At 41.9% G+C, this 70,622-nt stretch overlaps 5 protein-coding genes and 2 pseudogenes across 6 annotated transcripts in view; 6 read left to right on the plus strand and 1 right to left on the minus strand.

Annotated features, from left to right (window-relative positions):
* The window catches only part of LOC120108796, a 5,015-nt pseudogene extending 4,319 nt beyond the window's left edge, over positions 1-696 (plus strand).
* Positions 697-3,726: 3,030 nt separating this feature from the next.
* Positions 3,727-4,997, plus strand: LOC103723041. Its single transcript, XM_008813838.4, has one exon. The coding sequence runs from the start codon at positions 3,845-3,847 to the stop codon at positions 4,754-4,756; it is 912 nt and encodes a 303-aa protein (XP_008812060.2). The 5' UTR covers positions 3,727-3,844; the 3' UTR covers positions 4,757-4,997.
* A 15,314-nt stretch (positions 4,998-20,311) lies between these two features.
* Positions 20,312-31,373, plus strand: LOC103723051 (protein ALTERED PHOSPHATE STARVATION RESPONSE 1-like). Of its 2 annotated transcripts, XR_005509997.1 has the most exons (5): positions 20,312-21,942; positions 22,036-22,190; positions 23,776-23,999; positions 26,630-28,798; positions 29,657-31,373. XR_005509997.1 is itself a non-coding variant. In XM_008813848.4 (4 exons), exons 1-4 carry the CDS (start codon positions 20,640-20,642, stop codon positions 27,375-27,377), a joined length of 2,430 nt encoding a protein of 809 aa, XP_008812070.2. In that variant the 5' UTR covers positions 20,312-20,639; the 3' UTR covers positions 27,378-28,936. The 2 variants fall into 2 exon arrangements, 1 of the variants encoding a protein (XP_008812070.2); XM_008813848.4 differs by lacking the exon at positions 29,657-31,373 and having other exon boundaries at positions 26,630-28,936.
* On the minus strand, positions 31,201-37,149 carry LOC120108797 (ATP-dependent zinc metalloprotease FTSH 1, chloroplastic-like). Its single transcript, XM_039122510.1, has 5 exons — positions 35,732-37,149; positions 32,373-32,619; positions 32,108-32,291; positions 31,828-31,999; positions 31,201-31,602 (listed from the first exon to the last, which is right to left on the minus strand). The coding sequence occupies exons 1-5, from the start codon at positions 37,079-37,081 to the stop codon at positions 31,381-31,383; spliced, it is 2,175 nt and encodes a 724-aa protein (XP_038978438.1). The 5' UTR covers positions 37,082-37,149; the 3' UTR covers positions 31,201-31,380.
* Positions 33,435-52,139, plus strand: LOC120108799 (annotated as a pseudogene).
* On the plus strand, positions 42,599-44,138 carry LOC103723078 (chitinase 3-like). The gene is made up of 3 exons (XM_026800205.2): positions 42,599-43,070; positions 43,166-43,319; positions 43,567-44,138. Exons 1-3 carry the CDS (start codon positions 42,638-42,640, stop codon positions 43,937-43,939), a joined length of 960 nt encoding a protein of 319 aa, XP_026656006.2. The 5' UTR covers positions 42,599-42,637; the 3' UTR covers positions 43,940-44,138.
* A 17,989-nt stretch (positions 52,140-70,128) lies between the features above and the next one.
* The window catches only part of LOC120108798 (chitinase 1-like), a 1,597-nt gene continuing 1,103 nt past the window's right edge, over positions 70,129-70,622 (plus strand). Inside the window, exon 1 of the mRNA XM_039122511.1 lies at positions 70,129-70,616. Within this exon, the coding sequence (XP_038978439.1) occupies positions 70,184-70,616 (433 nt within the window). The 5' untranslated portion in view covers positions 70,129-70,183. The remainder of the gene's footprint in view (positions 70,617-70,622) is intronic.

The raw sequence follows: 70,622 nt of genomic DNA on the forward strand, positions 1-70,622 counted from the left end.
TGTTACCCTGTCAACCATGTTACTGATATTCATGTAATGTGCATCGTGATTAGGAATGAACCATGTGTATGCATACATGTATAGCACCTAATAGTAATTAAATGGTCTGCATGCTCCGAACACTTGTATGGAGTGCCAGATAGGATTTAGTAATACAATTAAATATCCTGGCATGTATAGAGCATTGTTGGTAGGTAACAAGGACAGCAGATCCTGGTGAAAGCTCTTTATCATTAATTATGCTTAGGAAGTCTAAAGAAAAAAGAATAAAATAGAAAAATTATGTTTCACATCATCTTATTCTGGTAATATGATGCGTATAGGCAGTTTTATTGTTGATATGCCCAATTCTCAGTATCCCATCTAGTTTGTTTCTGATCTTTTTATCCCCTACTTTCTTGGGATACCATTCTCTAATACCTACCTTTTTTTCTTCAGGCATCTCATTAGAAATCCCAAGGGTGTCTGCTGAGAAAGGTTTCGAGCTGTTGCCTGTGTGACTGCAATGCTAGTCAATAAGGTTGATTTGGGACATGAAACTGTTCATTTCATTTTGTTATTACATAAAATTGTGGATTGGAAAACTGAGCCTGTTTATATTTGCTCGATTTAGCTTGTCTAGACTCCTCTTCATATGAAATGGATTATCATGTTCTGTGAAAACCCTATATTTAATACCATTTCTATTTCTGAAAATGTGCTGGCAACTTGGTGTTAATTTGGTGATCTTCTAGTTCTAAATACCTGATGGTTAACCTGTTACTTGTCGTTCTGCCATTGGCACACAAGGGTGAGGTTCTGATCCAGTTTAACTCGTTCCAAATTCAGTATGTTGCATCATATGATCACTCTTAGGCTAAAACTTTTGGTAGCCTGAACCAGCCTCTTTTTAACCTGTTCTATTGTATCTTCATTGTTGCCTGGTTTTGTTGTTTAACAACTAGATTAAATCTCAACCAGCTCTGTGTAACTGCTATCAAAATTTCGGATTGGATTTTATGATAAGAAGAAATATTGAAAGTAGATTTTCCAGGATATAATACACCTTGGTTTTGGTTCTCCATGAAGGCCGATGTCAAGTGATTCAAGTGCCAGCAGGACAAATCTTTGGGCCTCTTTTTAGTACAGAATAAGCTCTCTGGACCATTTACTGCTGTCTAACTTAATAGTCAACCATCTCTTGTATCATGCTAAGTTCCATGATTAACACCAATCCTCCCACAACATGTGGCAGGATTAGGATGGGCTTTTGATGAGTATCTGGATTTATTGAGATTCCAGTAAAGAACATATGAACAGAAAAACCCAAAAAAAAACGTATGTGCATAAGTAAACATGGGATCGTATACTCAAAATCCTTTACAGGGTGAAATCGTATCACCTCAAATATAATCCATACTCCTCTCCTACTTAATTTGGGCCTGATGCGAAAATTCATCCACTCAAATAGAATCCAACTCACACCTCAAGTCTAACAAATTTTAATAGAGAAATTCTCAAATATAACCCTCAGTCTCTTCTTGCGGTAATCCATAAAATAAGCTGCAAACCTAATCTCCCTTCAGGGGGCAATCCAATGTATAGTTCCACAAATGGTAACTCCTGATTCCTAAAAGCAAGAATACCGCCGCCATCATAACTCGGGAAAACCAGATTTCGAGACCCACGGCTGTGTCCAGTTTGCAGTTGCGGAACTGGGCTCAAGCCGCTCAACCACTTCCCAAACCAAGCTCCTTTACAAGAGGCAATCAAAAAGTCCAAGCTCCACACACAATAATTCTCCACATCCTAAAAACAAAAGAATGATGCTGCTTTCTCACTCGTCAAGGAAAACCAGATTTTGAGACCCATGGGTATTGCCCAGTTTGCATTCCCAAGATTAGGCTCAACCACCCTGCCGATATGTACCCAAAAAAAATAGAAACCAGCCTGCCAAACCCAGAGTTACGAATACACCATCTCTCGGGTAGACACCATTCTTTTTCGGCCGAAGTGTGGTGGCAGAGTTCGAACTCAAAATATTGCTTTATCAAGTTAAAATCATAGCTTGTCTCGGAATTTAAGTTAATAAAATAATATAAATTTATTTATCAATTTTATAGTGAGACACCCCAGAGCCATAAGGCTCTTGAAGTCTTGATGGGGCCGCAACGGCATTTCCAAAGCCCGGAAGCCCACACGTGAATTTCAAAAACAGCTGACGTACGATTTCTTCAGAAACGCAACCCACACTAGGAGACATTTGGAATCTCGTTAGCCCAACACGTGGATTCCGGAACAATCGACACATGGTTTCTTCAGAAACACAACCTAGACAAGGGGTTCGGCGGAGACATTTGGAATCTCCCAATGAGTAGAGTAGAGAAACGAGTCCAGATCACACGATTCGAGAAGCTCCAGATATGTTTATATTGGCTCCCCAACAGAACCCACCTGTCATGTCCGGTTGGCAACCGAACAACTCCATATTTTTAATTCATCCCAGAGATTCAATTGGATCTTGCTTAGTCATCACTTAGCGCATAGAGAGCAGAGAACCTCTGCACATAAAAAGAAAAGGTGGCATGCATGGATGTGTTACGTGGCCACATCTAAGGGAGACAGCTGTTATGTTCCTTCGCGCGTTATTCACCGTCACGAGAGTCCAGCTCTCTTTTGCCGTGGATCTCACAGTTACCAACAGCTTGCGATACCAAACAAGGTGTTGAGAGTTGAGACCATTTATTGCCATTGTCTCGCTGTTTCTCCTCCAAAGTCAACCCCCTCCCAACGGTTTCGGCTCACTCGTTCGTGTACTCAATGCATCAGCCAAGGATGAGACAGCCGTGAAGCATGCGGGGGGCCAAGTCAATACAAAAAGGCCCTCTTGTGCTCATCCAAGCCAACCATCCCATCTTGATCCGGACGCTTCATCTCTTTTTTTAGTCCCGATGGCCATCCTTCAAGACCATGGGTTGTTAAAACTAATTAGGCTCAATAATTAGGCTTGTTAAAACTCATTATTAATAAATGAGCCAATCGAAGAGAGTGTTCTTTTGTTTAGTTGTTTAAGTCATTGAGAATCAAGTGCCAGCAATTTGGATTCAAGTTGCACCAACGTCACGATTCATTATCCCAATGAATTTCGCTCATCTATATCTTTTTTTATTTAAAAAATGAGTCTGCATTAATTTAAGATCTATTTGCCACCATTACTGTTTAAATTTCATATTGAGATTGACGTGAAAGGAAGCATTCGCACCAACCTAGACTATTTATTGCTTTTATTTTTATTCATTTCAGAGGCAAATGAATTTTTTCTTCCAAAAGTTTTTTTCTATATAACATTTTTAACAATCTACTACATTTTCCTCCATAAATTTCTGAAAACACTCTCATATGACGAGGCCAGGCGACTAGGCGAGGTCTCACGTTGCTGGGGGAGCGACTCACCAAACAAGCCCGGATGAGACCGGGGTTTGGACCGCGACCCGTTCCGGCGCCGGGGAGACCTATTCAGGCCCCACGTGTTGAGCCCACGTGGTGTCCCCCTTGCGGCCAGAATGGAACCCAGGAGCACCGACCCCAGGCCCATCTCCCCCCGCAGGCCTCGCCCCCGGGCCCCAGCAGCCTTTATTCGCGGATCGAGCCTCCTTCCCCACGTCACCCCGTTCGTGCGCTCCGGCCCCAATTTTTTAAACCCAATTTTTTTTAAACCCATCTCCCACGCTCCCCCTTCCTTTTATAAGCCCTCTCCTCCTCCCCTGTTTTCCCATCCCTCGACAGCCAGAAATAGCAACAAATCGAAGAAGAAAAGAGAGTAAGAGAGCAGATATAGCTTACCTAATTGTAGAAAGAAAAAGAAATGGTCGCCGGTTTCCGCCGCTCTTTGTCCCTCCCGGGGCCAAATCCTAGCAGCCCCGGCCGCAAAGGCCGGGCGCTGCCGGAGAAGGCCTACCACGTCCGGTCCACCAGTCTCCCGTGCCGCTCCCACCCTGCCGTCGCCTCGCTTGAGGACGAGATCCGCGCACTCCGGTCCTGGCAGTCCCGCCCGGAGCCGGAGTCCGGATCGGCGGACTGGATCTGCGCCGGCCTCGCCCGGATCGAGCTCCTCCACGCCTCCCTCGACGACCTCCTCCAGCTCCCCCAGGCCCAGGACACCCTTCGCCGCCGCTCCTCCGCCCCCTGGACCGACCGCCTCCTCGACGACTTCCTCCGCTTCGCCGACGCCTACGGCTCCTTCCGATCCGTCCTCATCTCCCTCAAAGAAACCCAGTCCGAGCTCCAGACCGCCATCCGGCGGCGCGACGAGGCCCGGGTCGCGTCCTCCGTCCGGTACCAGAAAAGAATCCAGAAAGATCTCGCCAAGCTCGCCGTTTCCATTCGAGAAGCATCCAGATCGCCGACCTCCGCGCTGGCGGCGGATGCGGCGGAGGCGGAGATGGCGGGGATCATGAGGGAGGCGACGGCGGCCACGGCGATGGCTTCGGCGGCGGTTTTCTTGGCGATCGGGGCTGTTTCCTCCGCCGCGTCGGCGGCGGCGGCATCTACGTCGAGGGCGTCTTCTTGGGTGGTGGGGCCGCTGAGGAAGCTATCGATGCGGCGGTCGTCTCCGTTGAAGAAGAGGGATTGGGAGGAGTGGGAGAGTGAGGCGTTGGAGAGGTTGGAGGCGTTGGAGGAGTGCGTCGAATCGTTGGAGAGCAAGACCGAGAGGGTGTTTAGGAGTCTCGTGAACACCAGAGTCTCGCTTCTTAACATCCTTACTCCCTCCTTGTAGAACGGGAAAAAAAAAAAAAACGAAAAGGAAATCTATGCTGTATAATGTTACGAAAAAAGGAATAACGGGAAGCGGGAGATGGTTGGTTTTGTACAGAAGTTTTCTTTCTTTCTTTCTTTTTTAAGCCCAAGCATACTTGTATGAACTGTTTGTCATAGAAATATTTTCCTCTGCTTGGGGCCATGCATGTTTTAATTTGTTTGAGGGGATGAAAGTCTGTGTTTATTTTGTATGATTATCAGGTTTTTCCCTCTCTTTTTTTTTGGATATCTGCATTGCTAAAGTTGAAGAAAGACATGAATGGACCAGTAAGGTTGATTTGATCATGCACGTTACGAGTTTGATCATTTTGAGTTTGGTTTTTGGAAAAGCTAGTGGGAACTTGAGATTGGAGGGGCAGGAGATACCCCCCCTCAGGTTGCGGTAAGAAGTGGAGAGTGAAGATAATTTGGCAGCTGATGAGCAATGCATTCACCATTTGACTTGTGCATTCATGGTAAGAAGTAGGTGTAATAGGTCTGTTTTTACAAATCAATTTATTAGCATGGCATTTAGGTCGCTTTGGGTTTGAGAATAATAAAAAGTATCTTTCTAAAAAATAATATAGAGATAAATATTCTTTTTTGAGTAGGCATTCCTATCATTTTGATTAAAACTTTTCAATTCCTAATCATGACAGCTTTATTGACTAAGAGTATGCTTGATTGTCTCTAAAGATGTGGAAATGAGAAAAGAAAAAATATCTGTCTATGATGGGCAGAGTCACTATGGTGCGGACTGTTCAACACTATGGTGCCTCTTGCATCTTCGAGGAGTATAGAACATCTGCTCAGGAGCTTCATCTAGGGCCGATGAGGGAGAGGGAGCGGTGTTCACCTACTGGCTTGAGATGTCATCTGTTAGTCAACCAGCAGTAGTGGTTTGGGTGTTCACTCGATTGAGCAGCGAAAAGTTCTTGCTACTAGACATGCGTCAGGTTTTTCCTAAAACTAGAGAGCCTCTGGGATTCTCTAATGAGGGCTAAGTATGGATTTTCAGCCGGTGCACATGTCTTCCGCACTGGGCATCATATAGCTCCTTCATTTGGAGAGAGATCCGCGCTCGGGACCCGTCGATTTTCACTACGATCAAATGGGAGATTGGGGACGGATAGACTATTGATGTCATGGAGGACAGATAGCGGTATGAGCAACCATTGGGTGGGTGGCCAACCTTGATCGACCCAAAATATTTAGATGAGTGCAGAGTCTGTGATCTACTCATTCTGAGGGAGAGATGGAATGAAAGTTTTTTAATGACCAAAGTTGCTTTTGTTTCCTGGGAGCCTCCACCCTCTAGTTCTTTTAAGGTGAACTTCGACGACAGTGTTGCTGAGGGATGAGGCAGCGAGGACATGGGCTTTGTTGTCAAAGACCACAACACCAGAATTGTGGTGGCCGGGGGCCGGCAGATCTTCGACACTTTTGTCATTGAAGCTAAGCTTAGATTTGCGTGGGAGGGCATATTCTATGCGAGACTTGTTTTGGGTGCGATCTGCATTCACCTTGAAGGGAACTCAGCTACGGTGATCGAGTAGGTTCAAGATCGACATAGTGATGTGGGTGGGCAATCACTGCTCTACGACATACTAAGACTAGTGAGAGGGTGTGGCTCCTTTCGGGCCACCCATCTCTACAAGAAGGCGAACAGTGCAGCCGATTGGGTGGCCTTCTTTGCGGCTCATCGCTGGAGGGTTTCTTTGGAGAATCAAGTGTTTGTTCCTTCTTCTCTTTGTCAACTTCTCTTTTCTGATTTTGTTGGTTGCACTCATGCACGTTTTATATGAGGTGTGGTTATACTAAAAAAAAAAAAATAGTGCAACTTGGAAACTTATTCATATGTTATTTTAATTTTCTCACCATTCAAATAGCTGAAAAGTTTTTTTCTTTTTTTGAAAATTTTATTTAGCCTTTTTTCCCTTCCATGCTTGGATTCATTATTTCAGTTTGAGCAGGAGTTAATATTCAATTTCATATTTCTATTATTCATTAAAAATAAATGTTTGGCAGGACTAACCAAAAAAGAGCCTTGATATGGTAGGAGAGATGCCTCAGCATCTGAATCAAAATATATTGGAATATATATAGGCTTTGTGTAAATATAGAATGAGTTTTGGTTCTAATCTCTGGAAGAGAGTTGGGTGAGGTCCCCTCACCAAAACCTAAACAAAGCATTTCCCCTTGCAACTGCATGCATCAGTTTGGTGTTTAAAATGCAAAGCCACGTCTCATCCTCATTTGTTTAGTGATCAGAACATGTGATCTTATTAATATGCTCTGGCTGAGCTGCACAGAAATGGACTTCATCTTGGCTAGCTCCTATACGATGGGATCGATTTTTTTTTATATATACAAAATATAATAAAGAAATGTTTTCAGCCGACCAATTTAAGGCACCTAATTCATGATTCCATGCATTAACTAACGTTTACCTCCCTTCCATGCGTTCAAAACATTATTTGTCCTGGGCGTTGGCAATTTCAGGATGAAGAGAAGAAAAAAAAAAGTTCTCCCACATCCACCTTTGCATACTTAGGTGTCATGAATCGATGACACACATGCCCTCCTGCAACAAAAAGAAGGGGGAGAAATCATTTCAGATAAGTATGACACTGTTATCTTTTGCCACTAGAGCCATTAGTATCATGTCAACTTTCTTCCTGTCCATTTATTTAACTCAAATCCATGGCATGTTTCCAGCAAACATCTCAAATTCTGGTGCTAATACAGCGGGTTCTCTTTCCTACCTTCCATGAACCAATGACCAAGTTTGCTCTAGATCACCACTGTTCCTTCTTATTAATATTTCAGCTATCTTTTATACTAGGTGCCTGCAAGTTGGTTTTACTTTTCATTTAGGAAAGCACACAGTTCTTTCATACTTTGCATTAGCCATCTTAGTGAAAAAGCTGTAATTTTGGCTTTATTAAGTGATCTAAACGTGCAGCTAATCGAACTAAGACCGAGTGTTCGGTGGCAATCTCACATGGCCAACTGCAAGCAAACTTTATATATTGAGGTCTCTGATTCTTATTGGCTGAAGCCACCATGTCTCTGCCCAATTTGTGGATAAACAAGAGGCCAAGTGCAGCAGTAAATGGTGGCCACATTGCAACGAGCTTGTAAGACTTCGAGCGACTGCTGAAAGACGAAAGAGGTAGGGAATCATGATTATAATCAGCCAATTGTATCAGATTATAGCCTCGATATGCAAGTTTTGTAGTGAGTTTTGTAGTTCTCTGTTTTTCACCAAGTGCTAAGGATTTTTATTGGAGAATCTAAAAGCTTTATGAGATGATCAGACAACAGTAAAATCCAATGCATGGTCCAAGGAGAAATCATTAGCTAAAGAAATTATTAGGCATACCGGCATTCACTGCTTCCTCCTGTTTGCAATGTGCTGTTCTATTGCAGATTTCTGCAAGTGTACCCAAACTTCTGATAACATTACAAGGCAACTTTAAGGAATGTACCAAAGGCACAAGAAGACCCACCTCTGGCCCAAATTCAAAGTTACAGGCTTGGTCCAAGTGCAGCCAGGAGTTCATGTGAGGGTCCGGTTCCAAACCCACCTCTGTTTAATTGAAATGCTTCAACAAAATAAGAGTACGTTACAGTCAAAAATTTGGTTTATTACCATACTTTTAACGTGATAACTTTCATCAGCAAATTACAGGATAAAAAAAAATCATGAATAACTTTTTAATGTGGTATAACTTATGTTTGGCTAAATCATCTCATAGTCACAACGCCCTTTCTATCAGATTGTCTTCCATTCTCTAGTTACTCACTTTATGCTTCTTCTCTCTCATATGATCTTGTAAAACATCACTGTAATTTTTTTTTAATACTTTTATAATAAACTGGGGGAAGTTTCTAGCTTCCTCCACTTTCCATATATATAAAAAAAACAAGTACAGTAAAAGCATGATCCTGTGGGCTTAAAATCCAAACCTTAACCCTCCGTTTGGGAGTTTTTGGGAAGAAAAGAAAAGAAAGAAAAACTTTAATGAGGAGGGAAAAGAAAAGAAATGAATAGAATAGACTTTCCTCTCCTATTGTTTGGGAGTTTTAGAAGGGAAGAGAAAGTACTTTCCTTCTTCTTATTTGGAAGTTTGGAAAGAAAAGAAAAGGAAGCATACCTTTTTAATACTTTTACTAAAATACCCTAAGATATATTTGTCATTTTAATTTGGTACCTATTTAATTTAAGGGTAAAATAGGTATTATAAAAAATTTATTAAGTTTCAATTCCTTTCTTTCCAAATCCTCCTACTTATGGGAGAAAAGAAAGGAGAGAATTGGAGCCCAAAATTTTTCCTCCTATTTCCTCCTTTTCTTTTCCTTTTCCTTCACTAAAAAAACTTCCAAACATCAAAATTTTTAACTTTTCCTTCCGTTCCATTCTTTCTCCTCAATTCCAAGTTTTCAAACTGGAGCGTAACTTGGGTTTGGCTGAAAAAGAGAAGAGACTTGAAGAAGTCAGTTAAAAGACTTAAGGAACCTACTCACTCAAATGCATAAATAAAGATTATTAATACTAGATTTATCACTAATCATCATTTATCTTTACCTACATTATCTAATCGCAACAAGCTATAGTTCGACAACCATCTATAGTTCTATACTATATATAAAAGTGTCAATTATTTCTGTCCTGCAGCAATCTGGATCCTTGAATCTACTCAAATTAAGAAATACCAGCCACATAAATTATAATAGAAGAATCCTATTTAGATCAGGGGTTCAGATCCGGTGCAAACTCAAATTTTATTGGATCCATCGACTCGACCATATTTTGTAGTAATATTCATTTTACAAAAGTGATCAAACATAGCGTCATGTCTCAGTATAGATATTCTGAATCTAAGACATTGTATAGATGTCAAATTGCAGTCACATAATAAAACTATAGAATAAAGTTTCTGTTAATGCATATGAAACTGCTTCCGGAGTATCTTTCTTGGAAGGACTGGATATAAACAACCACTGCGGCATTGCAAAACGCAGCCCATCTGTTTGGTGGCAGAGTTATGGCATTATGGAACTAAGCTTAGGGACCAATTGGTTGCCCATGGGTTTTTAAACTAGATAATCATAAAACATCATTCTCTATGAGACAGATGTTATAGAAAATAGAGGGAGACCTGTTTCTCATAAAATTCATCTCTCAGATTTATGGTTGTCAATTTCTTCCCAAGGTCCGACTAAAGCCCAATGCAAAACTGGTCAAAAAGGTCATGTGAACTAGACCGAGCTGCCAATGAGTACAAGCCAGCCTCGACCAAACCGCTATCAGATTTGGTCTAGTTTGGGTCAAGATCAAACGGCATCGATATTGGATTTTCATCCTAACCGACCCAACCTGACCCGACCAATTGCTAGAACAAGTTTAAGCCACCTATAATCAGCATTCGATCAGCAATCCTTCGAGGTGTCGGTGGTCCGCTACCCTAGCATGGATTCAGCTCGAACCGGCTTGCCAAAACCATTACTTAGAGCAGGCCCTATTGGAGCCTAACTTCAGGCACATCCCTGCAGGCTAATAATGGAATGGGCTCTTCTGATAAGGGCAAGAGCAGAATCCTCGCAATAGCTGGGAGATTCTCTCGCAAATGGCCATCTTCTTTTTCATCCTGGGTACCTTCTTCGGGCTCCATAAAAGTTTTGCCTCTAGCTGGCCAAAATGGTCCTGAAATTTTGGACTCGGATCCTCCCACTGTGAGATCATCTTTTCCAAGAGAAATCACACCTTGGTTTCCTCCACTTTGTGGCCATTTTGACGTGGAGAAGTAAGGCTGCACAGAGATGGTAAAGCACGCAGGGCCACTTATTAATGTCGTTATCCGGGCAACGTGACTTTCTACTGCTGTGGAAAACCCGTGAGCTCATGTACAATTGTACTATGCTCCGTTTTTTTAGTTTCTGAAAGAATCTTAGAGTACATGAAGCAGCAGTCATCAAAACAATCACATGACACTCTAAGTCATGATGATGGCATGGTCTATTGTACAAAGATTTTAATGGACAGGTGTGGCTGTGTCAGTGCTCCCCCATTGGCAATATTGAAGTCCAGATATTTGGCTTCATTTTGATTTATCATCTATGGAGCTAGAGCCCATGGAGGTTTGTGTATTTGAGATGTTCTTCAAAGGGAGTAGCCACCTTAGTCTTTGCATGTAATGGCTCTTTATAATGTCGATTTATGTGAAATGATAAAGATGGAAATGGCTTCTTTTTTTTTTTCCTTTTTCTTATGAGAAGGGAGGTAGACCTGCCTATATTGTAATTATTCATGTCTAGATTTTTGTGGATACATCATCCAAGACGGGCTAGACATAATAGCATTATCATGTATTTTTGATCATTCATGCTGAAAAATCCTTTTTGTCCCATTATAAAGCTATGTGTTTTATTTGTTTTTTAATTTCTCCCTAATCTTTGTATGCTCGACAACTTAATCTATTCTAATGAGTGCCTAGTTTATTAGACCAGCTGCCTATGGAATCTTATAAATTATCACTAATTATCACCCCTTATCAAACTAAAATTATTGAATAATCGGCTCCAAAATTTTAAATTGACGGAAAAAAAGATCAACAGATACGTGGATGCACACACATGTACGACATAAGGCCAAAATTCAAGGACAAACATTTTATGGCTCTGTATGCTGGGCTACACACAATTAAAGGATTCAGATCTTCTGTGGTGGGTGTTTTGCACTGCAGAGAATGATTGTATACAATTACCACCATGTTCTCTTATCGGTTGTTTGGCGTTTAACATTGTTACATTATGTTTGGCATGCAACGTGAAGCGCCATATTTGATAACCTTCCAGCTCTACAATTGGATAATATATCAGTGATCAAGGATTACACAGCTCTCCGTGGTGCAAAATATGTAGTGTAGAGAATTATGGCTCACACCAAAATCCTCCCACACCATCATGCAGCCCTACAAACTCCAAGTCGTCCAGGTATTTCGAATCTGCTGTCACACATTACTAGGGGCTAGGAACCTTTCCCACAGTAGTGCAAAAGAAAAAAAAACTCCTTAAAGAACTGGTGCAATAAAACCTCAAGAATCCACCTAGCCTTCATTGTCGTTCCACTATTTCATACGTCGAAATCCCTGAATTCTTGGCTTTCCTTCATCTTCTACCTTGTCTGAGAAACTGATGCTTTTCCATGAAAAGAGATAACCATGGCGGTCTACCCCTCTTGCTTGAAGTCCTTTCGGTGGGAGACTGGCCAAAAAGCACCCATAAACGGACGTGGCACAGGAGCATTGCTGCCGAGGCGACAGAACCTTTTAAAGATGAATTCATGGTGGTTGCCATGTCCTCCATAGGAGACAGCGCACCGACTCCATCGAACCTTTAGAGTTTCAGGATAGTAGTTTAATCGTCCCTCAAAAAGATTGAACTCACTTGCAATATGCATGCCTAAAGCTACATCTTTAAACCTCTAGATCTTGTAATGCAACATGTCAAATATTAAAAATATATTTAGTTCACAACCGGAATGGGAACCGAAATGAAAATGGATTAGAATAGAAATCGAAATAATCATATTTTTCAAGGTATTTGGTTCGTGACTAGAATCGAAATCTGAAATAGAACGAGTCTTGAATATTGGATGAGAGTTCGGATTAGATTTTGAAGGATTGTGACATTTTCGTTTCCCTCTGCCGTCGAAATGTGAATAGAACACCCCAACTAAGAGATGAGAGTCACTCATTCTCATTTCTATTATAGAACTCAACTCTCTCCAACTAAATATATTTTAAATAATTTCTCCTAGAGGAATACTACAGCTGGGAGCCTTAGTAGCTAGAGAATTTTTTTGGCCACATGAAATGTGAAATGGGCACCTCCTCCCTTTGTTATAGGGCCTACATGTATTCCAGAGAAGGTTATATACCCAAGCATGCTTACTGATACGAACGTGCATGGATCACTTGGCTAGTTTCCCTCGCTAGTATATTAGCTTGTGTATGCAACTCTAGTACTCAAGTAGGTTTCTATTCACCAAAGCAAACATGAATTAATATTGAGGAAGCAAAGCTCGCTGCACTCATAAGCACGTGGAAACAGTGCAAACGTTTGCTAGCTCTAATTTCTTTAAGAATATAGTATTAATGTTAATTAATCAACCTTTTAAACGCCATCCAGAATAAGAGCATGGAACTAAGGTGGCAGTATCTTACTAGTATTGCTGTAAACGCAATATATACTTTGTAGGAATATTTGTAACTCTCTACTGACTTAGCTTCCAGACTTCCAGTTCTTGTGTGGATCCAACAAGATCAAACTCCATCATCACTTGGAGTTAGCAAGACTTTCTACAATAAGAATTTTTGACCTTGATGAGATCTTGATTATACTCAAAAGTTCCTGAAATGTAATGAAATAATTGAAACATTCGGCATATCTTGTAAGAATGTCCTTTTAAGTGCCGACCATTTCGAATGCCTGATGGCTTCATTGGACCTTCAATATGTTCGATAGATAGATTAGGGAAGCTTCATCAATTCGCCAAATGATGAAGGTCATGGTGAAAAACCCTTCAACATATTTTACTTATGGCCCACCATCATACACTTTCGCTAGATGGTTGACGTAAAATAATAGTTACATCTTGTTTCACTTGGGATGCCAACTCATTTGAGTTAGTAAAAACATCAGTTGTTCGATACAATGATCTGGATTTAACTCTATTCATGGTGCCAATATCAACTAGATATTTTTAATTCTAATTTTAAAAAATAATATGTACTTTTTAAAGATATAAAATTGAAACACCACCTGAGTTTGAATTCGATTCTTCCAAATATAAAGACAGAGGCCAAACAACCAAAGTGAAACTACTTGAAGTTGATATTGTGGCAATATAAAAGAGTCTTCTTACGGTGCTAAGCTACAACAAGGGTGGCAATCAGATTCGGTCGAATACAATAAAGATCAAAAATATGCCAACACAAAATCGAACTATTTATTAAATAAATTAAAAATTTAGATTCCAATATAACTATTTTATGAAAAAATAATTTAATCTGACTTAGAGCGGATTGAATCAAAGTTCAGACGGACAAAAGAGCTTTCAAAAGAAAGGCTCACCTTACATCACACGTGGGGTTAAGTGATGTCAAGCCAGCATTAATCATGTGAACAAAGGTCCCCTCCAATGGACGTATCTGCTTGTCACGAGCAAACCCTAGTTAATACCCACAAGACAAGAGAGAGCCCAGCCGTGCAAATCATCGCATGCCACGTGTAATGGTACGCCGTGCAACTAAAAAACAAATGAAACAATTGAGAGCAGCATCAATCATCGTGCCATTGTTGGCTCCTGCGAAACATCCGGAATGGAGTAGGAAAGATGTCAAGGATGAACAGCAAACGGCGTACCATGCGCTGTGTGGATTAACTTTTATTCCCATTCCTTTATGTGTATGCTCCACTCTCTATAATGGAGGAGCTGTTCTGGTGGTGCCGGCAACACGACAAATTCCACCCACCAAGGTCACAAAAAGCACCAAAATTGTGGTGTGCTCTTATCCAGTATGACGTGGAGATTATTGAACCGTCATTTTGCCGTTACAGTCTTCAGGTCTATTCTTATTTCTTAAGAGCCTCTTTTTATGATAGTAGCTTGCCCAATAATAATGATGGAGTTACGTTTGTGATCAAAATTTAGAATTCTAGATTGGTCATTGTTGGAGGACGTTGCTTTTTCGAGGCTTCAGCATTGGAGACGGAGCTCCAGACAGTATGAAAGAATATCTCCTATGCGACAAATTTCATTCACCAAGGTCACAAAAAGCACCAAAATTGTGGTGTGCTCCTGCTGAGCTGCTCTTATCCAATATAACATGAAGGTAATGGAACCCCTATTTTACTATTATAGTACTTAGGTCTATTCTTATTTTTTGGGAGCCTTTTTTTCTGGCTATCTCAAAATAAATTTTGATGGTAGTTTGTCTGATAGTGATGATGAAGCTAGAGTTGCATTTGTGATCAAAGATCAGGAGGAGGATGTTGCTCTTCCGAGACTTCAGCATCAGGGGTGGAACACTGGACGATGCGAGAGAATATCTTCTATGCCACAAAATCTATCAATCAAGATCACAAAAAGCACCAAAATTGTGGTGTGCTCCAGCTGCTGAGCTGTTCTTATCTGTGTGAAGTATGTACGGGGCAATTGGGGAAGAAGCAAGTTGTGGGGCCCTTTTGAACCAAACAATGATGTGGATTTGATGTCATGTCATCACTATCACATGATGGATCTCTCGGAGTTTACCACCTGATTTCACAGTGGGAAAATAATTGGTATATTCGAGCACCGTACTATGGGATTCAGTGTCATCTGACGGTCCTTTAATGTGGTCCCTCAAAGTGCTGCAGCGATTCACTTTGGTAAATTGGTTTTATCTTATGAAAAGTGGGAAAATGTGGGGCCACCGTGACGATGTATACATAAATAAATACATGTACATAAAATGCATGAACATCCAATATAGCATGAGATACAATAAGCCTCGATGAAATGATACATGGATGATACTATTGTCACCTCGATCTAGTTGGCATATGGCTGCTGATAGACCCATACTGAGGAAGAGGAAGATCCGAACCCTGCATATGGGAAAAAAAAAAAAAGAAGAGAAGATCGATGATGAAATTAGATAGGATGCTGAAGAATAACAAAAGAAAAAAGAAGGCTGAAAAAGTATAAAGAGAATAGAGAGCATATACTTTTTCTGATACGCATTTGATATCTTAGACATTCTTATAAAAGTTCTGCTTCAAAAAATTTTATTTCTGAAAGCTCTACTGCTAATAGTTCTATCAAATGTAGCCTAACTTTATGAGGCCACATCAAGTACTAACATAAGATACATAAAAAAGAGGAGCATTTTTATCTTAAAGAAGAAAAAAAAGGGTTTATGTATATATTGCACAAAGAGTCCACATGCAGGTTTAATCTGAATTAAACCACTCTTATCGTTGATGGACCAAATAGATCGATAGTCGAAACACCCGCATCAAGAAAATGCAATTAATTGCAAATTCTTAGACAGCAGATACTTATGTTTATTAGAGCATAAAACCACTGGGCAAGTCCCCAGAGAGAACTAAACTAATTTGTTGGTTTTCTTGTGGGAATGAGAGCAGTAGCTGAACCACCTAAACCCTAGTTTCGCTTTTAAACCTCCAGAACCAATTCATAACTCTCATGCAAGGAAAGTAGCAACTCCCAGCCACTCCACCACCAACTTTTCCTTGAGTTGGTATCTTCTTTTTAAGGCACTCTGTGTGCACCAGAGGAACTCTTTCATCCACTCCCACCAATGAGAGAAAGACTCCAAACTTCTTAAAAAGAAAAAAATGGTTAAATAGCTTAATTCGGCCTATAGGTAAGGCTTTTGTAGAGCAGAGGTCCCCAGAAGTCCCACCAAATCCAGCAGAATTTAAATGCATGTGCCTACAGTAAAAAGAATACTGTAGCCCCATGAATCCTTAGAAGAAACCTTGTCATGTAAAGTGATGGTATAGACAAATTGATAAGGTTTTAATGACTCCAAAATCCAGTTACAAGAAATCCTACCAAGATCAGTTGTTAATGGCCATTACAAAGATAGTTATCATGGCTGTAATAAAAAAATAACAAAATAATCAAAATTACTTGCCAAAATAATTACTTATCAAATAATTTTTTTAATAATAAATTTAGATTTTAAAATATTATTGTATTTAGGTAAACAAGGTAATGTTAAATAATGAACATCTTGTTAAGTAACAACAATCATAATAGAAAAATATTCACTAATGGCTGCTATTTAAATTTTTATTATTGATGTATGTAACATAATGGCACTTTATAAAGAAGTAAAAAGTGAAAATGGCTGTTATTGTGACCATGTTGATATGATAACTTGTGGCTTTTATATCTGTCTAGAGAAGAAAAGCGACTATTCGCTCTCTTCAAGGGAATAGAGGAGCAGTGGAATCGTTTTATGTGGGCGTTTGGAGCCTTATATCACAGAGTTGGAGGTGAGGTGAGACGGCTACTTGGAGACCCACTTGGAAGACTGGAATTGAGCTGGGTAGGGGATGGAACAGGAGTTGGACCACTCAGGGACCATTTGATCCCTTCTTGACTGCATTTATTTATTTTGGAAGTAATGGTGCACTAAGAGCTGGGTCCCTTTTGTGTGCCCATTGTTTCACGATTCAATCAAGCAATGTGAAGGTTGATGTATCTCCCATGTAACTGGATCGATGAATGTCATCGGGATAAATCGAAATATTTCAAAATTTAATTTAAAATAATAAAGAAGATATTACCACAATCTAGCTTGATATATTGATTGGTGATGTCATTTCAAGCGTCAAGTTATGATTTTATGTTGATTGTATAGGAGCTCGCAATGAAATTTATTGGAAGGAGGACCGACCCAGACTAATAAACCTATATAACATCCTTTTTATTAGTTGATACGGGACTATGAGAAGCAGGAGCCTTCTACATGAATGTGCGACACCTCATGTTGATTTTTGTTAGCAAGATAACAAGGTTGGGATTTTATATATAAAATCAACTAGTGGCCAATACCAATAAAATTCATTATGCTACCAAAACGTTGTATATGATGTAGGCATGTGTCCATTTAATATTGTGGATTTGACGTACCATGTAAGCAAGTGTAGCTATACATATTGCAACCATGGTACATATTCAATTTGATTATACGAGATAACTGTCTTTCTAGGTTAAATTTGTTTATATATGGCTAGCTTAGGTCGCTCCTTTTGAGAACAAGTCGGCTTAGATCATTTTTACCAAGAAGGAACTTTAGTTTATGGACTAACTTAAATTTTAGAATATTTTGTTTTTATCATCATAATTTTGTTTAGTCCAATGATTCTCGAGATCAAAGGCATTGAATCAAATTAATCTATGGGTCGATTGGAGTTTACTTAATCTACACGGATGATTAGACCTCTGGCTTTGAATAAATAAATCTTATTTTATGATAAGTAGAAAGTCTTATCTCAACCTTATCTTATCGACATCGAGTTGCTAGATCCTCCATCAACGAGAGATGATCCATCGAATACTGTATATAACAACTTATATAGCCTCTTTCCACCAACATGGTGCCAGCAAGATTTTATAAGCTAATGTTTTGAGACATTAATGATATAGGAAATAATATGTGATACATGATTACATGCTCTATCCTTCCATTCATGAAGCCATAATGATATATATGGGCACAAAATATGGTACAAAATACACTATGGATCCTCACAGCATCGTTGATAATTCAAGTCACACTCTTTTCCTTTAACAAGCACATTAGCTAACCCACTGACACCAACTTTGATGATGGATCCATTGATGATGCGCCCACAGTGATACCATGATAAATGCTAAAAACTAAAATGCTAGAAGGCTCATCTTCTAGTGGTCTTCTTTCAAATCTTCTCCTCTTATGATATCGACATTCCTATGCAATTATATGACTTTGCTACCGTCGCTTCAAGGACTCCATGAGAAGACACCAAGAGTACAACATGGTGTCATTACCCCTTCCACCTCTAATATACCAACTTTCTAAACAAGAGAACAAAATAAATCCAATGAAATAGTTAATTGTTCCAAAAGCTATGTTTTGGTTTATATGATTTAATCGATCATCATTTTTGATTTTAGCTTATTCAGAAACTTGATTTTAGTTTACTAAAGTTAAACTTCTATATTTTTAATCAATTAATATCTTTTTGATATTTTGTTTGATAGCCATTTGCCACTAATAGTCATGAACAATTTTTTTTGTCTATGACCATTTGTGTGAAAAATTCTAAGAAGCATTAGATATTCATTTTTCATGTGTATCCATGACTATTAACCAATTTGCCTGCGCTATGAGCAGCTGTTGTACCAAAAAAAAAAAAAAAAAGTGTGCTTGCACTGCATTTTCTTGAAATCTTCCATCCAACTGTGAATCGAGCATGGCATCCCCTGGAGATCCTACCAAGTGGCACTTCCTTATTGGCAGGAAGCCATTTCTTTAGAATAACTTTGCCAATAAAAAGGAAGCGTATACAAACCGGACTCTCTCTCCCTTCTCCTTTTCCAAAGTAACAAGCTCAAAATTTTCCCTTTTGAACAACTTTTTAATTATTTCCCTTCCCACGTTACCGTTGAGGAATGAGCCCTCGTGCCCTCGGCTCTTCCTAGCGTTGTTAGGAAGCGTGACGCAACCGCCGAAGCTGGTGAAACTGTTGATTCCGACTCGTAATTCGACTGCCTAATCTCCTCAACTCGTCAGCCATCGGGAAGCAAGTTGAGAGGTAGCCAAAACAGCCATTTCAAAAAGGTCAATTTTCGAGTCTTAAGTTTAGAGTCCTCTAAGGTTGTTGGTCTAAGGTATTATCACCGTGGGTTGCGTTCTCACGTGTTGGATGGTGCGCGGTCAAACGGTGGACGGCGACCGAGAATTTGTACGCGGTCTTCTTATGAGTATTTTCTCCAATGTCCGGCACAATAGAGGGGTTAGAAAACACCTTGTAGAAAATTTTAGAAAAAAACACCTTAGATTAGACTGATGTAGGGAAAAAGACCGAGTAACCCCTCCCTCCCTCTGCCCCATTTGGCAGAGTTGGTATCAAACTTCAGCACAAAAGGCTAAATTTATGTTGTTCAAACTTGGCTGGTAGCGAAGTGCCGAAGCTCGCCTGCATAAAAGCCTAAAAATAATGAAAATGACAATTAGCATAATTATCTCGTATATTAATTTCTTCGCTTGCAGCAATAGTTGATGTAAGAATAAAAATAGATTAAATCATATACACTATTTTTCAAAAAATAATATTTATTAAAATTTATATCCAATGATATCATAAGATAAGGTTGACTTGAATTTAAACTAAAAATCATTTAACTTTAAACGTAGTCTAACTCCTTTTATAATAGAAAGATAGATAAGTAAAGATATAGATGTATAGATGCTAGATGGCTTTGATGAAGTCAAATCTATTCAGTGATTTTTGTCGGGAATGATCAAACTAATACTATGATTTTAATTCCAAACCGCTCCTATCTTTTTTTCCTTAAACCTTATGGATTCGGTGTCTCTGAATCAAACAACCTTAAAGTAAAACTAAACTTCCAGGGCTGGTAGGTACATGGACCGGGTCGTAGCTTCGAGAACACAATCCTGACCCGTCCGAGTTGAGCCATCTTCGTGCTCCTCACCAAATCCTCCGGCAAAGATTAGATGCAGACGTAAAAAATTTAGCCGGTGGATCCACGCCAGAGGTATTCATGTCATCATCGAGTTTCGATCAGCAATCTATCGGAAAATTTAAAATAAAAAAAAAAAAATCTAGGACAAAGGCGTCAGACGGCGGCGACAAACGTCAAAGGACGGGTATTCTCCTCTTCTCTCTCTCTCTCTCTCTCTCTCTCTCTTATAAAAATACTTCTTTTTTTTTCTTCTTTCCCTCGCCTTTTGATATCATCGACGACGTCGCCCTGGTTTTTGTCCCCCTTGTTCGCAACCCCCTCCCACGCTAACCCCACTTCTTTCTTCCCCGCATCGCGACGACGCTCTCCTCGCTGGCGCGCAAAAGCGAATACCACCAAGATTCCTCCTCCTCCTTCTTTCCCCCCTTGCCTCTCCTCTCCCCAAACCACCCTAGATCCGATCTAATCTCTCGTTTCCTTCGGTGCTTAGTCGGATGAACATCCTTTCTCTCCATGATGCGATGATCTGTTCTCGACTACCTTGTTCTCTTGGTTTTTCTTGATCTCGTTCTGTTTTGATGTGATGGGTTGTGCAGGGTCGAAGCTCGAGGATTCGGAGGCGGTCGTGCTGTGCCGCGACCGCACTCTGCTGCTCGCCGATGCCATCCGCCACCGCTACGCTCTTGCGGATGCGCACGCGGCATACTGCCGCTCCCTCCGCTCCGTCGGCGCCGCCCTCCACAGCTTCCTCCACGGCGGCCACGGGGTCCCTTCAGGCTCCCCCATCCTTCCCCTCCCCGCGCACCGCAAGGGAGACCCCCTCCCCCCTCTCTCCGCCTCCCCTCCCCCGGCCGCCATCTCCGCCGCCGGCGGCCACTCCCACTCGCGCTCCCACTCCGGCTCCCACATCCACTTCCGCTCCTCCGAGGAGAACTCCGATGAAGACGAGGATTTCCATCTCCACTCGGACGGATCGTCTCCGGTCCACCTCCACCCTGACGACGCGCCGGGCCCCACCCTCGTCAACGTCAGCTACGCCCGCAACCATTCCTCCACCACCCCCTCCATCTCCTACGAGCAGCGGCCGCAGAGCACCGAGGCCGTCCACTTCGGCTCCGCCGAGCCCCCCTCCTCTGCCTACCCTTACTATGGCTACCCCTATCCCCCTTCCACTCCAAACTTTTACCCTTACCCTGACTCTTATCCGAGCTATGGTGGGACGGGTGGCTTCTTTGGATCTTCATCTCCTCCTCCCAACATTCCGCCACCCGCCGCCCCGGCAGGCATGGCTTCTCCCTCCTCTTCTAAGGCGCCGCCGCCTCCCCCTTCGCCACCCAGGACCTCCACTTGGGACTTCCTCAACCCCTTCGAGGCCTACGAGGATAAGTACTATGCTCCCTATACCCCCAGCCGGAGCTCGAGGGATGTCAGAGAGGAGGAAGGGATCCCCGATCTAGAGGACGAGGAGCACGAGGTTGTCAAGGAAGCCTACGGTGACCAAAAGTCTGTGGCCTCCACCTCTGCTGCTGCTGCTGCGGGAGAATACTCTTCTAAGGCTGCTGCTGCGGCGGCGAAAATGGATGGCATCGGCGATGTTGAGGCAGGTCTTCATCGCACGTCGAAGTCAGGGGAGGGTAGCAGTGGTGGTAGTTCTGAGCATGAGGTCCCTGTGGTGGAGAAGAATGTAGTGGCCGACGAGGTTCAGCGGCCAGAGGAACAGCGAAATGTGGCCGACTTTCCTCCTCCCAGGCGGTATCATGATGTTTCCGAGGTTGTGCAGGAGATTAAGACCCAGTTTGATAGGGCGTCCCAGTCGGCCGATGAGGTCTCCAAAATGCTTGAAGTAGGAAAGCTCCCATATCACCAGAAGAATTCTGTTTATAAAGGTGATGGAAACAAGTTCTTTTCTTTTCTTTTTTTCTGGTGTCCTGTTTGGTGCAAATTTTGAATTTTTTTCAATAAATTGTTACTGGAAGCAGTGTCAGTCATGATGGTTTGTGGGCTTCCGCCGTCTACTTCTAACAATGAGAGTTTATTGGAATTTGAAGAGGATAAGGCAATGCGCTGTGGAAATCTTTCATCGACGTTGCAGAAGTTGTACATGTGGGAGCAGAAGCTCCTCAACGAAGTCGAGGTAATTTTACGAACTTGTGGGTGTCTTGATGATGCTGCTGCGTGCTGATTTTTGTTTTGTATGGAGGTTTATCCTTTGACAGAAGCATCCATATGTGTAACTAGGTCAATAATTATTGATTTCATTATTCAGGGGCTTGCATTTATTATTATTTTCCTTTCTTTGGATCATGCTCATATAAGTTTGTTGTTAGCTGTCAGAATTTTTAGCTTCTGTATGATAATTAGTTATAGTGTTATAAGCATATTTAACAAGTTGTACTTGGTCCTATGCATTTCTTCAGAAAATTAAAGGCCACAAATAGATTCTTTTCTTTTGTCGCTTTTCAATTGTTTTTTTAGCAACAAAATGACCTGATGGCTTATCTTCATGTAGAAAGACAGGTTGGATGTTGGGAATTTTTGTCACCTAGTTGTTTTCCTATCACCTTCTTTCCTCAAATATCGGAGTATAATGCTATTAAATTGATATCAATGCAATGTTTTGCATCATACTGTTTTGATGACATATTTCTACTTTTGTCGTATGTTTAGTTTGTTCCAAGGTTTTCATCTCAGCTAATATATCAGTGACAGTATCGGTCGCTCGCTTTATATGACATGTAAAATATTGGGCACTCTTATCTCGGCTATTATAAGCTGATATATGCTGAAATGTCATGAGATAGGATATTCGCATATTAGCTGACATTTCCTTCGCATTGTTCCTACGCCATTGATATTTTCACGGATTGGAAGGAAGACTGGATCCTTGTCATGATGATTGGTTGGTGGGAGATGGAATCATCAGTGATTACATCCTTGTCATCTGGCTTGGAGAAGAGGGCTGAGGCGATGAAATGCAGCACTTGGGCAAGTGTAGGCAGCTTTCTCAATAAGTGTGAATTTGAGATGATGTACATTGGCAATGATGGTAGAGGACAGCGGGCTTACCATGGTCGGTGAAGGAGGGTTCTGACATGAGGGGAAGAGAATCAGGAGATAGAAGGGCCACCTATTCAGAGGTCAGATTGATCGATGTTTTCAAAGGAGGTGGGATATTTTTGATGGGGCATCAACTATGTTGCCGGTGGATGGTGTGCTGTGGCCGAGAGAGGACTTGGGGTTTGGACTAAGAGAAGAAAATGGGAGAAGAGAGATTAATCACTAAAGGACATAATCAAAATATAAAAGGAAGGTTAACAGTGCTTTTACCTTGTTGGATGATTTCTCTGTTTTTCGGTTTGCCGGTCCCTAAATATCACGACGTCTCTATAAATCTTAGCCTTCAGAATAATCTTTCACTTTCCTTCTGGGCTGAGATAAACCAATAACTTAGTTCATCTTGATACAGAGATTAACTGATGTATCTGCTCTTTAAAACCTTGTCTTGAAGCATACCAAACTCAAGCAACTCCATAACACTTTGGGAAAAAGTTAAATTTGCGTGCACACCCTGCAACGAAGGGTCTTTATATTTCCTATTTAGGACATGCTTATTGACTGTTTGAGGTTGATGGTGTTTTTGCAGGGAAACAGTTTCTTCTTGCTTTATTTATTGTCTTTGCATATTACTAACTTTAGTTTATGTTCACTTGCTTCTGCAGGCTGAAGAAAAGATGCGAGCACTTTATGATAGGAAATGCGAACAACTGAAACGCCTGAGTGAAAGGGGTGAGGAGCCTCACAAGCTTGAGGCAATTCAAATTTTGATCAGGAAGTTATCTACAAAGATAAGAATGGCGATTCAGATTGTTGACTCTATCTCAAATAAGATCGGTAAGCTGAGGGATGATGAATTGTGGCCTCAGATTAGTGAGCTTATCCAAGGGTATGTGATTTGCTATATGTTCCATTAAGTTTTATGTCTGCATTTTGATGTAAGCATAAATACCAACATGCCTGCATCTGTATACTGTCATGCTCCCATATTTTAGCCTTTGTGGATCTGGAGTCTCCACATGTGAGTTTTAAGCCAATTGCCCGAGTTTTGATTATAAATGCACTCTTCTTTTGGGAAATATGCTCCTTTCAGTTGCTCTCTAAAAATGGCTATGAAAGAGAGAAGTTCGCAAGCCTAAACCGGGAGTAAATTTTTGAAAATGTTTTCAGAACAATCATCATTGATTGGGTAGCAGCCATCCATCTAATACTCCCTCTTGAGTAAACTGCAAGGTTTCCATCCTCTAGAATTAACCATCTGCATTGCATGGGTCGACCACTAGTGTAATGTAGGTTAAAAATTAGTTTTCTTCTCTCATCACTGGAACACACACACAAACACACGTGTTCTCCTTTAGCCTGCATTCTTGACGGATGGAGGGAGGTCCGGTTGATGACAATTGTGAGTCTCAGATATGTAAGGCCATATTCTAGCAATTGTTGCTAAAATTCATGGCTTGTACTGTGATTTTTTCTTTTTTTTAATTTAAAGCCTCAATTTGTCAGTGAAACGTTAAATTACCTTTTACCTCATCTCAAGTAATATTTGATAATGCAAATTATAACACTTTTCCTTCATTAATTACTAAAAAAGACAAGCTTGATTATTCAATAGTTTACAACTGTACAATGTGAAAAATGCAAACTCTTGGGATGTCCATTATCAATCCATAGTAGATGTGCAATCATATCTCATATGATCTCACATGAGAAAGGAAGTTAAGACTCCAAAGATAGTGAATCTAAGAAAGGAATGATGTTTTCATTAGCCAAGATCTTGGCCATCTCATTGGGTAGCCAAGATCGACATGAGCCAAAATCTTGATTTATCCTGGCTGATATGGAAGGTAGGAAAGTTTAGAAGGAACCGAGATTTTCTAAGCTTTTGGCTGATATTTTTGGATGAAGATATCAAAATCTCAGCCAATATGGTGAATCCAAGATTAGAGAGTTATGGCTTTGACTTAGTAGTTAAAGCTGAGGTTTTTGTCTAGGCGGAGGTCCTGGCGAAGATCTGGGTTTGTATTAGTATCGAGAACCCCCCTAATAACTACACAATAAGTTGGGTCAAAATATCTCATTCCGTATAAAATTTAGAAATTCCGAGATATTTGTTGATATAATACAAGGTTATTAGCCTTTTTTTTAATCACCCTTTTATCTTTTTAAATAGATATTTTGATGAAAAATTTTAAAATTAATGTGTTAACTTAGTTGCTAATATTGAGTTTGCCATATCAATTAAGATCTCGATATCTCGTTCCTAAGATGTCAACCAAGATCTCAGAATATCTTAGTTTCCATAATTACTTTCTTTCCATATTGATCGAGATAAACCAAGATCTCTGTTCATCTTGGTCTTGATCCACTATTGAGATGTCTGAGATCTTAAGCTTACAAATTTTGAGAAATATTGGCTGCTCTGTTTATATTGGCTGATATCTTGGAATTAATCAGTTTGTATTGGCCAAGATATTGGAGGCTGAGATTTTCTATATCTTGCATCAAGGTTGTTACTTTAAATTTTCCTTGCACATAGATCCTTTACAACATCATGGACACGTCTCAACCAAATTTTTTTTGACATGTTCAATAATGCAACCGTTATTGTGCACCTGCACGTAAGCAGTAGATAGTTCACTAAACAGATGTATTGAGGACTAGTTCGAGGAAGTGACATTGCCGAAGAGCTGATATCAATTAGTTTTTTTATGAACAAAAAATTTAGCAAATATTAGCTGGTAGCAATCCGTTTTTTGATGTACAAAAAATTTAGCAAACATTTGCAAAGATATTAGCAAACAAATGAACTGACATGCCATCATCATTAAAGAGTATGAAAAAATTAACATTAATATTTCAAGATTGTGAATAAATATCAGTCCATCCCTTAAAAAGGAATAAATATCAGTTCCATTTTAACATTAAAGAAGAATGTAAAAAATAAGCAAAGAGAATCACGGAAGAATGTGTGGCAACTTTTATGACTATCACAGACAGATTAGTTGCTTTACTTCACCAGACTTGAATTTTTTTTCCTGGCTCGTGGGACTATAGGATATGCTCTAGTAAGAAACAGATGGATTTTTTCTTTTTTTTAAAAAAACTCTGAAGCACAAACTTGTTGTTCCCTCAGATACACTAGAGGGACCTGCATTTTCCTTGCCTGGGACTTTTAATTCTTCAGCTTGGTTATGCATCCAATTCAGGTAGCATGCATCTTTTTTTTTTAACTGATGCCGTCAATGCCTGCTTGCTAGATCGACATGTCTTATGGGGTTATCACTTCTATTTTTTTCTTAATCAACTGATGTCATACTTAATATCAAATTTATTTAACTACCTTGTACCTTTATACTTTTGGTGTGTGCATGCATGTTGTTGTGGATTTTTAAGTCTTTCTGAATAGAAAAACATTCAATTGCTCTCATCTGGTTTGCAGTGGCCTTTGCTGTTACTAGCAAGTATGATGAGCTTTAACCAGATAAATGCTTAATTTAGATGAAAATAATTTTACAGGTTAATGAGCATGTGGAGAGTTATGTTAGAATGCCATCATATTCAGTGTCAAGCTGTATCAGAAGCTAAAAACCTAGATTCTATTGTATCTAGTGGAAAGCTTAATGATGCTCATATGGAAGCAACCAAGCAGCTAGAGCTGGAGCTGCTGGAATGGGTTGGCAATTTCTTTGCCTGGGTTTGTGCCCAGAGAAGCTTCGTCAAAGCTTTGAACGGTTGGCTTGTAAAAGGTCTTCATTATGTGCCTGAAGTAACAGATGATGGAGTTCCACCCTTTTCTCCTGGAAGGCTAGGTGCGCCTCCTGTGTTTGTCATCTGTAATTGCTGGTCACAAACTATGGATAGGATATCTGAAGCAGAAGTAGTTGAGGCTATGAAGGCTTTCTCCACTAATGTTCTTCACCTCTGGGAACAGCACAAGCTTGAACAGCGCCAGAGCTTGATGGCAAACAGAGATATGGATAGGTCACTTAGGAACATGGAAAGGGATGAACAGCGAATGCACAAGGCAGTGGAAGCGCAAAACAAGAAGTTAATTCTCATCTCCAGTCAGAATGGTGTAGCCTTATCTGGAGGAATGCATCAGGGCCCAGCTTCTGAAGTTAGTAATCTGCAGTTAAGTTTGAAACAAATCTTTGAAGCTATGAAAAATTTTACATCTAGCTCCATGAAAGCATATGAGGAACTCAACTTGCGTTCTGAGGAAGAGAAACAAAGGTTGGCTAGAGAGAATGTTAAAGTTTCATAGGTTCATGCAAGACTTGTGGTCAAATTTCATTATTGTGCATCCAGTCTGTAACTCTGTTTCCATGGTGAATACAACCAATTATGTGAGGGAAGTGTTTGAAAGGAACACTAACGGATGCCTGCTAAGGTATGGAATCCCGCAGGTGGAGCTAATTGGCCTCTAAATCTCTTGTCCACTAAGGTGAGGGGGAACATCTTTTTGATGATGCCTGCTATCCAATTCAAAGAGCTAGTGATGGCTAATATTGTCTTTGGTGATAAAAGCCATTTTGTCAGCAACGATGCAAAGCTTCTTTGTAACTATTTTAGTGCATCATGAAGCTATTTCTTGGTCCTTGTACCATTAGGTGTGGAATGCACCACATCATGAATCAAGCTTATGCCAGTGCATCATGGTGACTGGCTTCTGACATGAAATGCCACCATCGAGCAACTGTTTTCACCAAAATTGCAAATGCCAATCTGCTACATTGGTAGAGAACTGGGAAGAATGAAGCAACGAGGTAAGAGCCAAAGACAATTTTCAGATTCTGGTATAGTGGGTAAAGAGGAGGTGAAGAAAATTTAGAGAGGATTCTCTTTGATGATATCATATTGCTGGCGTCTTATTGTCAGGGATTCTTGATACCAGATATAAATTAAATAACTGTTTGCTGCTGCCCGCAAGCAATCAACCATTTTATTGATCTCAAAAGTTAGTTCTGCCTGCTGTTGCATTGGAGGTCTGTCTCTGGATTGAGAATCTGGATTTTTTTGTTTGTTTGTTGAGCAACTGATAAAGAGAGCATATATCATCTGTCCATGAGCATGTACAGATATTTGATAATCAGTATCAGCCTTGGGAAATGGCTTCTGCCTGAGACCAATGAGCCACTCGTAGACATTGATCCAAACATAAGTTCTTGTACTGCCGCATTTGGAGGTCTATTGCTGGATTGAGGATCTAGTAATTTCATTGTGAAACAAGGCAGAAGAAGTCATATCAGCAATCATGTGCACTCGTAGATATTTGCAGGTCGGTATCAGGCTTGGTAAATGGTTGGTATACAGCATGTAGAGAATGAACTCAAGTATGTCTAAAATGCGGTCAAGCAGCGAATGCAATTGTGGAGCACGTTGGATGAATTGGCTGACTAGGAGGTTCACTGATAAGAGTGGCTGCCTGCTCTTATTGTTACTTGAAAGGTGAAATCCACTTCATCAGGAGAGAGACTAAACCAGTTGGATGCTTATTTTTTGTAGAATAGATCTGAAATATCCAATATGTTGAGGAGAAGGGCAAGGCGACTGATTTGAGGCCACTCTTCAGTTGACATGTTGATCCTAGATGCTCTCAAAAGAATGACTCATTCCCATTTTAACAAAATGGCTGTTCCTGCACCCCGTCTCGGTATGACAACTGCGAGAAGAAAAGAAAATAAGGTCGACATATTTGTAAATTATTAGCTCTATGCAACAATTCATTCTTTCAGATTGTTAAATTCATATAAATCAGCCTTGTGCATTCAGTTATTAATTACATAAATTATCAGTTTATGCTAGAATGAGTTTCTTGATGAATCTACCGCCTTCCTTCGCTCAAACTTTTGCCCTTGTCTTGGTCGAGTTCTCTGTGGAAAACTGTACTAAGTTACGAAGGTTTTGACCCTGGTTGATGTGCACTGAGCTACTTTCTGCTTGTACATCTGCCTTTCAAACTCTATAAGGGCTCGTTTGGTTTGCGGGAAGCATTTTCCGAATATGATTCCTGAAAAGTAGATTTTTGTAAAGAGAATGTCTGGAAAAGTATTTTTGGCATGTGGTTGATCATGAAAAAATGACAGATTTTTAAAGTGTTTATGTTTGGTTGACAATCCACGTTCTTGAAAAAGTTATGTATAATTTCTATTATACTCTTAATAAAAATTAGATCCTTAATGCTTTGGATCAAATAAGGGTAGCTGAAGTATCTTTTTGGGAAAAAATAAAAATGTTTCGATATCCGGATCACGAGAAAGTAACTTTTTCATGTTTCTCATGGAAAAGATTTTTTCATAAAACATAGAAATCATATTTTCATAGGAATATAATTTTTCCGTCTCTTTTTTTTTTTAAACTCCAACCAAACAAAAGGTATCTTTTTATTTTTTCATTGACCACACTTTTCTTCTTTCTTTTTCGGCGAATAAGTTGGCACATGCAATGCATGCCTCTATTTCGGGTGAGGGTGTTGTTTCCTGTGTGGGGTGGGGAAGGTATTTAGTCGATGGTTGCTAATGAAATTTTACTTGTTTGGTGCAGTGGAAGTCCCATCAGGTGGCAGTGTGATGTAACCCAGCGCAAGAAGAGCACGATCAGATTATTCTCGAGGAAATCTTTTCCTCCTCATCCGTGATTCTTGTCCAGAAAGAGTGGTCAGCCTTGATGCTGATCCTGCCCTGGCACCTGTAGTTCTTTTTGGCTAATCCTCTTTTGTTTCTTTTCTTCCATTTTCTTTTTTTTTTGTTTTCTTGAAGGAGGGCTGTCGATGGACAACACCCATGCATGCTATTTCTTCTCGAGTGTAATCTACGGCGCAGGGCAGCTTAGGATCATCCTGCTTGCTTGTCTATGCTTCCTGCCAAAGAAAAATTATACCTGAAATACATTTGTCGGATGGTCGCATGTTTGAAGAAGGCTGGAAGCGGTGGGTCTTGAATGCTTAGAAAAAAAAATTCTGGTTTTTATGTTTCTATCCAGATTTGAAGCCTGTCCGCTTTATTGCCCACCGAGCAATTTCTAAGCATCCAAGCAAATGGTCATGCACGTCGAAGGCATATTACTTGATTAGAACTGTGGTTCTGTCATGGAATTCATTCGAAACTAATTCACTAGTTTATTCAGGAATGATGTTAGGTAACAGATTATTCTAAGTATATCCTTCGAGAAAATCTCAATTCCAGAAAAAAATCATTCCTCATAAATTAATCAGGATGCTTTGAGATTGATGTACCAAGTGATGAAGCTAATGCATAGTTTGCCTCCTGCGTGCACCGAGATCCACATGCATACGTGTATTGAGCACCTCACTCGCCAGTGGCAGAACCTGCTCCAGAGCCGAACTCACAGCAATCAATCAGATTTTGGTAATGGCCGACTGCAGGGAGAATAATCTAGTGGATCAAGTAAAAAAACATGAGATAGACTTGATATCTGAGATTGAGCAAGAATTCTCTATTCATTTGACCATTGTGGTTGACTCATTTTAAGTGTTTCACGAAGTCTGGGCGATGAAATATAACTTTCCTAGGTTTAAGAAGGATTAGTTTACTTCTCTGAATCTCTAATGTCATTCCTTCTTTCCAATTGTATACGAGCAACAATGGCTGAATGTTGGATACGAGCATACCGGGAGATTTTATCCTCTAAGATAATAGTGTAAGAGCCACTTACTTAATCTCACGTATGTCACATTATTCTAAGCATCATTCTAAATGCCGCTACTGCAGCTATAGCGCCGTATATACCTGCTAAGAACCACAAAGTTTCCGGGAATTAAGCTCACAAAGACTCAGAGAGTTTTATACTACATTATATACTGAGATGATATTTCAGATCGAGAATACTAATCCTTGATGCTAATTTGCTTATGCTTCTCCACATAGTTCATATAATTTGCCCGCTGTGTACTCAGGACGAAGCAAGCAACCGTGATAAGCAATGATCTTTGAGAACAATTCAAGCTGTCTGCTCACTGGCCAAAAGCATTTTTTGGCAGCAGCTGCCCTGGCCAAACTGAAGATGAGTTGCCAAAGACAGGTTTAATTGGATTAAACTTTAACGAAGGCAAAAGAGTAGCAGAACAGGTCGGCAATCAGTCTAGCATGCAATGAAATTAACCGTTTGTGATCAGTGAGGGTTCAGGACTAAGTGCATCATAGACAAGTTTCTCTGATTACATCAGTACATTTGATTTGCTCTTGGCAATACCTTTCTGCTCTAATGTGTTATGAATATAAATTACAACAGAAAAAAAAAATCTCTGTTCAAGCAACATATAATTCTGCCTTGCCATCAATGAACAAGCTCATAAATTCCTCCCCATCTACGGTCTCCTTTTCAATGAGAAGCTGTGCCAACTTGTGGAGGATATCGATGTTATCTGACATGATCTGCAAGGCCCTGGAATAAGCCTTCTCCACAAGCTCCCGCACCTCAGAATCCACCACATCAGCTGTTGCCATGGAATAGTCCTTCTGAGATGACATCTGAAGGGCCAGGGAAACCAAAGTTAATCTCAGCCACAATAGGCAAATCAGGGAGCATAAATTGGTAGGGCTTGAGAAAATGATATGGTAATACATTTTACGCAAAAGTGAACATGGGGCTCTGCGTTGCCCTATCAGGGAGCCTGTGGGTTGGATTCTAAACTGCTGTGGTGATTTCTTGTGTGATTTTCAATATATCAGCACTAAAAGCTGGCATGGGCATACCTGCTGGCCCAGGAATGGATTTCCACCGGGTCCCCCAATGGCTACCTGCCCGATCTTTTTGCTGAAGCCAAACCTCTCAACCATTTGCCTTGCCACGCGCGAAACCTGCATGAAGTCATTTGAAGCTCCTGTTGTCACATTGTCTTTTCCAAAGATCACCTCTTCAGCTACCCTGCAAAACAGTGAGCATAAATACATGTGATGATGCATGTTAATATTCAGTCGCCAGAGCTAACAGCAAAGGCTGGAAAAGGAATAATTACTTCATTTCAAAACCAACCTTCCACCAAGGGCAACAGCCATTTGGTTCTCAAGGTAACTCCTGCTATATAGTCCAGATTCAAGCCTTTCTTCACTTGGAGCAAAGAATGTTAGTCCACCAGCCTGACCTCGAGGAATGATGGAGATCTTGGCAACAGGGTCATATTCAGGCATGAGTGCACCAACAAGGGCATGCCCAGCCTCTGCATGGTAGAAGACATGATTTATTCACTAGAAACATAGGAAAAACTCTCAAGGAAGAAACTGAGTTGACGAGAATTTACCATGATATGCCACCAGTTTCCTCTTCTCTTCTGATACAACTGCATTTTTCTTCTCAGGCCCAGCAATTATCCTCTCCAGAGCATCAGAAATCTCATCTTTACTTATCTCCTTAAGGTCACGTCTGGCTGCAATAATAGCTGCTTCATTCATCAGGTTTTGTAGATCAGCTCCTGTGAAACCAGGAGTTCTCCTAGCAATTTTCTCAAAGTCTACATCCTTCGCAAGCGCCTTTCCTCTAGAATGCACCTGTAAAATGGAGGATGGATTTTAAATAATTCTAGCAAATTCCCACGAAGACAGGATCCATTAGATTCTTAAAATTTGAACCAGAAAAGGCCAGTGCTAGCATGACTACTACTATACAAGGCCACAATGCATTTTCTATGTACATCCTAGAAACCAAGAAGAAAATATACCAGACTAATACCATATGATTATAATGCCCATACATTCGCTTACCCTAACTATAATATATACTGGGTGCCAATAGAATAGTAGCACATAAGAGGCATGCACAATTTTGTACTACTTCTGCCGACCTGTATCACTGCATATTAATTTGAATTGACGTGTATCAAAGTGATACGTATTGGAACAAACCGATATATAGCAGCATGAAATTATATTCTCTTTCCTGTTTAATACTTGTGCCAGCTATATTCGAGAGTCTTGCTTCTAAATGGTAGTCTATAATTCTTCTTTTTGTTGTTCTTCAGTTCACTTTAAGGCTCTACCTATATGTGCTTCCCACAGTTCTGAAAATATGTGCAAGTTCTAGAACACGTTGCTGTTATGTAAACATGTTTATCCCTTCCCTTAAAATTCACATCATGAACTTCAATCTTATTTTGTATTGTTGACATGTGAATATAGTTGTGAAACCGCTTGACAAATATCTCAGAATTATTCACGCATACATTAAACAACAATCAGCGCATATCTGGGATAATTTATTATTCTGCATTCCTATATATTAATAAAAGAAAGTTTTTATCTGTTTAAAGAAATATCGATAAGCCAGTGTGAAATTAGTTACAATAAATCAAATAAACCCGTGTATCTTTGTGTGTGAGTTGTGCATATTTTAATATGCTGGCATATTTTCCATGTAGGTGTTCATTGAATGTCAACACATTATAGCATTATGCGCATGCTGTGCCATGATCTGACAAGCACGGGCTTGTAACAAGATAACTTTTCCCCCGACTATCAGTTAGCAATAGAAGAGAATGATGTTCTTAATATCCTATTATCCTTGAAATGAATATACGGCATATTATTCTTTAAGAAAAAAAGAGAGGAGTACATTGTAAATTCTGTAGCACAAATGAAGCTTATAAAAATTGCATTAAATTTTTACATTCAATCTTGAAATCACAAAATATTTCAAGAAATTATTGTGACAGCATAAGGAAATAGCTCATGCAGACCTAACCAAAAGTAGGAAGGGCGTGCACATGAACACTGACAGATAACTCCATTACAAAATAGGGAGTATCGCCAAATCATTATGCCAAGTAACCGACAACTTGCACATGTGCAAGTTGTGGTCATTATTACATGACTTATTCTGGACACAATTATAAAATGCACGCTCAAATACTATTAAGTCTTTCACTTAAGCTATGCAATGTATCCAATTGATCAGAACACAAAATGTTGCTGCATATTTGGTCAATCATAAACTAGACAGAGAAATCTGTTGGTGCTCAACCAAAGCAAGGTAAGAAGTCTAATGTTTTCATCCATGCAAAGAATACCTGAAGGAAATAAGCACCAAATGGTAGCATAAGGTGTCAAAAATTTTGCTTCTAGAGATCGGGAGGTGCTAAAGAAGTCTCGCTCTAAGGAGCACAATGATTAGTAGGTGAGTTGAACCACAGGACCTTTTGGTGAAATTACCAAAACTACATGACAAGGAACACATGACATCTGCCCAAGATCAAATAAACTCAAGGAATCTGACTCAACACATAGAAAAGGTATCCTAGGGAGCCTCATGATCAAACCTCATTCTGTTGTTGATGAAGGTAAACTCCTCTCCACTATTTTCACTATTACCTAGTCAACATTATTTGCCTTAGAAGTTATATAAAAGACTTGAGTCATCTGTTTAGAGTTGTCTTCAGGTATATCACTCTGAGTAGCTTGAATTTGAAGCTGATTTAGATAGCTGGCACTTAGAAAAACGGATCTCTGTTGTATAGAATGCATCTACAGAAAACAAATATCAGATGTTAAATAGTGAAAAGTTTCCTGTGCCATTTTCTTTATAGTTACATTTAATGCTTGAAGAATATGTGTATACAAAACGAGGCATGAATTCAGAATACGACAAACCAATATAGGATTTCTAGTTGAAGGTTGAAAGTCCCAAAATCCAAGTGTAGATGTGGAGCAAGATTCTAGAGTTGGTGAGATATTTAAAGTAGAAGATTGCTGCAACCAGGATGCTGCATTGCCATATCTTCCTACTCGAGGTCAAATTCCTAAATTGGGTACTGTTCCTCATTTCACTATTTCTAGCCAAGAGGTTGAAAAAGAGGTTTTCACCTCCCTACTTTTATCAAAATTCAAGAGCAACTACATCACTTAAAAAATTTACTAAAAAAAAGAGAGCACAAAATAGGAATTCCATTTGGTTTTCAGATGCCAAGTGTTAAATAAGTCAATACCAAATGGAATATAGTAAAGGGCCATGTCTATCCTTATATCCAGTCATATTGCCATTGGAAACTTCCCATAGGACAGCCCTAAGACTTTGAAATGTTCCCTCTTATATGTTGTAGAATAAGCAGGACTATGCTACACGAAAGTTAATAACATCATTAGTCTAGAATCTAGATAGTCAATCCCCAGTTTGCACTAGTCAAGTTACATTTCAAGTTCCGCATATGCAGTCTAGTGCATCTAACCCAAACATTGGTTAGTCTTTCCCTTTATCGATTCGGATTATCTTTAATTTGATCAGTGATATTCTTTGTTGCAATAACTCCCTAACGAGGGCTAGACATAATCTACAAGCATATTTCTGGGTATATGAGATTACAATAACTAAAAATACTTATGTCTAATCCTTTTTCAACTAAAATCATGCAAACATGCAATATACTTGCAACTAAACCATCATTCCTAATTTCGACAAGTTACTGAATGATATGAAAACTAGACAAGATGGTTTCCATTTCCATTGAGATGTGCAAAACTCAAAAAGAAACACCAGTCGTTTCCACTGAACAATGTGGCGATGCTGAAAAAAAGAGAGTGCCTTGAAATTCCAATTGCAAGAATGCTGTAAAACTGGAACAAAAAAAGTCATGAAAGATCCTTTCAAATGTAACTAACTGAACATACTAACCTGCAAAATCTTGACTCTGCCGGCGACGTCAGGCCTATCCACGGTGACCTGGCGGTCGAACCGGCCGGGCCGCAGCAGAGCAGAATCGAGCACGTCCGGCCTGTTGGTGGCTGCAAGAACGATGACCCCACTGTTCCCCGAGAAACCATCCATTTCCGTCAAGAGCTGATTGATAGTCTGCTCCCTCTCATCATTCCCACCTCCGAGACCGGCACCGCGCTGCCTCCCCACCGCATCAATCTCGTCGATGAAGACAATGCAGGGGGCTTTCGACTTGGCCTTCTCGAACAAATCCCGGACCCGAGAAGCTCCAACTCCCACGAAGAGCTCCACGAATTCGGAGGCGGCGCAGGAGAAGAAGGGCACCCCGGCCTCGCCGGCCACGGCCCGGGCAAGGAGAGTCTTTCCGGTGCCGGGAGGACCGACCAAGAGGCAGCCTTTGGGGATCTTGGCGCCCAAGGCGGTGTACTTGTCGGGGTTCTTCAAGAAATCCACGACCTCCTGGAGCTCGAGCTTCGCCTGGTCGGCGCCGGCGACGTCGGCGAAGTTGACGCCGGTCTCCGGGACCTCTTGGAACTTAGACTTGGAGCGGCCGAAATCCATGGGGCCACCGAGCCCCCCAGGGCCCCCTCCCGGGCCGCCCTGAGCGCGGCGGAAGAGGAAGAAGAGGCCGGCGAAGGCGAGGAAAGGGAAGAGGAGGTTGCCGATGAAGGCGAAGAGGCCGTTGCCGCCGTCGCCCTCGGAGACAGAGATGTCGACGCCGTTCATGGCGAGGATGTCGATGAGGTCGGGGTCGTTGGGGACGACGACGGTGGCGCGGCGGCCGTCGACAGCGGTGAGCTGGAGGGCGCCGCCGTCCTTGCTGAAGCGGACACGCTCCACCTTGCCCTTCTTGACGGCGTTAAGGAACTCGCTGTAGCGCCACTGGGAGCCCTCGGGGAGGTCCGGGGACGTCTGGGGCTTGGGGGCGGTCAAGAGGGACTGGGAGAAGGGACTCGAAGGGGCACTCGGCTTCGTGGCGGACTCCAATTGGACGGGAGGGGAGTCCGGGGGAGGGGATAGGTCGTCGGCGAGGGCGGGTGAGAGGGGTTGCTGCTGGGCGAGGGTGGAGAGGAGGAAGGAGGCGACGGCGGCGTTCACGGAAGTCGTTAACTCGGAGTTCGAATTATTCTCGGAATTCCTGGATTTCTTATTCCGGGGAGGGAGGAGGAAGGATTGGACGGAATTGGGCCTTGTTCTGGGATGATGGAATAAGTGGGGGACAAACGCTTTGGTTTTGGGTCTTCTGGGGTGGAGTTGGGTGCCTCCGTAGAGAGTAGAAGAGAGGAGGGGATAGCCTGTGCAAGCCATTGATAGGGTATTTTGGTGCTTCGTCAGACTCTGCTCAACGGGAGTGGGACGAAGAGAGCAAGGGGACGAGAGGGAGAAATATAAAGTGTGATTTGGAACGGTGGGATTTAGTTCCACGTGGAGCGATTTGTGTCCAATCGACTTGATATTTGGAGGTCTTGGATGGGAAAAAATGGAGGATTTTTAGAGGAGGAGAAGAGCCGCCATCGCTACCGGAGTCGGTTCCAGGTCCAGGAGGAGAAGAAGGGCAGTCAAATGGGCTACGATTCATCAATTGGAGTGGGCTGGACCCGAACTGTAGGCCTAGTAGTAGTTAGGCCTGGGGGCCGGCCCATTTTTCAATCCCTACTTTCCTTTATGATCATCATACTCGTAATCAACTATCAGGTTTCTAGGAATTTCCATTTTAGTTCTGAGAATATCATGAACTCTACCCAAAATTGCCAGGGTCCCTTATGTATTTCCCATTTCCCTATCTTAATTGATCATCGCAAATCTAGTTTTATATGATTTTCTAATCCAATTAATGTTGAAATATGAGGAATCATTACAGGCACTTCTGTACTAAGATTTGGCATGTCTCGCTCTTGTTAACTATTATCCTAAATATAGCTAAAATTCTATATATAACTTTTTATTTTTTTCCTACTCTTTAATTTTTTGCAAGTGTTTCTTATTAGTTCCCAATAATTTTGGTGGCTAAAATATTGTGAGCATATCCCGGTTGGTAGAAGGGCTTTCATTATGATGGACTGATTAATTTGTTAATGTTCCTTTTGAACATTAGTCTTCTAAATTAAAAAATCTCTCCTGTATTAATTAATAACATGTTCTTTTTATCCGACAGATTCCATAAGGATGCCTTCCCAATTGTATTGGATTGAAAATAAATTTACGGATAATTGCTTTTCATACAAATGAATTTCATTATGATTTCTAAAATAATTGAAGAATTATTACATTGTGCCCCTACACTTATACATATATTTTCATGTTTTTATTGATCATTATATATATATATATATATATATATATATATATATATATATATATATATATATATATATATATATATATATATAGCCATCCCATGACCCAGGTGAAACCTAACTAACTAAATCTCCGGAGAGAAGAATATTTTCTTGCCCATGACTCACAATATATTTCTGCTTAAAAGTGGATTATTTAAGAAACTATCCATCAACTACTACTTTCCATGCTGACCTATCTAGTTGATAATGCGAACTTTGGAATTTTCTGACAATGAGTAAGTATATCGAATCTGATCTAGTTTTCAGTTCTGCTATTTTCACTTGATTCATTGGTCATCTTCCTAAGTTGATTAACTTACTGTTTTCAAAGCTGCACTCAAATGGACCACCACTCAAACTTGATCAAGTCTACATTGGATGATGGGAGTCCTAAATCAATGATCCAAGTTATTAGATATAATATTCCATCTTTAAACTACTTACATACCAAAAATCATGTAATTTGGAGACCACTACCCTATATATCAAGTAGTCAAAGAAACATGTATCATTTTATGTTATTTAAACTATCCATTTTTTTTACCACTTAATGCACTAGTTAGAAATCTCCAAATCATATGATATTTGCTTTATAAGTAATTAATTAGAAATGATAGATCACATTTAATGGCTTGGATTATTAATGTATAATTACTATAATCCTATCTAGACTTAACATATCCGAATGGAGATCCAATGTAGCCAAATCTCTCTCTCTCCTCCACCCCCCCCCCCCCCCCCCCCCCCCCCCAAAATATATATATATATAGCCAAATCTTATCTAGACTTTAACCTCAAATGCATACCAAGATTTTTTATAATGAAGGAACTAATTGATCAGTAGTGGTCGAAGGTTATGCTCCAAGTTGGCATCATGCTCAGCTTTGCCTAAGATTTTTATAATGAAGCAATTTGGCTTGGTTTCCAGTGGTTTGCTGTGGCTGGGCATCGTTATCACTTGGCTTAGGCATGCTTTATAATTCAATTCAGAATAATCGATTTTTATAATAAGCATATAATAATATCTTCAATTTGGTAGCTCATGCATACATATGTATATATAAATTATAGTATTCAGTTTATATCTATATTTAAATTTATATTTATCAAATAAAAGTCAATGAATATGAATATATTAATACCCAGTTGAGTTTCCGATGTGTTTTTAAGTCTGGTGGCTTAGTTCACAATCCTGAGATATTTTTTTTTGCTAAAGAAAACGTTAAAAGTTCTGTAGTCAACCACTTGAACGAAAGTGTGAATCGAGAACGAGAGAGAAACGGAGGAGTCGAGAGAACCATCCAAATAAAATCCCACGCGCCGAGTGGAGACGTGGCCTCCTGCTTACGTTTCCTCGCGGCAGCCCGACATGATGCCACGACTGAAGTGCCACCTCCGTCTTTTTTTTCCTTCTTCTTCTTCTTTTCTTTTCTTTTTTTTTTTTTTTTTTTTTTTTTTTTTAAGACTGATTCTTCATATGGTATATATGTACAAATATACTCAATAAAATCAAAATACACTAACTCACGGAGTGCCAGTGACAGCTTCCTCTCCCTTAACCAAATGATACATCCTGAGTGGTGGGCCGCGTAGGCAGCCATCCGGTCGGTCGTTCCATTGGCTTCTCTGAATATATGCTGGGCCTGGAAGGCCCCCCCATCATCCCTATGTTTCAGATCATGTGGTAGTCTGTACTCTCACCCTTCGGCCCTTCCTGAATCTATCCAATAACCGTGGTCGAGTCGTCCTCCAAAATGATCGAACTGGCTTGTAGTACCATCCGTGCATATCGAAGATCAGCCTAGGCTACTCGCAACTTTGCCTCTGAGACCGACGTGTTAAACAACCAGCAGCCACCTGCTATCATCATCCTAAAGTGCGGATCTCGTCTAATAAAATCTACACCGTCCTGCATATTTTCATCCAATATCGATCCATCGAAGTTTCACCTACCATTTTTTGGGTACAAATCCAAGATAAAACCGAAACATACGGAGTCGACTTAGTTGACGAGAAGTCCGTCCTTCCCAATTTTCCTCCACCGGCGCCTACGGAAAGGAGCCGCCTGCAATCGTCTTCGTGTCGGCATTCAAAGCCTTTAACTTTGTCGCAAGGAGAAAGAGATAATAAGACAACTGCAGGCACGGAAGTCATCACAAAATCATTACAAAAAATCATCTTTCGTAAAGTGCTAAGATTTTAAATTAAAAAGAGTAGAGTGCTACGGTTTTTTTATCCATCTCATCTTAAATTATTAAAATTTATCAAACATAATTTAGAAAAATGCTACGCTCACATTAATTCGAACCATTCACGACATATAAGTTACATCATACATATATTAGCTGATAGAAAGTAAAATCATTAAACCATATTTGCTAATATATGAATGACAATTTAACAAACACCTATACCCTCAAGTCCACAACTTAAAAAAAAAAAACAAATTAAAAATTCAAGGACCTATAAAATATTTTAAAAATAAATTAAAAATCTACAAAAGAGTGGTGCAACGAGCAGCAGAAAATGATCATAGTATAGGATGAAGAGGTATTGTGATTTACCCAATTTCAATCACTAAGCAAAATTTGGTGACAGGATTTGGGCCTCGGTCTTTGGGGATTTGGCATCCAACCGGCATGAGAAGAGGACCAAGGGCGGAGAAGACTAATGGATGATGGAGAAACTAAGAGTTATACAGGGGAAAGCAAACTAAGAAATAAAAAGTTCGATAAGGGAAGGCAAACTAAGCTGGGCATCATACTCGAATAAAATTGGTTTGGTTGGGAACTTTTTTTTTTTTTTTTTTTGTAGTTGTTGCTGTGTTTCCTTTTTGAAATGGAAAAGCTAATAGAAGACGCTATAGAAGGCATTACTCTAATCATAGTTTATGCAAACATAGATTATTTAAAAAGATTGGAAAGTGGAAGCAACTGACTTACCAAAATTCTCGGAGTGGGATTGGGGGATCCCGCAATTCATGCAACTTAAGACTCAGAGGATACACATCAATGTTGCTCCGCCCCTTGAAGAGGATAGATGCTGACACGTTCCTTAAATTAGAAGTTGTGAACTTTTTTTTTCTTATTTGATGAAAGGGGAGCCTGAAAGGGCACCCAATTTTGTTTGTAAATTGTTAATTTTATTTAAATTGGGACTATAACACCTAATTGACAGCAGTTTAATAAAAATAGCAGCATCTAGCATTGCTATCTAGATCACATGGAAGGTGACTCATAGATTAATTTTTAAGGAGCAAATATGATGTGAAACAAGGACAATTAACTTGGGATATTGGAACATGGCAAGAAAAATACTCTCCATAAATAATGGTTATTAATGGAATATGTTGCCGCTCAAAACCTGTTCTAATGGACGAACTGCTCTGCTTGGTTAGGCTAATGGAGCGTAGTATGATACTGGAGCTAATTTGCAAATATAGAAAATGATCAGGGGGTCGCCGAAATGTGTCTGATTAGGAATTCTCCCATGCTTAAGTTAGGAAGAGTTTTGAGAGGAAAATGTAAGATGAAAGAGAGATAAAAGAACAAAAGTATCGTATTCGGATTTCCCATCATATCTTAGGGATTCGGTGCCTAATATTTATAGAGGAGAGGATGCAAATCTGCGCAATTAGAAACGTGCGATTCACAAACAAGCAGTTGAGCTCTTCTCATAACCGCTAATTGGGGTATTTAGGATATTTGCTTTTCTTATCTGCCGATGTGGTAAGTTACGATATTTCTTTTTTGGGCATATTAAAATTGTGTCTAATTGTAACCGATCATGCTAATTATTCAGAGACTTGATTGGCCATTAGTTTCAATTAAGTTATCAAGCGAGATTTTAAAGATGACAAATTGGGGCCTCATTAGAAAGGCCGATGATCTTAGGAAACAGATATTCTTCGAACACTGAGGAGGATACAGTCTTCGAACACCGAAGAGGAGAAGTTTTTGCTTCCTTTTCTGCATTGAATCCACTCGATGATCTTATAACGAAATGGCGATTTGGCACATTAAGCGGTAGGTTGATAAATTAGAGCGCCACCTTATGCTTCTAAGTTAAGGTGACGATTTCGAATGCCCGGTGGTCCACCAAACAGGGATGAAGACAAAAACCAGAGACGACTCAGGACACATGCCGTATACTGGATTACATTCAATGCGCATGAGCCTAATCCAGAGTACGTTACCCATGTTGCAGGTAGCCTTCTCGGTGCGAAACAAATAATAAGATTACAACAAGATAAGCACTACATGTATCATCACCCCACCCACCTTGCCGTAGTGAACACGAAATCAACATCAAGACCTGGCGACGCGGCGTCCATTGACTACTCAAAAGCACAGAAATTCCAGCAGAAGCTTCAAAGCGATCGCCCGCCTCTGGTCATTTGCTGACGGAACCAATACGAGGGATAAAGATAAGGTTTAGTTCCTGCTCCGTTCTCTATATAACCTCTCCCCCTTCCACACCCAAACTCCTACAACAAAAATAAGAGAGTGGAAAGAAGATCACAGAGATGAAGGTCTGGTTGTTGGCAATACTTTGCTCGGCCTCCATACTCGGCAGCCTCGCACAGCAGTGCGGCAGCCAAGCCGGGGGGACGACATGCCCCAATGGGCTATGCTGCAGCCAGTATGGCTACTGTGGTTCCACCTCGGCGTACTGCAGCACTGGCTGCCAGAGCCAGTGCAGCGGCGGCGGTGGCTCAACTCCCAGCCCAACCCCTAGTGGTGGTGGCTCGGGTGTCGCCTCTCTCATCAGCTCGTCACTGTTCGACCAAATGCTCAAGCACCGCAACGATGCGGCCTGCCAAGCCAAGGGATTCTACACTTACAACGCCTTCATTACCGCGGCGAATTCCTTCGCTGGCTTCGGCACAACCGGGGACGGCACTATTCGCAAGAGGGAGATCGCCGCTTTCTTGGCACAGACCTCCCATGAAACAACTGGTTAGTTCTACTTTCTCGTAAAATTCCGGACTTCATTTGTGTTCCTTCTCGTATCTCGTCGGGTGATGGTACGCGGTGCTGTTTTATTTGGTTAGGTGGGTGGGCAACTGCACCAGATGGCCCGTATGCCTGGGGCTACTGTTTTAAACAAGAGCAAGGCAACCCCCCGGCTTACTGTGTCCAAAGCGCACAGTGGCCCTGTGCTGCAGGAAAGAAGTACTACGGCCGAGGACCAATACAAATCTCTTAGTAAGTAGTTTACGACTCCTTGGTCCATTTCTTTCGCTAAACAAGAAAGAACTTAGCCCGATTAATATAAGGAACTAGCTTGCTTAACAAGCATTATCTGAACTTTAAATATGAAAAGCTCATTAATTACCCTGCAAGAAATTAGGCTGGATTAAGATATATATCTTGCCATGAATCAGCAATTGCGACATGTTAGATATTTTTTATTCCTTGAGAGACGAAGAATTATAAATGTGAATCCTTCCAGCAACTACAACTATGGACCGGCTGGTAAAGCCATTGGCCAAGACCTGCTCAACAACCCGGACTTGGTCGCCACCGACCCGGTCGTCTCCTTCAAAACGGCGTTATGGTTCTGGATGACCCCACAATCCCCAAAACCTTCGTCGCATAATGTCATCACCGGGCAATGGACGCCGTCGGCAGCCGACCGAGCGGCGGGACGTGTTCCGGGATATGGGGTCATCACCAACATCATCAACGGTGGGATTGAGTGCGGCAAGGGGCAGGACAGCAGCGTAGCAGACCGGATTGGGTTCTACAAGAGATACTGCGACATACTGGGAGTGAGCTATGGAGACAACTTGGACTGCTACAACCAGAGGCCTTTTAATCAATAAGTTGCATAACAAAAGCGTGTAATAATAAAGACTTGGCAGTAGCACTAAATAAATCAACTGTCTTTGAGATCTGAAATACTTGGGACAGCAACATGGCGGCTGTGCCATGCATTAGCAAGTGCGGAGGTCTTAGGGAATTAAGTTGACGATAAAACGAAAAGAATAAAAGAAAGTTTGCTCAATTGTTCGAGGGGAGTATTCCATATCTTTTTTTCTTTCCAGAACAAAGACTTTGACTTACATATTAGGCATGTATCCATATACATCTTCGCTTCGTTGGCGAGTTGGGCGTGGTAATGAGTGTGATGCTTGAATTATTTCATTGATCGGGTTAACCTTCGCCAAGTTCCATCCATTGATTAACGTTAGCAAAAATATGAAACAAAAATGAAAAGAAAAAAGAAATCCATTCACTGCTACGGTCTGGATTTAAATCTCCGAATGAAAACATGTTATGTCTCGTCTCTAAAATCGAACCATCCAACTATGAATTTCTCCTATCGAGGCCAAGAGGGTCCAGTGTTTGAATCTGTACCGTCTGAAATCGCCCGTAATGATGAGATAGTCAATGCGTTGAAATAACTGCCATGCTTTCAAGTTAGGCAACAGACAATTCAGGGAATGCTTGGGTGAGGACCACTGGAACGGGCGTATATCAGCATATATTAATATAGAATCTATCAACGAAGAAAGCACATGGGAACAAAAGCTAAATTCTCAAAGGCCACGTGCTCGCTCGTCTCAAGTCCCTACTTTATCTAAATATCACAAATTGCAACATTGCATGAGTGCCCTTGTGAATGTCAAGTAGAGCTTAGGCTCCCTTTTTTCTAATTTGTCCTTGAAAGCATCCAATAATTTGAAAAAAAAAAATGCCAAGCATTTGTATTTTCTGAATATGCAACATATCCTTATACTTTCAAATAAAGAAAGATGAAAACAATTTTAAACTTATAATCCAAGAGGAAATAATTGATAACACAATTTAAAACTTATAATCTATTATATGGGCAGTAACTAATTTAATGATTCAAGAGCAGTTTTTTTTTTTAAAAAAAAGAGAAAGTACCATGCCCTTTATTTTCAGTTCACTTTTATGGATAAAATTCACTAATTTTAAATAGCAACAATCCCTGAACAATCCAAACCAACTAAATCTCCGTCTCCAAAATTTTATCTTCCTTTCCCCAGCCTCTTGCCCTATTTTTTTTAATAGAAAATTTTTTTTCTCTATTGTATTTTCCAAAATAAAATAAATAATACAATTTTCTTAGGATTCCTCCTCACACTTTCCTCCATCCACACTGTGTCGCCGACCTCGTCTTCCGCCGGCCGGCCTTCACCAGGCACGGCGTGTCCACCAGCGTCACCATGCAATTATACTACAAACACAGTGACATGCTCAATGGAATGGTCGCCGTCGGGCTAATCCTAAACTCCATCAAGTAATTGTGCTGTAGATGGAACACCCTGATCGCCCCCACCAGCACCATGTCCATGAATGTCGCCGAGACATCGCTGAAAAACTAGTTATTATTCAGATACAACCTTTCTGCCATCGCCGGAGCCACCGGCACCGACAAAGATCTTCTTGCCATAAGTAGCTTTTGATGATCTTCTTCCGCTTCTTCCCCTTTTTGTGCCGGCCGACCACCGTCGCCGGTGGTTCCGTGGCTAAAGGCCGCCATTGCCGGAGCTCAAACACCTTTGGCAGCCATACCCACCCCCGAAGGGAGAGAGAAAGAAGAGAAAGAGATAGGAGAGAGAAAGAAGAAAGGGAAGACTTGAGATCGAGCTCTCCCCTATTTGGGGGAAGAATAAGAGAGTCTTCCCTTTCTTCTTTCTCTCTCCTATCTCCTTCTCTCTTCTCTCTCTCTTGGTTTCTCTTTTTTTTGTTTCTCTCTTTGCATGATTCAATGGACCCAGCTAGAGGGTCCTAGTGTTCTCATTGTAGACCCAGGTTGAACCCCAATAGAGAATTTTGGACTAGTGTTGCTGCAGCCACCCGTCGCGGTAGCTTTACCCCGACCATCATTGAGTGCCGTTGGACTCTATCATCATGAATCCCTATTGTGTTACCTGAACTATGGTCCAATCTGTTTCTCCTGGCTTATAGATCCACAATAGCTGCTTCGGCCTCCTCTAGCTTCCTGAATATGTTTCCCACCTCTTTCTGATTTCAGCGTCTCAAGCGATTAAAAAAAAAAAAACTCCTTTGCTGGGGGGGGGGGAATTATTGGCGGAGGCCGGTGTGGGCCAAGTCAGCAGGGCTCACTTGCTGGGGGGCAATTGTTGGCGGAGGCCAGTGTGGGCCAAGTCAGCAAGGCTTGCTCATGGCGGAAGCCGGTGTGGGCCAAGTCAGCAGGGCTCACTTGCTAGGGGGCGATTGTTGGCGGAGGCCAGTGTGGGCCAAGTCGCAATCGAACGCCGGGGGGCGCTTGGGATGGTCGATTTAAAGATCATGGTTAAGCCTTCACTATCACCTGCAGATTTTAGTGAGATGGCAGCACTTACGGTCCTAGCAGTGGTATCAAAGCCAGCGTCACGGATTCGATTCTCAGGATAAGCGATTAAAAAAAAAACTCCTTCGCTGGGGGAGGGGATTGTTGGCGGAGGTCGGTGTGGGCCAAGTCAGCAGGGCTTGCTTGCTAGGGGAATTGTCGGTGTAGGCCGGTATGGGCCAAGTCAGCAAGGCTCGCCCGCGGCAGAGGCTGGTGTGGGCCAAGTCACAATCGAACGCCGGAGGGCGCTTGGAATGGTCGGTTTAAAGACCATGGTTAAGCCTTCACTATCACTTGTAAGTTTTTGTGAGATAGCAGCGCCTACGGTCCTAACAGTGGTATCAGAGCGAGCGGCACAGGTTCGATTCCCAGGATAAGCGATAAAAAAAAAATCTCTTTTGCTGGGGGGGAATTGTTGGCGAAGGCCGGTGCGGGCCAAGTCAGCAGGGCTTGCTTGCTGGGGGGCGATTGTTGGCGGAGGCCAGTGTGGGCCAAGTCAGCAAGGCTCGCCTGTGGCGGAGGCCGGTGTGAGCCAAGTCGCAATCGAACACTGGGGGGCGCTTGGGATGGTCGGTTTAAAGACCATGGTTAAGCCTTCACTATCACCTGCGGATTTTAGTGAGATGGCAGCACTTACGGTCCTAGCAGTGGTATTAGAGCCAGCGGCACGGGTTCGATCCCAGGATAAGCGGTTAAAAAAAAAAACTCCTTTGCTGGGGGGGGATTGTTGGTGGAGGCTGGTGTGGGCCAAGTCGTAATCGAATGCCGGAAAGTGTTTGAAATGGTCGGTTTAAAGACCATGGTTAAGCCTTCACTATCACTTGTGGGTTTTAGTGAGATGGCAGCGCCTACGGTCCTAACAGTGGTATCAGAGCCAGCGGCACATGTTCGATTCTCAGGATAAGCGATTAAAAAAAAAACTCCTTTGTTGCGGGGGGGGGGGGGGGGATTGTTGGCGGAGGCCGGTGTGGGCAAAATCAGCAGGGCTCGCTTGCTGGGTGGCGATTGTTGGCGGAGGCCAGTGTGGGCCAAGTCAGCAAGGCTCGCCTGCGGCGGAGGCTGGTGTGGGCCAAGTCGCAATCGAACACCGGGGGGCGCTTGGGATGGTCGGTTTACAGACCATGGTTAAGCCTTCACTATCACCTGCGGGTTTTAGTGAGATGGTAGTGCCTACGGTCCTAACAGTGATATCAGAGCAAGCGGCACGGGTTTGATTCCCAGGATAAGCGATTAAAAAAAAAAACTCCTTTGCTGGGGGAGGGGATTGTTGGCGGAGGTCGGTGTGGGCCAATTCAGCAGGGCTCGCTTGCTGTGGAGGATTGTTGGTGGAGGCCAGTGTGGGCCAAGTCAGCAAGGCTCGCCAGCGGCGGAGGCTGATATTGGCCAAGTCACAATTGAACGCCGGAGGGCGCTTGGGATGGTCGGTTTAAAGACCATGGTTAAGCCTTCACTATCACTTGTAAGTTTTAGTGAGATGGCAGCGCCTACGGTCCTAACAATGGTATCAGAGCCAGCGGCACAGGTTCGATTCCCTGGATAAACGATAAAAAAAAAACTTTTTTGCTTAGGGGGGAATTGTTGGCGAAGGCCGGTGTGGGCCAAGTCAGCAGGGCTCGCTTGCTGGGGGCGATTATTGGCGGAGGCTTGCTGGGGGCTCGCTCGCGGCGGAGGCCGGTGTGAGCCAAGTCGTAATCGAACGCGGCGTTTGGAATGGTCGGTTTAAAGACCATGGTTAAGCCTTCACTATCACCTACGGATTTTAGTGAGATGGCAGCACCTACGGTCCTAGCAGTAGTATTAGAGCCAGCGGCACGGGTTCGATTTTCAGGATAAGCGATGAAAAAAAACTCCTTTGCTGGGGGGAGAGGATTGTTGGTGGAGGCTGGTGTGGGCCAAGTCAGCAAGGCTCACCTGCGGCGGAGGCTGGTGTGGGCCAAGTCAGCAAGGCTCACCTGCGGCGGAGGCCGGTGTGGGCAAGTCACAATCGAACGCCGGAGGGCGCTTGGAATGGTCGGTTTAAAGACCATGGTTAAGCCTTCACTATCACTTGTAGATTTTAGTGAGATGGCAGCGCCTACGGTCCTAACAGTGGTATCAGAGCCAGCGGCACAGGTTCGATTCCTAGGATAAGCGATTAAAAAAAAACTCCTTTGCTGCGCAGGGGGGATTGTTGGCGGAGGTCGGTGTGGGCCAAATCAGCAGGGCTCGCTTGTTGGGGGGATTATTGGCGGAGGCCGGTGTAGGCCAAGTCAGTAAGGCTCGCCCATGACGGAGGCCGATGTGGGCCAAGTTGCAATCGAACGTCGGGGAGTGCTTGGGATAGTCGGTTTAAAGACCATGGTTAAGCCTTCACTATCACCTACTGATTTTAGTGAGATGGTAGCACCTACGGTCCTAATAGTGGTATCAGAGCCAGCGGCACAGGTTCAATTCCCAGGATAAGCGATTAAAAAAAAAAACTCTTTTGCTGAGGGGAGGGGATTGTTGGCGGAGGCCGGTGTGGGCCAAGTTAGCAGGGCTCGCTTGCTGGGGGGATTGATGGCGGAGGCCGGTGTGGGCCAAGTCGCAATCGAATGCCGGGGGGCTTTTGGGATGGTCGGTTTAAAGACCATGGTTAAGCCTTCACTATCACCTGCGGGTTTTAGTGAGATGGCAGTGGTCCTAACAGTGGTATCAGAGCAAGCGGCATGGTTTCGATTCCTAGGATAAGCGATTAAAAAAGAAAAAACTCCTTTGCTGGGGGGAGGGGATTATTGGCGGAGGCCGGTGTGGGCCAAGTCAGCAGGGCTCGCTTGCTAGGGGGATTGTTGGCGGAGGCCGGTGTGGGCCAAGTTAGCAAGGCTCGCCTATGGCGGAGGCCGATGTGGGCCAAGTTGCAATCGAACGCCGGGGAGCGCTTGGATAGTCGGTTTAAAGACCATGGTTAAGCCTTCACTATCACCTGGTTTTAGTGAGATGACAGCGCCTACGATCCTAATAGTGGCATCAGAGCCAGCGGCACGGGTTCGATTCCCAGGATAAGCGATTAAAAAAAAAAAACTATTTTGTTGAGGGGAGGGGATTGTTGGCGAAAGCCGGTGTGGGCCAAGTCAGCAGGGCTCGCTTGCTGGGGTGATTGGTGGCGGAGGCCGGTGTGGGCCAAGTTAGCAAGGCTCGCCCGTGGCGGAGGCCGGTGTGGGCCAAGTCGCAATCGAACGCTAGAGGGCATTTGGGATGGTCGGTTTAAAGACCATGGTTAAAGCTTTACTATCACTTGCGGGTTTTAGTGAGATGACAGCGCCTACGGTCCTACCAAAATGTAAGATAAAAGAGAGATAGAAGAACAAGATTATCGTATTCGGATATCTCGTCATACCTAGGGGATTCCATGCTTAATATTTATAGAGAACAGGTTGCAAATCTCTGTGATTAGAAACATGCGATTCACAGACAAGTAGTTGAGCACTTGTCATAATCGCTGATCGGGGCAGTTAGGATATTTCTTTTCAGGTGCACCGTGCCGGACGTGTTTCTTATCTGCCGATTTGGTAAGGTACGATATTTCTTTTTGGGTACATTAAAATCGAGTTGTAATTGATCATAGATGTTATTCAAATACTTGATTGGCCGTTAGTTTTACTAAGCTAAGTTATCAAGCGAGATTTTAGAAATGACGAATTGGAGCCACATTAGAAAGGTTGATGATCGTACGGAACATATGGTCGGTGGCACATTAAGTTGTAGGTTGATATCTTAGAGCGCCACCTAATGCTTCTAAGTTAAGGTTGTGATTTCGAATGCTTGGTGGTCGACCAAACAGGCATGAAGACAAGAACCAATGGATGGCATTCAATGCGCATGAGCCTAATCCAGAGTTACTAGAGTGGCAGAAGCGCGTACGTTACCCATGTTGCACGTGGCCTTCTCGGTGCGAAACAATTAATGAGATTACAACAAGATAAGCACTACATGTATCACCCCAGCCACCTTGCCGTTGTGAGCAAGATATCAACATCAAGACCTGGCGACGTTGCGTCCATTGACCAAGTCAAAATCACAGGAATTTCAGCAGAAGCTTCAAAGCGATCGGCCGCCTCTGGTCATTTGCCGACGGAACCAAGACGAGAGGTTTAATTAGTTCCTGCTCCATTCTCTATATAAGCTACCCAAACTCCTACAACAAAAATAAGAGAGTGGAAAGAAGATCAAAGAAATGAAGGTCTGGTTGTTGGCAGTACTTTGCTCGGCCTCCATACTTGGGAGCCTCGCACAGCAGTGCGGCAGCCAAGCCGGGGGGACGACATGCCCTGATGACCTATGCTGCAGCCAATATGGCTACTGTGGTTCCACCTCGGCGTACTGCGGCGCTGGCTGCCAGAGCCAGTGCAGCGGCGGCGGCGGCTCAACTTCCAGCTCAACCCCTAGTGGTGGTGCCTCGGGTGTCGCCTCTCTCATCAGCTCGTCACTGTTCGACCAAATGCTCAAGCACCGCAACGATGCCGCCTGCCAAGCCAAGGGATTCTACACTTACAACGCCTTCATTACCGCGGCGAATTCCTTCGCTGGCTTCGGCACAACCGGGGACGACACTATTCGCAAGAGGGAGATCGCCGCTTTCTTGGCACAGACCTCCCATGAAACAACTGGTTAGTTCTACTTTCTCGTAAAATTCCGGACTTCATTCGTGTTCCTTCTCGTATCTCGTCAGGTGATGGTGCGCGGTGCTGTTTTATTTGGTTAGGTGGGTGGGCAACTGCACCAGATGGCCCGTATGCCTGGGGCTACTGTTTAAACAAGAGCAAGGCAACCCCCCGGCTTACTGTGTCCAAAGCGCACAGTGGCCCTGTGCTGCAGGAAAGAAGTACTACGGCCGAGGACCAATACAAATCTCTTAGTAAGTAGTTTACGACTCCTTGGTCCATTTCTTTCGCTAAACAAGAAAGAACTTAGCCTGATTAATATAAGGAACTAGCTTGCTTAACATGCATTATCTGAAGTTTAAATATGACAAGCTCATTAATTACCCTGAAAGAAATTAGGCTGGATCAAGATATATATCTTGCCATGGATCAGCAATTGCGACATGTTAGATATTTTTTATTCTTTGAGAGACGAAGAATTATAAATGTGAATCCTTCCAGCAACTACAACTATGGACCGGCTGGTAAAGCCATTGGCCAAGACCTGCTCAACAACCCGGACTTGGTCGCCACCGACCCGGTCGTCTCCTTCAAAACGGCGTTATGGTTCTGGATGACCCCACAATCCCCAAAACCTTCGTCGCATAATGTCATCACCGGGCAATGGACGCCGTCGGCAGCCGACCGAGCGGCGGGACGTGTTCCGGGATATGGGGTCATCACCAACATCATCAACGGTGGGATTGAGTGCGGCAAAGGGCAGGACAGCAGCGTAGCAGACCGGATTGGGTTCTACAAGAGATACTGCGACATACTGGGAGTGAGCTATGGAGACAACTTGGGACTGCTACAACCAGAGGCCTTTTAATCAATAAGTTGCATAACAAAAGCGTGTAATAATAAAGACTTGGCAGTAGCACTAAATAAATCAGCTGTCTTTGAGATCTGAAATACTTGGGACGGCATCATGGCGGCTGTGCCATGCATTAGCAAGTGCGGAAGTCTTAAGGAATTAAGTTGACGATAAAACGAAGAGAATAAAAGAACGTTTGCTCAATTGTTCGAGGGGAGTATTCCATATCTTTTTTTCTTTCCAGAACAAAGACTTTTGACTTACTAATTAGGCATGTATCCATATACATATTCGCTTCGTTGGCGAGTTGGGTGTGGATTTTTTCATTGATTGGGTTAACCTTCGCCAAGTTCCATCCATTGATTAACGTTAGCAAAAATATGAAACAAACATGAAAAGAAAAAAGAAATCCATTCACTGCTACGGTCTGGATTTAAATCTCCGAATGAAAACATGTTATGTCTCGTCTCTAAAATCGAACCATCCAACTATGAATTTCTCCTATCGAGGCCAAGAGGGTCCAGTGTTTGAATCTGTACCGTCTGAAATCGCCCGTAATGATGAGATAGTCAATGCGTTGAAATAACTGCCATGCTTTCAAGTTAGGCAACAGACAATTCAGGGAATGCTTGGGTGAGGACCACTGGAACGGGCGTATATCAGCATATATTAATATAGAATCTATCAACGAAGAAAGCACATGGGAACAAAAGCTAAATTCTCAAAGGCCACGTGCTCGCTCGTCTCAAGTCCCTACTTTATCTAAATATCACAAATTGCAACATTGCATGACTGCCCTTGTGAATGTCAAGTAGAGCTTAGGCTCCCTTTTTTCTAATTTGTCCTTGAAAGCATCCAATAATTTGAAAAAAAAAAATGCCAAGCATTTGTATTTTCTGAATATGCAACATATCCTTATACTTTCAAATAAAGAAAGATGAAAACAATTTTAAACTTATAATCCAAGAGGAAATAATTGATAACACAATTTAAAACTTATAATCTATTATATGGGCAGTAACTAATTTAATGATTCAAGAGCAGTTTTTTTTTTAAAAAAAAAGAGAAAGTACCATGCCCTTTATTTTCAGTTCACTTTTATGGATAAAATTCACTAATTTTAAATAGCAACAATCCCTGAACAATCCAAACCAACTAAATCTCCGTCTCCAAAATTTTATCTTCCTTTCCCCAGCCTCTTGCCCTATTTTTTTTAATAGAAATTTTTTTTTCTCTATTGTATTTTCCAAAATAAAATAAATAATACAATTTTCTTAGGATTCCTCCTCACACTTTCCTCCATCCACACTGCGTCGCCGACCTCGTCTTCCGCCGGCCGGCCTTCACCAGGCACGGCGTGTCCACCAGCGTCACCATGCAATTATACTACAAACACAGTGACATGCTCAATGGAATGGTCGCCGTCGGGCTAATCCTAAACTCCATCAAGTAATTGTGCTGTAGATGGAACACCCTGATCGCCCCCACCAGCACCATGTCCATGAACGTCGCCGAGACATCGCTGAAAAACTAGTTATTATTCAGATACAACCTTTCTGCCATCGCCGGAGCCACCGGCACCGACAAAGATCTTCTTGCCATAAGTAGCTTTTGATGATCTTCTTCCGCTTCTTCCCCTTTTTGTGCCGGCCGACCACCGTCGCCGGTGGTTCCGTGGCTAAAGGCCGCCATTGCCGGAGCCCAAACACCTTTGGCAGCCATACCCACCCCCGAAGGGAGAGAGAAAGAAGAGAAAGAGATAGGAGAGAGAAAGAAGAAAGGGAAGACTTGAGATCGAGCTCTCCCCTATTTGGGGGAAGAATAAGAGAGTCTTCCCTTTCTTCTTTCTCTCTCCTATCTCCTTCTCTCTTCTCTCTCTCTTGGTTTCTCTTTTTTTTGTTTCTCTCTTTGCATGATTCAATGGACCCAGCTAGAGGGTCCTAGTGTTCTCATTGTAGACCCAGGTTGAACCCCAATAGAGAATTTTGGACTAGTGTTGCTGCAGCCACCCGTCGCGGTAGCTTTACCCCGACCATCATTGAGTGCCGTTGGACTCTATCATCATGAATCCCTATTGTGTTACCTGAACTATGGTCCAATCTATTTCTCCTGGCTTATAGATCCACAATAGCTGCTTCGGCCTCCTCTAGCTTCCTGAATATGTTTCCCACCTCTTTCTGATTTCAGCGTCTCAAGCGATTAAAAAAAAAAAACTCCTTTGCTGGGGGGGGGGGGAATTATTGGCGGAGGCCGGTGTGGGCCAAGTCAGCAGGGCTCACTTGCTGGGGGGCAATTGTTGGCGGAGGCCAGTGTGGGCCAAGTCAGCAAGGCTTGCTCACGGCGGAGGCCGGTGTGGGCCAAGTCAGCAGGGCTCACTTGCTAGGGGGCGATTGTTGGCGGAGGCCAGTGTGGGCCAAGTCGCAATCGAACGCCGGGGGGTGCTTGGGATGGTCGATTTAAAGATCATGGTTAAGCCTTCACTATCACCTGCAGATTTTAGTGAGATGGCAGCACTTACGGTCCTAGCAGTGGTATCAAAGCCAGCGTCACGGATTCGATTCTCAGGATAAGCGATTAAAAAAAAAACTCCTTCGCTGGGGGAGGGGATTGTTGGCGGAGGTCGGTGTGGGCCAAGTCAGCAGGGCTTGCTTGCTAGGGGAATTGTCGGTGTAGGCCGGTATGGGCCAAGTCAGCAAGGCTCGCCCGCGGCAGAGGCTGGTGTGGGCCAAGTCACAATCGAACGCCGGAGGGCGCTTGGAATGGTCGGTTTAAAGACCATGGTTAAGCCTTCACTATCACTTGTAAGTTTTTGTGAGATAGCAGCACCTACGGTCCTAACAGTGGTATCAGAGCGAGCGGCACAGGTTCGATTCCCAGGTGTTGCCCAGTAGATACAACCCAAGAGGGGGGTGAATTGGGTTTTATAAAACTTTTAAGCCACTTCTAACACTTTTCGATTAATTATGCTAAGTTGTATAGTTGCACAGTGGAATTTAAACTTAGCAATAGGTTGATTTATCGAATGAGACTTGATTAAGTAAATTTAATATGCTTGCAACTAAAGGATGCGCGGATAAGAGTTAAGCATGCAATTTATCTAGGTAAGTAAGTGAGCAAGATAGACAATGACAAAAAGCATCACAAACACAACAAACATATAGTGGTTCGGTGCACCCCAGCACCTACATCCACTCCCCAAGACCTCTTGGGAATTTCACTATAATCCTACAGATTACAGCCGGTTGTTTTACAAGCTCACAACCCAACTTGTTGTTTTTACGAGCGCACAACGAACTCGGTCGGTTTTCCCAGGCTCACCGACTAGAACCAACCCCGATTGTTTTCCCGGGCTCACAATCAAACCCTTACACGTTGGTTTTACCCTCGGCTCACCAACAAACCTATCTCCGTTGGTTTTCCCCTTTGGCTCACCAACAAACCTATCTCCGTTGGTTTTCCCTTTGGCTCACCAACAAACCTTACACCGTTGGTTTTCCCTTTGGCTCACCAACAAACCTTTAACCCCTTGATTCAATCCCTTGATTGAATCAAGTTACAAGATATTAAAACAAAGAATAAAAACAAATCAAAGCTTCTTAAACAAGCAGATATGACAATATAAACAAATAGAGTAAAGAGAAGCCCTCAAACGAGTTTTGAAGATGGAGGAGCTCGGCTTCTTCTTTACTTGATCCTCCTCTGATTTGGCATGAAGTAGAGGATCCCCGAGGCAGCACACGGATGGAGAGGAAGCTTTCGGATTCACTTGGATGCTCTTCTTCTCTCTATTTCGTTTTGGATGGCCCTTTTGTGCTTGTGGGAGATTTCCTTTGTAATCTCTTTGAGATCTCTTTCCTAGATGATCTCTCCCACTTCCATGAGTTCTCCCCTAGCTCTCTTTTTGTTTTTATAGCTTTAGATGGCGTGGAAACAAGAATCTAGCCGTTAGAGACAAAAATAGAGCCGTTGGACACAGTCTGCACTTCCTGACAATATTACCGTTGGGATCGGAGTCGACTCGCGCGATCAGGAGTCGACTCGCCTGTTGCAGGAGTCGACTCGTGCTTTACTGGAGACGACTCGGCCACTGTTCCAAATTTGAATTATGGTGCATCCTCGACTGGGAGTCGACTCGTCTTAACCCGGAGTCGACTCGCCAACTTCTGGAGCTGACTTGGCAATTTCGGAGTCGGCTCATCCACTGAAGTCCGTGGATCCAATTTTGAATTTTGTCCTCTCGAGTCGACTCGACTGTCCTGGGAGTCGACTCGAATCTCAGACCCCGAACTCCCGATTCTCTGTCTTTTGGCTCATCCAGTCTTGGAGTCGACTCGAACTTCCTTGGAGTCGACTCGGCTCTCAGTTTCCGAAAGTTGGTCTTCTGCCATCTTAGTGTAGCGCTGCCTTGGAGTCGACTCGAGCTGTCTGGGAGTCGACTCGAATCTCAGAGTCGGAAAACTGATCCTCTGTATTTTGGAGCCGCGCTGCCTTGGAGTCGACTCGACTTGTCTTGGAGTCGACTCGCCTCTCAGAGACGAAAATACCGTCTTCTGTCTTGGGGTTGCGCTGTCTTTGGAGTCGACTCGGACTTTGTGAGAGTCGACTCGAATCTCAGTGTCCAAAAACTGCTTCTCTGAGTTTTTCCTTGTGTACCACTGAGAGTCGACTCTCGCTTTCTTTGGAGTCGACCCAGCAACCATTGGAGTCGACTCGAATTCCTCAGGAGTCGACTCGAAGACTATTCTTTTGAATTTTCCTTTGAATTTGCTCCTCCAATTTGAATCTTTTGAACTTTAAAGTTGGGCCAATGAATTGTAGCTTTCTTCTAACTTTTCTTGAGTGCTTTTGGAGGCCTTCTTGTGTTCTTCCAACTTGCTATGTTCCTTGCAAAATAAATATCTTTCTCCTTGCAACATAAACATTAGTATCTATACTTCAAGGTGTTGTGATCATCAAAATCAATCTATGAATCAATCTTTGGGTCATCAATCTCCCCCTTTTTGATGATGACAAAACTTGGAGTATATGCAATATAAAAGATATTGTTTTCTAGAAGTAATACATAGCAAAGTTGCATGAAGTAGACAACATGTATATTTAAAACAAAACATACTTCATGATAATGCTTTAGATTTAATCAGCTTAACACAATCAATATATTTCAGTTCAAGCTGATTATCACAAAGCATTATAAGCATATACTTAGATATTTCTCCCCCTTTTTGACAACATCAAAAAGATAGTGAAACATTAAGTACAAAGATCAGAGCAGAACACATCGAGTGTGAATTCAAGAGATTTTCTAATTTGATACCACAGATAGTTTTCTAATCAAGTGTAGGTGGAATCTTCCTTAGGTTATGAGTGGAAATCTAACCTCTCTTTAATAATAAGTGTGAAAGCTTGTTCATTTAAGATCTTGTGCCCAATCTATTAAGTATTTTATCAACATGAGAGCAATTTAATTAATTTTCAGAGTAAAAGATCAAAACTTATATATTTGGAAAAACATATCATCATGTTGGATCATTAATTCTTAATGACTTCAAAGTTCTTTTATGATAATAAGAGCATTGGGGCACAAATACCAAAATATGAGTTTATGCAATTTTTGATACATCTTTGAGCTCTTTTAAAGACTTTCTTTTATTCCTTTAGAAAATAAGCACAATTTGATACATAAAATTAAAACTCATTAGTGAGGTTCAAAATAGATTTTCTAAGAGATACTCAAGAAAATTTAATACATTGTTCTCCCCCTGTTTTATTAAATTAGAGGCTCTTAAGATTTGTAATTTGGTTCATGAGTGATGCATAAGATATACTAACCAAATAACACGCCTCAAGGTGTATCATAAAGATTTTCAGATTTAAATTTCAGATGATACATATTGGAGAGTATTAGGATCATTTTTCATTTTGTATTCTTCCTCTCTCCTTTAGTTATAGATATACGCGATTAAGTTCCGTGAGACCTCTCCTTCTGAAATTTTCTTTCTCCCCCTCTATTGATCATTCCATTTAAGAGTTTAGAATTTGAAGATAATGTTCAATAAAATTGTCAATCTCAAAAATATATTTTCTATAAGTTTCAGCTCATTCAAGGTTTGAGATAAGACAGCCTTTATAGAACTCATCTCAAGGTATAAACTCATTATATAATTAAAGCAAGTCGTGCAATATAAGGAGGTTCATTAAAAACAATCCATAAAAAAGATACTGAATATCTGAAGCTCCCCCTCAAAAGATGCATTCTTCTTTAATCATTCTTTTCTATTGTTGAATTTCAGATTTTAATGATAAACGTGAATAAGACTGAAATTCTATGATATCGAGAATGTAGAGTAATCTAGTATTATTCAAAATTTGTGGCAATTACTCTTTCTAATCCTTCAAGAACAAGTTATGCTTTCTCTTAATCTTAGAGAAAATGTATAGAAATATTAAACAGAAAATGATTCATTTTAAGCTCAGTTTCTTTCAAAAGCATTTACATTTTCTTTCTCTTAGAATCATTTGAGTGAGCTGAAATATTTCTAGCTTTAAGATCATTCACTATATATATATTCTGATGGAAGTCTTGAAGAATGTAGGAGAGAAAAACATATAGATGATCATTGAGGTATATAGATTTATAGAACTCAATTACTTAATCACAGTTTTTCAGCAATGTATACATGAAACACAATAAATCCCTTTTTAATATCAAAATAAAATTATATATTTAGAAATTTTTGTTTGCAATCAAGATCATCGAAAGACACATCATTTGGACCAATATTGGTACACTGTAAGGATAAGAAATGATATGTTTCAGATGCGTATCGGGTCAAACAATCAAGGCATCAAAATTAATTCTGTTTTTCTTAAAGTAAGACTTTATTTTAAAAATCACATTTAGTTTAAGCTTTTATACAAAATCAGATTCGGAATTACATAGGATTTTCAATCATACTTTGAGATATGTATCTTCCACATTATAGCTCATCTTAAATGATTACGATTGAAAATACATATTTCAAACATATAAGAGCATATTCAGAATCTTTGTATTAAATGTTGAGTTTTGGTACGAATTTGAACATTATATACCAAATTTAGGCAAGTTGAAGGATAAAACAAAATCAATTTATTTTCCCTAAATAGAGATGTTCTTCTCTTCTCCTTTCTACAATTTTATTTAGCTTTCAGATTTTAACAATGATTGTGAATGACAAATCTGAAATTTCTTTTCAATAAAACTAGACAAAAGATGTTATGTAGCAATTCAAACATTCAATCAAATTGTCCAAGTATGAAACATTACAAAATATTGAGAATCCATAAATCAAGACATCATACCATATGCAAAATATACCATGTGTTAAGTCATGCATTAAAATACTAAGTACAAGAATGTCAAGGATCAAAATCAATTCTTTTCAAATAAACTCCCCCTATTTAAATATAATCTTGCAATAATTTCATCCTTAAAGTGTGTTTTCAAGTGATTAAAAATTTGACTTAATTCTACTTTCATTTACTTTGTTTTTCATTTATAACTTTCTTATGCTCTATACTCTATTTGCTCCCTATCCGGTGGAGTTGGGAAGGGGCACGAGGTACTACCACTAGCCTCCCTCTTGTGCCGTCCCTAATATGCCCTACACCGAATAGTTGGGTCAAATAGTGCCGGGTACTACCACTAGCCTCCCCATTGGCACCATCCCTATGATGAGCAATATAGAAAGGTTAAAATGTTCACTCCAAACTCTCCCTGTTTGAGTGTAATTAATTATGGATTTTATCCCTTCCAAAAGAATGCTCACACAAGTCTCACAAATGTGTCGAATATATTAAGTTTGTTTTGCTTTTCCTTAAGGTTGAAGTGTTTGCCTCTACTTGGATTTTACTTCTCTTGAATAATATCCATTTTCTTTTCTTTATCTCTCTCTCTTTTTGTTATTCTCAAGTAATTTTCATGAGAGAGCAGAATAGAGAATTAATCTTACGTATCATATATATGTATATCATGCAAACAATATTTTCATTATGCTCAAGGTTTCATAACTTCTCACAAGTTATTTTACATCAACATTTTAAGCATATACTTGTGTATTTCATGGTTATGACATAGGCAAAGATATATTTTAGTTTGGGCAAACCATGAAATAATTTCTAAAAGTATAAGTCAGTCAATACACATATAGACATGATATCAAAAATTAATAATTAAAGAATTTAATCATGCCATAATAAGATTTAAGTTACTGACTTTGCTCAACTAATTTGTGAGAAAGGTATCTAAATTACCTATTCATTATATGTTCTTCAAGCCAAACTAGATTTCTTATGTGTGAACTTTTGGCTGAAGAAGATCCTCTCTCTTGTTTGCATGTAAATGTTTAGTGTATCTTTCATGAAGATATCCTTCAAGTTGAAATCTCTCATTTTTCTTTCTTGAAGGAAGGTCATTAGTTTCTTTAAGATACAAAGCATTCATCCAACATATATATTTTTTAACTAGATGACTCAATATAAGATATGACAATAGTTGCATGTTGAGTCACTTTACTCAAGAGATTGCCTAAATATAAGCAAGCACATATCATTTGAACTAAAGAGATAGATTCATTAACCAAGATAGTTTAAGTCAATTTAGTTTAGATTCTATTTGCTTAAGATAATTATCAATAAGATATGTTAACTATGTTTTAATCAATTTATCTTAAACATTTGTTTCTATCAAAATTCAGATTATGATTCATTTGTTATCAATAAATTATGATTCATTAGAGTTAGATTGAAGTCTTGCATAAGGGCACATAATGATCACACAATCTGGTCTATTAGGTGTTTGATGAAATAATTATTCTATCATGCTTTTGATGCTTGTTCCAAATCACATATTGCTTTATCATATTGGTAATGAGTGTTTTCAAATAAGGTGGTTATTTTACATAGATTTTTTTTTAAATGAAATAACCACATAGACGTATATTCTACACATTCATTTGACAGAATATAAAGCTCATAAAGCAAGCAAATGATAATGGTGATCTTTACTTCTAATCATGCAAGAATTTCATCAAGATCTAATTCATCTTTTCTTGATTGAATCTTTTAGTAGTCACCAATTTTTCTTCATTAAGTGCATTTCTGAAAACTCAATTTGGTTCTAATTATTAACAAGTTTTCAGATTGTCATATGTAAAAGATTAAACATATCCATATATAATTTGATTTTAGTATCTTGATAATGAATCATTAGTCTCATAAAGAATAAACTGAATTGATATTTCTTTAACTAGAATCTTTTCATTGAATATTCTATATGCATTGCTTGATGAATGATATCCAAGGATAGAAATATCTTTATCAGATTTGGCATTATTTTCATAAGAATATATCAGGTATAACGTGTACGACTGAAAAATATGAAAGATATGCAGTAGTTCATTTTCTATTTTTCAGAAGATCAAATGGAGTTTTCATCAAATATAGACCTAATAGAAACCATATATATGACAAGCAATGATGATAGCTTTTAAATGACTATCGTACAACATTGCCTTTTTCATTTCTTCAAGGATTCTATTAACCCTATTTTACTTATGGTGTTCTTTGGTGCAGAAATAATTGTATTCAATATTATTTCTGTGCACAACTTAATACAAAATTGGTTTTCAACACTATGCCATGATACTTCTTTTACTTTCATAGTTTGCAAACCTTTTTCATTTGATCCCTTTCACAAGATTTAGCAAATGCAGAAAATACTTTAATTTTACTTGCCAAAAACAAATCCAATGTAAGCTTGTGAAAACTTAGTGATGGAAACAACATCTTTAGATTTAGAAATTGATTCTTGTTTGTTTCCTTAGTTAACATGCATAGTAAACTTTGACCTTGCAGAAGATATTCTAAGTAAACCAATGACAAGATCTTTTGAGATTAGGTCCATACTAGCATAAGTTAATTTTATATGCCAAAAAGAATTCTTTGATCATAGTATTTATAATACATATATTCAAAGATATACCAAGTACACATTTTCATATCTATGATCAATGAACAATAATGCCATGGATAAAAACTCTCAGTCAAGCATATAGAGAATTCATTGAGTTATTCTTAGGAGAATTGATTTACCAAATTATCCATCTATAAGTAAAGCATAATCTAGAAAGATGGAGTGATTTGGATATATTTTCTTTTCATATCAGAAATATCACTTATATCACAAGAAAAGAATGATTAATACTTGCAAGATGTGTTTTAATCAACTAATAAAACAATTTCAGTATGAGAGGATGCGAGAATTACTGATTTCATTATTATTTTTTTGTTAATAACTTTTTAAGTTTCTTTATGTTCCATGGGTACCTTGGTACACCTATGTGTCCATCCTCATTTTCTCATTTTGGGTACCCAAGCTTGCTTGAGTCCTTGAGAGTTAGGACATATGGTTCCTTTTGGAACCCATATCTGTTTAATAGTAATAACTTTACCATTTAATTTAATTATACTAGAACGATAGGTAAAGTTGTTATTCCCATCCTTTTCATTTTTGAAATAAGTTATCTTATTTAATGGTTTGCTTGATAAATTGATAACCTTTTTCTCTAGAGATTTATGGCTAAGTGAAGGAGTCAAGCTAAATTTTGATTTATCAAAATCAGCATGTTGGCTTTCAAACATCATTTTTAATCTTTCTGAGCTTACGGTGAATTTGTTAATGCAAGATTTTAATTGATTAATTTCTTCGCGTAAGTTTTGATTTTCTTTAATTAAGCTATGATTTTTCTGAATCAATTCTTCTGAAAATGACCTTAAGCTTTCATTTTCAGAATTTAGTTTCTTAAGATTTTTATTCTTTACAGTTAATTTTCTACATTCACTATACAACTCATGAAAAGCATTTAATAATTCATCATAAGAGAATTCTTCTTGAAAATCATTTGAGGTAAGAGTAGATTCAGATCTTACCTTGTCTTCTTGTGCCATAAAGCACAAGTCAGTTACCTCTTGTAGTTTCTTGGAGCTAATATCATCATTGTTGCTCCTAACCTTTATTTTTTGGCTTGACTCTTTCTTGGTCAAGGCTTTCTTCCTTTTTATCTCTTTCTTCCTTTCTTCTTGCTTTCTCTTTTTCCTTGTCTTTAGGAAGCTGATTTGCCTCGGAGTCGACTCGGACCTTATTGGAGTCGACTCGGCTAGCTTGGGAGTCGACTCGGAACTACTTGGAGTCGACTCGTTCACAGGGTCTTCAAGACTGTGTCTCTGCCTTTCAGACTGTTCTTCTCTAGGAGTCGACTCGGACGAACTGGGAGTCGACTCGGCTACTGTGGAGGATTCTGCAATCTCATTGTTAGTACGCAATTGAAGCACATGTGAGCTAATCTGAGATTTATCATAAATAGTTTCTAAAGTATCCCAGATCTCCTTAGCAGATAAGCATGCAGAAATTTCATTAAACTTCGTTTCATGAATAGCACAATATAATATGTTCATAGCATTAGCATTCAATTGTGCTAAGTCCTTTTCATTAATAGTTTTAGAGAGTGTATGAAGGTCATTTATTATGATTTTCCATAAATAATAGTTTTGTGATTGAATAAAAATGCGCATGCGTGCTTTCCAATATGTGTAGTCTATGCCATTAAACAGTGGAGGCCTATCAATTAACTGTCCTTCTCCTAGAAAACTATCTATTTGAGTTGTCATGATCTTTGGCTCTTGATCGTGAGATCAATAATTAATCTTAGAGCACCTGCTCTGATACCACTTGTTGCCCAGTAGATACAACCCAAGAGGGGGGTGAATTGGGTTTTATAAAACTTTTAAGCCACTTCTAACACTTTTCGATTAATTATGCTAAGTTGTATAGTTGCACAGTGGAATTTAAACTTAGCAATAGGTTGATTTATCGAATGAGACTTGATTAAGTAAATTTAATATGCTTGCAACTAAAGGATGCGCGGATAAGAGTTAAGCATGCAATTTATCTAGGTAAGTAAGTGAGCAAGATAGACAATGACAAAAAGCATCACAAACACAACAAACATATAGTGGTTCGGTGCACCCCAGCACCTACATCCACTCCCCAAGACCTCTTGGGAATTTCACTATAATCCTACAGATTACAGCCGGTTGTTTTACAAGCTCACAACCCAACTTGTTGTTTTTACGAGCGCACAACGAACTCGGTCGGTTTTCCCAGGCTCACCGACTAGAACCAACCCCGATTGTTTTCCCGGGCTCACAATCAAACCCTTACACGTTGGTTTTACCCTCGGCTCACCAACAAACCTATCTCCGTTGGTTTTCCCCTTTGGCTCACCAACAAACCTATCTCCGTTGGTTTTCCCTTTGGCTCACCAACAAACCTTACACCGTTGGTTTTCCCTTTGGCTCACCAACAAACCTTTAACCCCTTGATTCAATCCCTTGATTGAATCAAGTTACAAGATATTAAAACAAAGAATAAAAACAAATCAAAGCTTCTTAAACAAGCAGATATGACAATATAAACAAATAGAGTAAAGAGAAGCCCTCAAACGAGTTTTGAAGATGGAGGAGCTCGGCTTCTTCTTTACTTGATCCTCCTCTGATTTGGCATGAAGTAGAGGATCCCCGAGGCAGCACACGGATGGAGAGGAAGCTTTCGGATTCACTTGGATGCTCTTCTTCTCTCTATTTCGTTTTGGATGGCCCTTTTGTGCTTGTGGGAGATTTCCTTTGTAATCTCTTTGAGATCTCTTTCCTAGATGATCTCTCCCACTTCCATGAGTTCTCCCCTAGCTCTCTTTTTGTTTTTATAGCTTTAGATGGCGTGGAAACAAGAATCTAGCCGTTAGAGACAAAAATAGAGCCGTTGGACACAGTCTGCACTTCCTGACAATATTACCGTTGGGATCGGAGTCGACTCGCGCGATCAGGAGTCGACTCGCCTGTTGCAGGAGTCGACTCGTGCTTTACTGGAGACGACTCGGCCACTGTTCCAAATTTGAATTATGGTGCATCCTCGACTGGGAGTCGACTCGTCTTAACCCGGAGTCGACTCGCCAACTTCTGGAGCTGACTTGGCAATTTCGGAGTCGGCTCATCCACTGAAGTCCGTGGATCCAATTTTGAATTTTGTCCTCTCGAGTCGACTCGACTGTCCTGGGAGTCGACTCGAATCTCAGACCCCGAACTCCCGATTCTCTGTCTTTTGGCTCATCCAGTCTTGGAGTCGACTCGAACTTCCTTGGAGTCGACTCGGCTCTCAGTTTCCGAAAGTTGGTCTTCTGCCATCTTAGTGTAGCGCTGCCTTGGAGTCGACTCGAGCTGTCTGGGAGTCGACTCGAATCTCAGAGTCGGAAAACTGATCCTCTGTATTTTGGAGCCGCGCTGCCTTGGAGTCGACTCGACTTGTCTTGGAGTCGACTCGCCTCTCAGAGACGAAAATACCGTCTTCTGTCTTGGGGTTGCGCTGTCTTTGGAGTCGACTCGGACTTTGTGAGAGTCGACTCGAATCTCAGTGTCCAAAAACTGCTTCTCTGAGTTTTTCCTTGTGTACCACTGAGAGTCGACTCTCGCTTTCTTTGGAGTCGACCCAGCAACCATTGGAGTCGACTCGAATTCCTCAGGAGTCGACTCGAAGACTATTCTTTTGAATTTTCCTTTGAATTTGCTCCTCCAATTTGAATCTTTTGAACTTTAAAGTTGGGCCAATGAATTGTAGCTTTCTTCTAACTTTTCTTGAGTGCTTTTGGAGGCCTTCTTGTGTTCTTCCAACTTGCTATGTTCCTTGCAAAATAAATATCTTTCTCCTTGCAACATAAACATTAGTATCTATACTTCAAGGTGTTGTGATCATCAAAATCAATCTATGAATCAATCTTTGGGTCATCACCAGGATAAGCGATAAAAAAAAAATCTCCTTTGCTGGGGGGGAATTGTTGGCGAAGGCCGGTGCGGGCCAAGTCAGCAGGGCTTGTTTGCTGGGGGGCGATTGTTGGCGGAGGCCAGTGTGGGCCAAGTCAGCAAGGCTCGCCTGTGGCGGAGGCCGGTGTGAGCCAAGTCGCAATCGAACACTGGGGGGCGCTTGGGATGGTCGGTTTAAAGACCATGGTTAAGCCTTCACTATCACCTGCGGATTTTAGTGAGATGGCAGCACTTACGGTCCTAGCAGTGGTATTAGAGCCAGTGGCACGGGTTCGATCCCAGGATAAGCGGTTAAAAAAAAAACTCCTTTGCTGGGGGGGATTGTTGGTGGAGGCCGGTGTGGGCCAAGTCGTAATCGAACGCCGGAAGGTGCTTGAAATGGTCGGTTTAAAGACCATGGTTAAGCCTGCACTATCACTTGTGGGTTTTAGTGAGATGGCAGCGCCTACGGTCCTAACAGTGGTATCAGAGCCAGCGGCACATGTTCGATTCTCAGGATAAGCGATTAAAAAAAAAACTCCTTTGTTGCGGGGGGGGGGGGGGGGGGGATTGTTGGCAGAGGCCGGTGTGGGCAAAATCAGCAGGGCTCGCTTGCTGGGTGGCGATTGTTGGCGGAGGCCGGTGTGGGCCAAGTCAGCAAGGCTCGCCTGCGGCGGAGGCTGGTGTGGGCCAAGTCGCAATCGAACACCGGGGGGCGCTTGGGATGGTCGGTTTACAGACCATGGTTAAGCCTTCACTATCACCTGCGGGTTTTAGTGAGATGGTAGTGCCTACGGTCCTAACAGTGATATCAGAGCAAGCGGCACGGGTTCGATTTCCAGGATAAGCGATTAAAAAAAAAAAACTCCTTTGCTGGGGGGAGGCGATTGTTGGCGGAGGTCGGTGTGGGCCAATTCAGCAGGGCTCGCTTGCTGTGGAGGATTGTTGGTGGAGGCCAGTGTGGGCCAAGTCAGCAAGGCTCGCCCGCGGCGGAGGCTGGTATTGGCCAAGTCGCAATTGAACGCCGGAGGGCGCTTGGGATGGTCGGTTTAAAGACCATGGTTAAGCCTTCACTTTCACTTGTAAGTTTTAGTGAGATGGCAGCGCCTATGGTCCTAACAATGGTATCAGAGCCAGTGGCACAGGTTCGATTCCCTGGATAAACGATAAAAAAAATACTTTTTTGCTTGGGGGGGGGGAATTGTTGGCAAAGGCCGGTGTGGGCCAAGTCAGCAGGGCTCGCTTGCTGGGGGCGATTATTGGCGGAGGCTTGTGTGGGCCAAGTCAGCAAGGCTCGCTCGCGGCGGAGGCCGGTGTGAGCTAAGTCGTAATCGAACGCCGGAGGGCGTTTGGAATGGTCGGTTTAAAGACCATGGTTAAGCCTTCACTATCACCTATGGATTTTAGTGAGATGGTAGCACCTACGGTCCTAGCAGTAGTATTAGAGCCAGCGGCACGGATTCGATTTTCAGGATAAGCGATGAAAAAAAACTCCTTTGCTGGGGGGAGAGGATTGTTGGTGGAGGCTGGTGTGGGCCAAGTCAGCAAGGCTCACCTGCGGCGGAGGCTGGTGTGGGCCAAGTCACAATCGAACGCCGGAGGGCGCTTGGAATGGTCGGTTTAAAGACCATGGTTAAGCCTTCACTATCACTTGTAGATTTTAGTGAGATGGCATCGCCTACGGTCCTAACAGTGGTATTAGAGCCAGTGGCACAGGTTCGATTCCCAGGATAAGCGATTAAAAAAAAACTCCTTTGCTGCGCCGGGGGGGATTGTTGGCGGAGGTCGCTGTGGGCCAAATCAGCAGGGCTCGCTTGCTGGGGGGATTATTGGCGGAGGCCGGTGTAGGCCAAGTCAGTAAGGTTCGCCCATGACGGAGGCCGATGTGGGCCAAGTTGCAATCGAACGCCGGGGAGCGCTTGGGATAGTCGGTTTAAAGACCATGGTTAAGCCTTCACTATCACTTGCTGGTTTTAGTGAGATGGTAGCGCCTACGGTCCTAATAGTGGTATCAGAGCCAGCGGCACGGGTTCAATTCCCAGGATAAGCGATTAAAAAAAAAAAACTCTTTTGCTGAGGGGAGGGGATTGTTGGCGGAGGCCGGTGTGGGCCAAGTTAGCAGGGCTCGCTTGCTGGGGGGATTGATGGCGGAGGCCGGTGTGGGCCAAGTCGCAATCGAATGCCGGGGGGCGCTTGGGATGGTCGGTTTAAAGACCATGGTTAAGCCTTCACTATCACCTGCGGGTTTTAGTGAGATGGCAGCGGTTCTAACAGTGATATCAGAGCAAGCGGCATGGTTTCGATTCCTAGGATAAGCGATTAAAAAAGAAAAAAACTCCTTTGCTGGGGGGAGGGGATTATTGGCGGAGGCCGGTGTGGGCCAAGTCAGCAGGGCTCACTTGCTAGGGGGATTGTTGGTGGAGGCCGGTGTAGGCCAAGTCAGTAAGGCTCGCCCATGACGGAGGCCGATGTGGGCCAAGTTGCAATCGAACGCCGGGGAGCGCTTGGGATAGTCGGTTTAAAGACCATGGTTAAGCCTTCACTATCACCTGCTGGTTTTAGTGAGATGGTAGCGCCTACGGTCCTAATAGTGGTATCAGAGCCAGCGGCACAGGTTCAATTCCCAGGATAAGCGATTAAAAAAAAAACACTTTTGCTGAGGGGAGGGGATTGTTGGCGGAGGCCGGTGTGGGCCAAGTTAGCAGGGCTCGCTTGTTGGGGGGATTTATGGCGGAGACCGGTGTGGGCCAAGTCGCAATCGAATGCCGGGGGGCTTTTGGGATGGTCGGTTTAAAGACCATGGTTAAGCCTTCACTATCACCAGCGGGTTTTAGTGAGATGGCAGCGGTCCTAACAATGGTATCAGAGCAAGCGGCATGGTTTCGATTCCTAGGATAAGCGATTAAAAAAGAAAAAACCCCTTTGCTGGGGGGAGGGGATTATTGGCGGAGGCCGATGTGGGCCAAGTCAGCAGGGCTCGCTTGCTAGGGGGATTGTTGGCGGAGGCCGGTGTGGGCCAAGTTAGCAAGGCTCGCCTATGGCGGAGGCCGATGTGGGCCAAGTTGCAATCGAATGCCGGGGAGCGCTTGGGATAGTCGGTTTAAAGACCATGGTTAAGCCTTCACTATCATCTGGTTTTAGTGAGATGGCAGAGCCTACGATCCTAATAGTGGCATCAGAGCCAGCGGCACAGGTTCGATTCCCAGGATAAGCGATTAAAAAAAAAAACTATTTTGCTGAGGGGAGGGGATTGTTGGCGAAAGCCGGTGTGGGCCAAGTCAGCAGCGCTCGCTTGCTGGGGGGATTGGTGGCGGAGGCAGGTGTGGGCCAAGTTAGCAAGGCTCGCCCGTGGCGGAGGCCGGTGTGGGCCAAGTCGCAATCGAACGCCAGAGGGCGTTTGGGATGGTCGGTTTAAAGACCATGGTTAAAGCTTTACTATCACTTGCGGGTTTTAGTGAGATGACAGCGCCTACGGTCCTACCAAAATGTAAGATAAAAGAGAGATAGAAGAACAAGATTATCGTATTCGGATATCTCATCGTACCTAGGGGATTCCATGCTTAATATTTATAGAGAACAGGTTGCAAATCTTTGTGATTAGAAACATGCGATTCACAGACAAGTAGTTGAGCACTTGTCATAATCGCTGATCGGGGCAGTTAGGATATTTCTTTTCAGGTGCACCGTGCCGGACGTGTTTCTTATCTGCCGATTTGGTAAGGTATGATATTTCTTTTTGGGTACATTAAAATCGAGTTGTAATTGATCATAGATGTTATTCAAATACTTGATTGGCCGTTAGTTTTACTAAGCTAAGTTATCAAGCGAGATTTTAGAAATGACGAATTGGAGCCACATTAGAAAGGTTGATGATCATACGGAACATATGGTCGGTGGCACATTAAGTTGTAGGTTGATATCTTAGAGCGCCACCTAATGCTTCTAAGTTAAGGTTGTGATTTCGAATGCTTGGTGGTCGACCAAACAGGCATGAAGACAAGAACCAATGGATGGCATTCAATGCGCATGAGCCTAATCCAGAGTTACTAGAGTGGCAGAAGCGCGTACGTTACCCATGTTGCACGTGGCCTTCTCGGTGCGAAACAATTAATGAGATTACAACAAGATAAGCACTACATGTATCACCCCAGCCACCTTGCCGTTGTGAGCAAGATATCAACATCAAGACCTGGCGACGTTGCGTCCATTGACCAAGTCAAAATCACAGGAATTTCAGCAGGAGCTTCAAAGCGATCGGCCGCCTCTGGTCATTTGCCGACGGAACCAAGACGAGAGGTTTAATTAGTTCCTGCTCCATTCTCTATATAAGCTACCCAAACTCCTACAACAAAAATAAGAGAGTGGAAAGAAGATCAAAGAAATGAAGGTCTGGTTGTTGGCAGTACTTTGCTCGGCCTCCATACTTGGGAGCCTCGCACAGCAGTGCGGCAGCCAAGCCGGGGGGACGACATGCCCTGATGACCTATGCTGCAGCCAATATGGCTACTGTGGTTCCACCTCGGCGTACTGCGGCGCTGGCTGCCAGAGCCAGTGCAGCGGCGGCGGCGGCTCAACTTCCAGCTCAACCCCTAGTGGTGGTGCCTCGGGTGTCGCCTCTCTCATCAGCTCGTCACTGTTCGACCAAATGCTCAAGCACCGCAACGATGCCGCCTGCCAAGCCAAGGGATTCTACACTTACAACGCCTTCATTACCGCGGCGAATTCCTTCGCTGGCTTCGGCACAACCGGGGACGACACTATTCGCAAGAGGGAGATCGCCGCTTTCTTGGCACAGACCTCCCATGAAACAACTGGTTAGT

Source organism: Phoenix dactylifera, unplaced genomic scaffold, assembly GCF_009389715.1.
Source record: "Phoenix dactylifera cultivar Barhee BC4 unplaced genomic scaffold, palm_55x_up_171113_PBpolish2nd_filt_p 001561F, whole genome shotgun sequence".
NCBI classification, from domain to species: domain Eukaryota; kingdom Viridiplantae; phylum Streptophyta; class Magnoliopsida; order Arecales; family Arecaceae; genus Phoenix; species Phoenix dactylifera.

What these genes read in the sequence shown, in the direction of transcription:
- LOC103723041 (XM_008813838.4), top strand. Translation starts at nt 3,845, where the DNA reads ATGGTCGCCGGTTTCCGCCGCTCTTTGTCCCTCCCGGGGCCAAATCCT.
- LOC103723051 (XM_008813848.4), top strand. Translation starts at nt 20,640, where the DNA reads ATGGGTTGTGCAGGGTCGAAGCTCGAGGATTCGGAGGCGGTCGTGCTG. An exon ending in AGCTCCTCAACGAAGTCGAG is followed by an intron (nt 22,191 to 23,775) that starts GTAATTTTACGA and finishes TTGCTTCTGCAG; the next exon opens with GCTGAAGAAAAGATGCGAGC. An exon ending in ATTAGTGAGCTTATCCAAGG is followed by an intron (nt 24,000 to 26,629) that starts GTATGTGATTTG and finishes ATAATTTTACAG; the next exon opens with GTTAATGAGCATGTGGAGAG.
- LOC120108797 (XM_039122510.1), bottom strand. Translation starts at nt 37,081, where the DNA reads ATGGCTTGCACAGGCTATCCCCTCCTCTCTTCTACTCTCTACGGAGGC. An exon ending in GCAGAGTCAAGATTTTGCAG is followed by an intron (nt 32,620 to 35,731) that starts GTTAGTATGTTC and finishes TCCATTTTACAG; the next exon opens with GTGCATTCTAGAGGAAAGGC. An exon ending in GCTGTTGCCCTTGGTGGAAG is followed by an intron (nt 32,000 to 32,107) that starts GTTGGTTTTGAA and finishes ACTGTTTTGCAG; the next exon opens with GGTAGCTGAAGAGGTGATCT.
- LOC103723078 (XM_026800205.2), top strand. Translation starts at nt 42,638, where the DNA reads ATGAAGGTCTGGTTGTTGGCAATACTTTGCTCGGCCTCCATACTCGGC. An exon ending in GACCTCCCATGAAACAACTG is followed by an intron (nt 43,071 to 43,165) that starts GTTAGTTCTACT and finishes TTATTTGGTTAG; the next exon opens with GTGGGTGGGCAACTGCACCA. An exon ending in GGACCAATACAAATCTCTTA is followed by an intron (nt 43,320 to 43,566) that starts GTAAGTAGTTTA and finishes GAATCCTTCCAG; the next exon opens with CAACTACAACTATGGACCGG.